This window comes from Muscardinus avellanarius (genome assembly GCF_963383645.1).
Source record: "Muscardinus avellanarius genome assembly, chromosome: 18".
Lineage (NCBI taxonomy): Eukaryota > Metazoa > Chordata > Mammalia > Rodentia > Gliridae > Muscardinus > Muscardinus avellanarius.
In genome coordinates, this window is record NC_137804.1 from 6,683,378 (window position 1) to 6,755,216 (window position 71,839).

The window sequence follows — 71,839 nt, forward strand, 5'->3', positions numbered from 1 at the left end:
AAATAAACAAAGAACCTGCTGCCTTCCGTGGAAGCACCAGACTTGATGTCCTAAAGAGATCAGCAGCTGTTTCTAAAGACAGTGCTGTTTCTTGAAGGGGCTTTGATAAAGTTAAACATCCCGGCTGCGTTCGATCAGAAGAAATCTAGGTTTACAAAAGTGACCATATTTTTGTGCATTTCTACATGATACATAAGATGTGCCCTTATCTTGGTGCACCCCAGGAGGGTCCACGCAGGGAATATCTGGAGCTACAAAATGGCCTTTACTTACTTAGACCAGACTTGCATCCTCACTAAGCCTGGGGATAGTCTCTGCTTTTCTTCACCATTAAACACAGGTGTCACATGTCACAGAGAAGGCATAGTTCACAAGGAAACCTGCATTGTCCTTATTTCCTTAACTGGAGTTAATAATTCATCTCAAAGAGAATTCTTAGCAACAAGGTTTGCATATAAAAAGGAACATGGCTTCCCTACACAGGCGTCTCGCTCTCCTGCCGGGCTGAGTGGCAAGAAAAAGGCTAGCTGTGTCCACAGACATCTCACAGGTTTGCTAATGCATCCCATCCCGGCCTCTTAGACCAAAGTGATTTTTAAGCATGCTCGACAAGAAAAGGAATGGAAGCCACACCCTAAAAGTCTTGTCTTTGTTACTGCAAAAATCCGCCCAGAGGTCATTTCGACAAGCTTGCATATTCTGAAAACATGGCGCCGGTCTTTCTGTTCATTTCCTGGTTGTAAGGTGCCACCTGCCCACACAGACCCCTACCAGTGCCTCGCCTCGCACACTGCTCTGTCTTACGAGCAGTCTGTGGCAGGTTTAGGTCTGCAGGAACACACACACACACACACACACACACACACACACACACACACACACACAGCTGTTCGGAACGTCAAGAAAATCAGCCAGCCACACAGCTGCACTGCCCAGGCATGACAGGCTGACTTCAAATAGTTGTCACTGCAACTTGCTGATCTGCAGGGAGGAGGGGACACTGGCGTGACAAACAGGGAAGAAAATTAACAGAAACCTCTAATTGCTCAGGTTGGCTGCCTGGAATATTTCCGCAGTAGCTCTGCGGCAGGCAGCACCAACCGTCGGACAGATGCCAGGGAGCCACGGCCCAGCAAAAGAAGCAATTAATACCTCCTCCTTCATTTGACAGACAGCATCTGTCTCCCTGCCTTAGGAAAAAAAGGCTGCAAGGATTCAGATTTGCTTTCTGCATTTCTTTTTAAAAATGTTTCTCTTCTACCATGACCCCTGCAGAGTCCTGTGGGGGCGCCCTGGGAGCCCCCCAAAAAACCCAACTCCTTCAAAGTTTCAAATATCTGTCTTTCTCTTGAAAATGGGTCTGTTGTAAAATCAGCTAGCTACTTTGAGTATGGGTATGTGTATGTGTGTGGTACTGGAGACTGAACCCAGGAACATTCTACCATCCTATTTCCTTCCTTCCTTCTTTCCTTCCTTCCTTCCTTCCTTCCTTTCTTCCTTCTTTTTTTTTTTTTTTTTTTTTTTTAGTACTGGGGATGGAAACCAGAGGCATTCTACTTCTGAGCTACAACCCTTGCCTATTTTTTATTCTTTATTTTGAAACAGGGTCTCATTAAGTTGTGGAGGGCCTCGCTAAGTTGCTGAGGCTGGCCGCGAACCTGTGATCCTCCTATCAGCCCCTCTAGTACTGGGATTACAAACTGCATCGCCATACCTGGCCTTTTTTTTTTTTTCTTTAAGGATGTCATTTGTTTATTAGTGAAGTCTGTTGAGCAATGACATTCAGAATTGGGGAAAAGATGGGCACCTTTATTCCACCCAGAGCTATGCAGACTGAGCCTGGTATTTTTAAAATATTCTGCTCCCTTAAAACGTGTGATGTTGTTTGATCTATTTGTCCCTGCAGAAAAGTCACAGTGTCAAAGTTGTCGCATTCTGAAGTTCCTCGTTTATAATAGGAAAAATTGAGGCGCAGTCAAAGCATCAAAAACCAAGGTCCAAGGTGCGTTAAGTCATGGCAAAGTCGCACAATACAATGCAGTGTCGCCAGTAAGAACAGTTGCAGCTGGTTGTAGTGGGCCACACCCCCCAGGACAGGGGAAGCTTGGACAGGAGAACTGCAGGTTTGAGGCCAGCCCCAGCAACTTAGCAAGACCCTGTTTCAAAATAAAAACTAAAAAGGGCTGGGAGCGATGTGAAGCTCAGAGGTCAGTCCCCAGTATCATACAAAAGTTAGTTGCAGAAGATATTCGATAATATGGGGAAATGTTCATGCTGTTCAATTTAAAAAGACACAAAAGAGAATCTACCTTATGACGCTGTTTTACATTTCTTTTAACAAATTAACTCGAGCTCATGAAGATGTGTACCCTTAGGAAAACGACAGGGACGGTTTTTGACAACACAGAGTCCACTGAGAGGACTGGAGCACGGGCGCCTTTTAGATCTGCCTCTGCCTGTACCAACGCAGAACTTAGAGTCAGGAAGACTCAGAAACAAAGAGTGAGAGGTTACGGAGCACATATGTGGTTACTTGTAAGAGATGCCATCACACAGGGTTTTGATTTCTTGTGTTTATGCTTTTATTGGTGCATTGTAGTCGCACATCACCCTGTAAGTCATGTTGACGATGGCATGCATTCACACAGTCCTTGGTGCCCTCCCCCGCCTCCCCATTACCTCCCTCCCAATACCAAATACCCAGATTGACAATATATTCACGTGTTTACACATAGTCGCGGGTAGTATTCCCATTAATGAACCTCAGTCCTCCTCCTCCCCTCCCTTCCTCCTTGGCTCACCGAGGTCTCTCCTCCATTACCGGGAGTCCCTCTGGTATCCCAATTACTCCATACCGTGTGCGCATTAAAGAAATTTATGACCCTTTACTTTCTGTGACTGGCTATTCTTACTCAATATAATGCTCTCCAAGTCTTTCCATCTTCACGCAAGTGATATAATTTTGTTCTTCTTTAGTACTGAGTAGAATTCCATTGCATGCATTTCCCATGATTTTGTAATCCAGTCATGTGTTGATGGACACCTAGGTTGGTTCCATAATTTGGCTACTGTGAATTTATCGCGTGGTTTAAAGCACGGGTACCCCTTATAAAGAACCACGCTAGAGTCTCCACCTTGGCATGCGGCCTTAAGGGATTGGATGTCTTCTGTGTCTCTGAGTTGCACCAGGTGCTACCTCTAGATTTTCCATGAACTGAGAACTTTCTAGATGAGAAGGGTGGGGAAATGGCTTAGCCCAGACCTTTCAAACAGGAGTGACTCAAAGAAATGGGCAGGTAAAGCTGTAGACGCTGGCTTGGGAAGGTGCGGACAGAGGCCCTGGTCACCTTCCTGAAGGTCTGCGTGGAAGGGCTCCGAGGCTCCATCCCTTCAGCCACACTCACCCTGCAGGGGACAGTCTTGGTGACCTTTGTCGCCTGCTCTGGGACAGCAGAAAAAAGTCCTCAGGCTAGGTCTTAGCTGGTCATGGAAGAAGACCAGCAAAGGTCTTCTTGGAAAGAAAATTGAGCTTGCCAATGAGAATACTTATATGAAAAATTGACACTCATTTTTGGTTTTTACGATGGAAACATCGGGTGAAAAGAAATGTCTAACGTGTTATATAGACCCAAGACTGCTGCTCTTAAGCAGCCCAGAGCTCTTTGAGGTAAAGCCCATCTTAGAGTTTTCTCTTACACAGCTTACAGACCAGTACTAAGGTCCCCAAACCAGGGCCTGGTGCTTACTAAGTAAGACCTCCACCTCCAAGCAATCCTTAATTCCTGGGCACCGTCCCATTGGTGGCCTCTCCTCACTGCCGTTTCCTCTCCAGGTGAAGGGATTGTTCCCCGGGCCCCTGGCCTGCGGAGCTGGTCCCTCCAATGGGGTGGCCTTGTAGGGTCAGCTCAGCTCCAGAGCTGTAGGGGTCGCCTGGGGCCTGTGTACAGACTTCATCATAGCTGGCTTATTCTGCCTGATGTAAAAGAAATAAATAGGTAGGAAGGAGACAGATGGGAAGAAGGAAAATATAACTTGGATATTAGGACCCAGTGCAGGAGTCCCTCGACCTTTGCTCCCCAAGGCAGGTCTCTTTCCCGGGCTGCTTATCTGGGATTCCCAGGAAGTCTGTAGATCCCAGATTTCACCGAAAGAAAGTAAAATTGCCCTGTGCTCTGTTAACACGACAGACACAAAATACTGCAAAACCTACAATTTAGGAGATTCTCCAGCTTATCTACAGATCAGGTCATGAAGCCCTCAATTGGCCTGAGGACGCTGAAGAAGACAGACCACCAGAAACCGCCGGGACACCGCAATGTTCACGGCGGCAGAAGCTTCTGGCAAAGTGGGCATTGGGTTTGGGAAACTCAGGCACCAACTGCCAGAAAAAAGCGTCGCTGAGTGTCCCACAGGTCATCCCGCAGGAGGCAAAAGGGTGTGGCTATCACGCTTTAGTGGAATCTCCGATTTACTCAAGAGGCTTCAAGGCCACCACTTTGCTGTCTGGTCCTCCTTCCTGGAAGGGCAGTGACCTGCCATGCATCCCGTGGCATGATGAGTCTCTGGAGGGCAGGGGCTGTGTCCCATTCTCTGGTGACAGTGCCACTGGGGACACCGCCGGCCCACAGGCTGTTGGCAGAATGGACGAAGGGAAGGGCCGGTCCTGATGCAAATACACAGATTTCTCCTCTGGCCCGCTCCCTACCCACAAAGGACTCCGGGGGCTGGTTCCTCAAGATGCACTAGCTACCAGTGGGACTTGGTTTGGGGCTGGATTTTCTTTTTCTTTTTTTTTTCTTTTTTCTTTCTTTCTTTCTTCTCTCTCTTTCTTTTTCTTTCTTTTTTTTTTTTTTGTGGTACTGGGACATTCTATCTCCGAGCTATACCCTAGCCCTGTTTTTTATACTTTATTTTGAAGTAGGGTCTCACTGAGTTGAAGAGGGCCTCACTAAGCAGCTGAGGTTGTCCTCAAACTGCAGTCCTCCAGTCTCGGCCTCCCAAATGCTGGGATTACAAGCATGCACCACCACATCTGGCTGGGGTTGGATTCTCTAGATAATCACCCCCCAGAGAACTCCATCATCAAAGGTTAGTGGGAAAATAATGACCCAGAGGAAGTCGCACTGATATCCCGACAGTCGCACTGATATCCCGACAGAAGAAATCCCAAACAGAGCAAATATCAGGAGGCAAGTTAGGGGGTCGAGGAGCAGAGGGATCCTAATGCCAGTTTTGTAAAATTTAATAAAACATATAATTGACCCTCCTTAGATTTATTCACATGACAAAAAGAAAGCTATTTGCCAATGAGGAAAGCTCTAGTCCCCAAATTTCAGATCATGAATTCATTTTCCCTCTTCCTTGCTGGTTTGGCACATTCTTAAATGGCTTGGTTGAAACAATTATTAATCTTAAATTAAATATCCATGACAATTAATCCCCAAAGAGCTGAGAAAAGTTTCAGCAGCTTCCTACCTCATTTTCTCTATGACCAAAGAGTTATTTTTCTTCTTCTAATCCTACTTGTGAGCTATATTAAAGCAGAAAAACATATTCTCCAGGTTAAAGGGGAGAAAATAATTAAAAACTAAATAGAAAGGGTGGAAAGCATTTGTGAACCCGGCTGCAGAGTTTTTAGTTTTGTTACCGTGAACTTTCCACTGAAGGTTCTATTTCAAAAAAGAAAGAGCCAGGTCTTCTATGAGCTGTGCATCTCATCTGCAAAATATAAACAGTAACTGTAGCTCATAAACGGTCCTGAGGTTGAAATGAGTTCTCCTATGGAAAGTGTTTGAAACAGTGTACTGGCAGATGTGCTGTGAAGACCCTAACGTGGGACCCGTTTCCCCAGTAAGTTCTCATGAGCATGTTCGGTTACTATTTGGGCACTCTTTCAAATAATATTTTTAAAACTATCTGTTCAAAATTCAGTTTGTAGAGGTTCCCGAGAAACTAATTTTCCAGTAATAAACACATATTTCCCCCTATGTTTAACATAGAAGATATTATGTACGTGCTTACGTGCAGTTCTCTGGAACAGATAAAGTGGACAGTGTTTAAATATTTAGATTATCTGATAAACCATTCTTTCCATTAAAAATGTTTGTTTCCAAATTTCAGTAACAATAGCCACCAAGTTGAGCCATGGCCAAGAGCTGGACTTGCAGTTGGAGACTCTGCCATTAATATTGTACCTCTCACATACAGGACAAAAAAAATCTGCCAGTACAGTGGCACGCACTTGTAATTCCAGTATTTGAGAGGCTGAGACAGGAGGATCGCAGGTTCAAGGCCAGACTCATCAACTTAGCAAGGTCCTCAGTAACTTAGTAAGATCCTGTTTTAAGAACCACAGCTAATAATAATAATAATAATAATAATAATAATAATAATAAACAATAATAATGAGGAGGAGGAGGAGGAGGAGGAGGAGGAGGAAGAGGAGGAACAGTAGGTTAGGAATATAGCTCAGAGGTAGAATGCAATGCCCTTGGGTCCAATCCCCAGTGCCCTCCTCTCAAAAAAAAAAAAATACCCCATAGGGTATAGCCAGTCTTGACCATGTATTTTTGCTCAAAAAAATATCCTGGCAGGGATGAGGCCAGTTGCTTTTTGTTCCCTGGAACAGACCAGGACAGAATCAAGGGAGAGTATTTTATTTCCAACTGAGGGCAGCCTCCCCTCTCCCCAAAGTCAACAGAACCCACACCTTGTCATGTACACATGGCGCCGTGTTTGAAAACCCTAGCCAGGGACAGCAGGTCTCCGAGGGATTGAAGCATCCCTTCCGAATGGCACTTCTGGCTTTGTGCCTCCCCCACCCCACCCCCCGCTTGGCCTCGGACGACCCCAAGCCAAAGTCTGCCTCCTCAATGGCCCTTCCAATTCTCCATTTAATCAAGCCCTCTTATTTTTGCAGAACCCTCGGGGCCAAGCCAAGACCAGAGACTGGGGCTTTGCACCCGGTCGGAGGGGTGGCCTGTCCTGGCAGGAAGCGGGACATCGAGGGCCTGAGTCCCTTCTGTATCCCAGCAGAATTAGCAGGCAGTCAGCACCCAGCAAATGTTTACGGAATCAAGTTTGGCCTGCATTTTGCGCATCTCGGCAGCTCTATCAACTGGAAGGCGCTTTGCGATTCTGCTTTGGAGCCAATGTACACACCACCGTTTCCTTCAGCAACCTTCTGGGACTTGGAGTAGCTCTGAGAAGCCCACTGATGTTAGGCGGTCCTGTGAAGGTGTGGGAGAGAGAGGGAGTCCGTCACCAGCACCTTTTGGCTGATGGACGCAGCTCACTGTTCCCAGTACCGAGTGCTTGGGTCTCCGCAGCGGGCGAGGGGAAACGCGGTGGCCCGCTCCTTGGGCCAGACTAACTTGAGATCCCTCTAAAGAGGGCACAGATGAGCTTCCCCTTCCGAGAAGTAAATTGGCAGCGCTGACTAATTAAAGTTGAAAGCAAATGTCTGAGTCACACTTCCTGGCTTCCTGGCTCTCTCCTTTTGGTCTCCCACTTATTTGAGAAACATGTGCTTCTCCCCTGGAAAACACTGCGGGTAACACATTTGACACTAATGTAGACACTAATGGTTTTAAGTTTCTCCAACCGAATCTGAGGATTTTTCTGTGATACAAATAAATATGTGCTTTGGGATGTGATTTTTTTTTTCTGTTTCCCAGCTGAACTATTTGGAGTTGTACGTGTTTCTTTTTCTCCTTCCTTTCCTCTAAAACACAAGGGTTTGCACAAGGGCAGGGTGTGTCTTTGTGGGAGGGGACAGTGTGACTACTACTGAGTTGCTAAAATCCTGCAGGAATATGGCTGTCACGGTCACTTTTCTCCCAGGTAAATGGAGTGGAAACTTTCAGTTCTTGGTTTTGCAAACCCACGTTTCAAATGGAGTCTCCATTTGGTTTTGCAATTGAGTCTCTGATAGCTTGTTTGCTTTATGAAATTAAATAATACTGCAAGCTTGGCAGCAACTCAGTTCCTTTACTCCACATTTTTTTTTTTTTTTTTTTTTTTTTGGCAGTGGGGATATAGAGCCCAGTCCATCCAGCGGTCCCTTCCTTGACCAACAAGGCTCCATTTCCTCCTGTCCTGAGCTCACGGGGTTGGGCTGAGTATTCAGTAAGACAGATGCGCCAAAGAACATAGCCAGTCTTCAAACAAGTAATGACAGTTTTCACATCTCTAAAGTTCAGTGGGTTATCTTTCCTCCATCTGCAAATACCAGCTGAACTCAGAGACCTCCGCGATGTCTCCCAAATGCCATGCCACACAGGTTAGGAGTGTCTACAGAGTGTGTCATAGGGGCTGCAGTTTACGGGGGGCTTCTTAAATACTGAGGTATTTTTACTCCTAAAACCTCCAACATCAACTATCTGGGTAGTTTTTTTCCCTGCACCAATCAATTTTCTGAATCCCCAGGCACCAACTGGGTATCTTGTGATTCAGTTCAACCCTAACCATCAGAATTAACATCAAACTTAAAGGTTTAAGGCTCAACCCACAAGATGGCCCTCCGAGACGCTGCTCATGAGGACTGGGTTCTCAGGGTACCAAGCTCCCATCTAACTCAGTTACTAAGTGGGGGTTACCACGCCACGTCCGGGTTAGGTACCATATCTTCAAATCATGATGTGCTTATCGGGGCATAACCCCCTTTAAGTCAAGGGACAACTCTGTACTTAAAACCACTGAACCGTGCACTTTAAGAAGAGGAATTTTATGTGGAGATTCCTCAGAAAAATGGAAACGAGTCCATCATAGGATCCAGCTATGCTGAGTATCCACTGCTGAGTAGCTTTCCAAAGGGACTGAAACCAGAATATTATAGAAATATATGCATACCGGTGTTTAGAACAGCACGATTCATAAGAGCCAAATTACGGAACCAACCTAGGTAGGTGTCCATCAACAGATGAACAGATTACAAAATTATGGGCTATTCACACAACGGAATTCTACTCAGCAATCAAGAAGAGCGACATTAGGTCGTTTACAGGAAAACGGATGGACCTGGAGAACATTATGTGAAGTTAGAAAAGCCAGGCACGGAAAGTGCAGGGCCACAGGCTGTCTCTCAAAGGTGGAAGCTGGGGCCTGACGGGATACAAGAGGGGCTTCAGATAACGGAGGAGGAAGTCCAGTGGCTCGGTGCAGGTGGTGCAGGGGAGCGTGCTGGGGCGGGAAAATTAGCAAGGGGCACACTTCCATGGACATGTGCGTATGCGAGAATACCAACGCGAATCCCGAATCCCGGCGTCATGTATGGGGGGAGGGGCGGAGCCCGGTGCGGGGAGGTCAGCAAGGCTGTGTGCAGGGATGTCGCCGGCACTCTCACTCTCAACTGCATGATGATGTGAGACGAAAATGCGCCAATAAGATATATACGTGGTGAGTTTATGATGTGTAAATTGCATCTCAAAAAAAAAACACCCATATTTCAAAAAACTCAGTGAATACATTGATGTAATAGAAAGATCAGGCTGAGTTAAGCATAAAGTTGACAGAAAATTCACAGAGAGGGAAAATATGAAAGAAAAAGTAAGAGATGCGAGAAAAAAAATTAACATTTTCCAGAAGGAGAATGCAGAAAGCCCAGAAATCATTTTCAAAGAGATAAGGAATTGAAGGACATGAGTTCTTAGACTGAAGGAGAAAACTTCATGTCTCATATAGATTAAGTAATCACATCTTACTGTGATTGACAAAACAGGGTGCATCAATACAAACAACATCCCAAAGGCTACTGGAGATTAAGAAAAGGATTGCTGTCAATGTCATGCTTGTTCTTTTGGAAGTAGATTTTTTTTTAATATCCTGTGCATTTTATTCTAATATTTGAATCCATATACTAAATTTAGACACCCGTTGTTTTAAACTGTGACCCACATATGAAATGACATATGAAACACTTTTTTCTCTTTATGTTCTCACATTTAAAGACAGAAGCTGAGTATGATGGTGCATGTTTGTAATCCCAGTACTTGGAAGGCTGAGTTAGGAGGATCTCAGGTTCGCGGCCAGCCTCAGCTACTTTGTGAGGCCCTCTGCAACTTAGTGAGACCTTGTTTCAAAATAAAGAATAAAAATTAGGGCTGGAGGGGTAGCTCGGAGGTGGAATGCCCCTGAGTTCCATCCCCAGTACCACAATCAATCAATCAATCAATCAATCAATATAATCAAAAGGGCCGTGGGTATAGCTTGGAGGTAGACTTCCCCTGAGTTCCATCCCCAGTAGGAAAAACATACAAGTGTCAAAAGACAGAACGTTGTGCGCTGTGCTTGATTTTATTCTATTAAAACTGCTTGCAGGTATAACTTGACGGTTATGGTAGGTAGATCTAGGGAAATCTAGCCCCCAGTTATTCCATATTTCGGTGTCTCCAACACCGAGTTGGCTGCACACTGGCACGATCATATTACCAATTCACTGTAGGCTCATGCCAGTCAGTTTCCTAATCTCCCATAACTAAGGATGCAGAAGACATTTCCACCGAGTCCCCGTCCCCAAGACGTAGGTATGTAATTCTGTATGTGTTTGTATCTCACAAGTGGAAAATGTTATAAACGTATTCCACATGTTTACTAATTCCTAGTGGACTGTAACACAGTATTTTCATGACCAAATATGGAAGTGGACGTCTTACGACCAACTACAGATGCCCCAAACAAAGACGCACCTTCAGAATTTGGACGGAGCAGAGTCCCCCCTCCAGAGTCCTACCCCGCGGGAGTGCAGCGCAGTGCCCGCGTTCTGTGCTTCAGCCCGGGGAGGGCGAGGAAGAATTTGAAGTATCGGAATACAAGGAGCAGAGATTGGTCACGTGTCAGGAAGTCTAGACACATGTTTCCAAACATGACCTGTTTGTGATTCCTTGTAATCAGGAACTTGGGTGTCATTTTCTTTGCCTTTATTTGTGATCCATCCATGTTATGACACCTAAATTTTTACGAAAGACATTGAGTTTCTTTCTTCCAGAGTTCCGGGCAGAGCATCTCTTCAGCAGACCCTAAGTTCCACGAGGATGGAAATGATGTCCCTTTTCTCCCCCCTGGAACTCGGTGCGTGCGCCAGGTATTTCTGTTCAGTGCATACAGTTGGTCAATGTGCACAGCCCGAGTTTGTTTATTTGTCATTGTTGTTGTTTTATTTGATTTTTCTTATTGTCGTTGTGGTTTTGTCTTAGTTTTTTCTTATTGTCGTGGTTGTGGTTTTGTTTTCGTTTTTTCTTACCGTCGTTGTTGTGGTTTGGGTACTGAGGATTGAGCCCAGGGGCGCTCCACCTCTGAGCTACACCCCAGCCCTTTTTATTCTGAAAGAATATCCTGTTTGGTTGTTGTGCCAGGCCTCCAATTTGTGATCTCCCTCCTGTCTCAGCCTCTCCAGGACTGATATTTCCCAGCAATAAACCTCTTTTCTCTACAAAGTACTCGGCCTCAGATATTTTGTGAAAATAAGAAACTATGGACTCATACACATGCACACACATTAACCGAAGAAGCACATGGCCCAGAGAAGCACGCACACAAACGGGAAGCCGTCCCCCACGCCCCGGGTTCTGACGGCTCTGTGTGCAAGCTTCTGCTGTGACGTACCACTCCATACACTCATGGTGGCTGGTTGTTTACAGTCCGTTGGTCCCCCCTAGACTGTGAGGTCCCCAAAGGCTGGGGTCTTCCTTTGCTCACGCTGAGCACAGGGCTGGCACACCGTGGTGATCTCCAGCAATGTGAGTAGAAGGAACCATCGCTTGATTGGACATCCATGAGTGGGCTTAATATCCGAGAGCTGATGGGGACTCGGGGTAGTCCTCCAGGGTAGGTGTTTGTTGATTTTTCAATTTATCTTGGAGGCTTGCATGAAACAACCACATTATTTCTGCATATATATATGTATAATATATGCTTATATACAATATAAATAAATATACATGCATATTTATATATTCTGTAGGGCCGTGGGGAACTGATTTAACCGTTTCAGTGGGCCACTGACCACTACCCACCATTACATTTTCTTGTAAACTCTAACAGCAAATTAATCACTGTGGCTAGTCAGGATTTTTATTTATTATTTATTTTTTATATATTTATTTTTTGGCAGAACTGGGGATGGAACCCAAGGGCATTCTACCTCTGGGCTACATCCGCAGCCCTATTTTTTATTCTTTATTTTTTTTGAAACAGGGTCTCACTGAGTTGCAGAGGACTTCACTAAGTAGCTGAGGCTGGCCGTGAACCGCAATCCTCCTGTCTCAGCCTCCCGAATGCTGGGATTATAAGCGTGCGCCACCATGCCTGGCTCAGGATTTTTATTTAAAAAAAAATCAATGCATTTTTCAGCCTCTGTTAGATTATAAATAAATTAGCTAGACAAGATTTTCAATTCAGAACACAATGCCCCAACATAAAGAATGGCCTAAAGAAACCGTGTGCAGTTGATGAGAAAGAATCCAATCCGCCCTGGAGGGATCTTTCTAGCCTGATTTCCCACCGCAGGACAGACCCCGCACTCTCAGCACCAGAGCTGGTTTGAACCTCCAACCTGTCATTTAAGATTTGGGAACTCAGCTTGCCCCTGCATTCATCCTTTACCAGGCTCAGCGACTATAGTTTCACAGTTAAACGTACACACCAGCAACACCCCCAGGGCCCTCTCTCCTTCCTCTCCCCCTCCTTTCTCTCCCGCCCTCTCCCTCTCTCAGGCCGTGCTGTGTCGGGTCGATCTGGCTCCATCCCAAGTTTCAATGAACATCTGGAAGAGTTTTTCTATTGTTCTTGATCTGAGTTGAAAAAAAAAACCACAAATAACTTTGCTAAGCACGGTTTCCCCAGCATTTTACACTTACTTAGATCTCAGAGGCATCTATTTCTCACGCTTCTGACTCACATACACCTTACCCATCAAAGGTCCTTTTTTTTTTTTCTTTTTTATGAGCCATTTGCAACCCGGAATGCTGGGGCAATCTCGATAATTGTTGTCAGCATCTTTCCATCTTTTTTTTTTTTTTAATTCCAGGAAGGCAGACATTACTAGAATAAAGGACTAGCCCTCAGGAACCCACAGTACCCTCCCCCGACTCCAACACACACCACCACCCAAGCAAAGCTGATATCAGTTCAAAATCCTAGAAGCACGTGGTGAGTGCCTGCAGCACCTGCTTAGCAGTGGCCCTCTTGGATACAACGGGGAGGACTGTGAGCGCTGGGCAGAAACGGATGCAGAGAAAGTAGGGTGACAACAGAGACGGACTGGGGGCCAGGTGTGGTGGTACGTGCCTGTGATCCTGGTACTTGGGAGGCTGAGATTGGAGGATTGCAGGTCCAAGGCCAGCCTCAGCAACTTAAAGAGGCCCTGTTTCAAATAAAAACTAAAATAGGGCTGGAGTAGTAGCTCAGAGGTGGAACTCTTGAGTTCAATCCTCAGTATCACAAAAAAAGAAAAAATTGATAGTTTTGTATACAAAATGAAAGTGTACATTGCATGCATACGGACCCAGTGGCTTTTTAAAACTTTTTGTTATAAAATATGCATAAGATAAAACTGCTCATTTTAGACAGAAACTCTGTGCCCAGAAGAGGATAGCTCCCCGCCCCTCCCCCCAGCCACGTAACCCCACCCCTCTCTCCCTGCACCGGCTGCCCTTGCCCATGGACCTCACTGCTCTTCTCTTGTGGCGAGATCGTTTCCTGTGGCATGATGTCTTCAAAGTCCTCATATGGGTTAGACCTGAACCGCACTCCTTTTTAAGGCTGAATAATGTTCCATGGTGTCTGGTAGGTGGTCTCACAGCAAAGATCTAAAGACCTGACCACGTGACTTAGAGGAAATATTGATTTTCTCACGGGTCTAGTTCAATCCACGTGAGGCCGGGGGCCACAGATCTCAGGGCATGGCGGCGGGAGGCGGAGAGAGGAGAGCCTGTGGGCTGCGCTCCTCACACAGGAGGCCGGAAGCCAGTAAGCAAGCAGGGGAGGAGGGACTGTACGCAGTCCCCCAGCCCACACCCCCAGGGACCCACCCCTCCACCATCACCCTGATAAATCCACTAGCTGGATTACAACCCTCGAGACTCAGTCATATCAACTCAAAACACCAACTTAGGAGCCAGTTCAAGGGGTCACTTTATATCCAACCGTAACACGTGCTATTATTTTGTTTACCCGTTCATTTTGGCATGTTTCTACCTTTTAGCTAATGTGAATAACGCTACTATGAGCATTCACTTGTACCCTGTTTATATTTCCTCCGGGTGTAGACATAGGAGTGGACTTACTGGGTCATATCGTGACTCCGTGTTTAATTTTTTGAGGAACCACCTGTTTCCAGAGCGGCTGTACCACTTATCATTCCCACCAGCAATGCTGACTGAGGTCTTTGTTTGCTTTGTAACAGTGTAGACTATTGGCGCTAAGGTGATACGCCCAATTTTTTTTTTTTTGGTGGTATTGGGGTTCCTGGAAGTCCTTCTACCTCCGGGCTACACTCCCAGACCTATTTTATATTTTTTGAAACAGGGTCTCCTACGCCAGCACGGCTGGCTTCGAACCTGTGCGATCCTCCTGTCTCCGCCTCCCAAGCGCAGGGATTACAAGCGTGCGCCACCACGCCCGGCTGTGATGCACCCAATTAAGAATGTAAGAAATAAATCTATTTGGCTAGGAGGTTAGGGTGCTACAGCATCTCTCCCCTGGGTGCAGAACATCCATCCTAAATAAATGTTTGTTTAAGTGGAATTGATGTTTTAGGACATTTTAGTGGAGCTAAGGAACCCATCAAATTCTCAGCGAGGATGAACTCACAGGTACCCGGCATTCTTCCTCATGCAGACCCTGTGGGCAACGCTGTTCTAACTGGACGGGGCCGTGTTTGGAATGTATTTGTTCTTCCGGTACTCACATCCCAGGAAAAGCCCCCGTTGCGCCCTCTGCCCTCAGCAAGCTGAGCGTTGGTTTCCCGGAGGAAGGTCTCTTTGCTCAAAGAGCACAGGGCCCCGAACCCACGGCAGGCTCACCTCCACCCCCCATTGCTCTTCTCTGGAGGAAGGGCCAGAGCTGAGCTCTGTCCTCCAGGCCGTCTGCACCCACATTGTGTTTCTCCCACCATGCCACCACACCTGGTTGGGTTTAAGAGGCCACTGTCTATTGCGGGGCTAACACTCCTCCAGAATCTTGAATTGTGAGCCCAGCCAAAGGAGACCTGGTGCTCCCTGCCTGCCCTCTCACCCCGGCCCCTCTCCGTGGGGCTGAGCTGAGGTCTCTCAACATAGGATGCACCTAGGCCGACCTGGCCAGGATGGAGGAGGTGGAAACGGGTTCCTCTCGCCTCCTGCCCCCTTCGCCCTGGCGCCACTCCGTCGGCACTGGGGAATCCCCACATTCTTCATGCACACAGCTGCCCATGCTCTGAGCCCAGTGGCCGGGTGGGCTGCACACCTGGGGGGTTCCAACAGCTGCCCCGGCCTGCAGCGACCCTCAGAGCACACTCTCCCAACAAGCTCCCAGAGAGAGTCCAAGTAGATGAGACTCAGAAAGAGAAGTGCGGTGTGTGGGGGGTATTTAACAATGAGCCGGCTTCGTTCCTTCGAGACAGTAGACTCCTTAAATTTTTATGCGTGGCAGTGTGGTGATTAAGTGCCGCCCTTGCCAGCCAGCGGCTTACGGGAATGAGCAGACGGGGCTGGGGTGGGAGGGGAGAGGGGCACGTCTGAGCCAGCAAGAGCGATGGCAGCCCTACCTGGCCAGCAGCCTGGCACCGGGCCCCGCCAGCTTCCGCCTGGTCTGAATTCCAAGGACGCCGCGCTGCTGCTCTGAGCTCGGCCTGCGCCTGGCATCATCCATCATCACCACCCCCCCCCCGCTCCTGCCTCCTCTCTATTGAAAGTGGGGAGGGGGCAGGAGGCAGGCCGAGAGCGCACTGCGTCTTGGCTGCTTCCTGATAAAATGGGTGGGTTGGTGAGCCTGTGTGAAGAGGACGGACCAGAGCAGTGGCGGAGACAGAGGGCCGTTTGCCGCAGGGCCCAGTAGCTAATGAGCCCGTGATGGGTGGGCTGACTCCCTGGCAGCTAAGTCAAAGGGGCCTGTGGCCAAAAGAGGGGACCGCCCTGCAAGAGTAATAGGTGCCCCTTCCCCATCACAGTGTGGAAGGCACAGAAGTGAAATCTCCTTTGTTTCTTTGCAACAGACCTTCAGATTTTACTAACCAATAATGAGAGGCCGGGTCCAAAGCACCAGCACCTCCCGAGTCCCTCTTTGTGGAAGGAGCATTCAGAAATGTCTGTTGGTCGAGGTGTCCTGTGGCCAAGGCTGTACTCCAGGTGGAGAAATGAAGGCCATGTCTTTCTAGGTGAGAAGTGGCAAAGGGGTGCACTGCAGGAGGGGCAAAGGATTCTAGCTGTTTCTTCCTTTTTTTTTTTTTTTTTTTTTGGTGGTACTGGGGTTCCTGGCAGCCCTTCTACCTCCGGGCTACACTCCCAGACCTATTTTTTACTTTTATATATTTGGAAACAGGGTCTCTTAAGCCTGTGCGGCTGGCTTCGAACCTGTGCAATCCTCCTGTCTCCGCCTCCCAAGCGCGGGGATGACAAGCGTGCGTCACCACGCCCAGCGATTCTAGCTGTTTCTGCAGGCAATCAGGCACATGCTCTTAGGGGATTGCTGGGGACGCCTGGCCTGTTCTGGTCCCCAGTCCCCCATCTGCTTTGGTTCAGATCTTTTTTTCTTTTTCCCATACTAGGGATGGAACACAGGGACATTCTACCTCCGAGCTACACCCCCAGCCCTATTTTTCATTCTTTATTTTGAAACAGGGTCTCGCTAAGTTGCAAAGGGCCTCACTAAGTAGCTGAGGCTGGCCTCGAACCGCGATCCTCCTGTCTCATCCTCCTGAGTGTTGGGATGACAAGCGTGAAATGCAGCAACGTTCCAAGGGTGAGGAATTAAGAAAACAGTCGGCTTTCTGGATGGGTGAGCTCTGCACCCTCAGATTCGACCAGCCGGGGGTTAGAAACAGCCGCCGGGGGAAGAGCCTCTGTACAGGAGCAGACTTCTCTTTCACGCCATTCTTCCCCAACAATGTTGCGTGACAGCTATTTGCCTCATATTTACATCATGTTTGGTTTTCTAAGTGATCTAGAGATAGGAAGTATTTGGAGAGATTGTGCAAGTTATATGCAAATACTCTGTTGTTTTATATAAGGAACTTAAACACCCATGGATTGCGGCGTCCATGAGGGGTACTGGGACCAACCCCCACAGATACTGTGAGATGACTGTGCTACCTGTAAAAGGTGTAGCATTATTTGAAAGTGGACTTGGAGCCGGGTGTGGCGGGGCATGCCTTAATCCCAGTACTTGGGAGGCTGAGACAGGAGGATTGCAGGCTTGAGACTTGGCTCAGCCACTTAGTGAGACATCCCGCATCCTAGTGAGACCCTGTGTGTGTGTGGGGGGGGGGATAGAGCTGGAGATGTATTTCAGAGGTAGAATACCCCTAGGCTCCAAATAAAATAAAAGTAGACCTGGATTAGTTATAAATGCATACCATGCACCTTACGGCAAAGATTAAAACAGTTTTAAACAGTGTAATTGGTATGCTAAGAGAAGAGATAAAACAGAAGAACATGAAATACTCCTGACCAGCAGGCACACGGCCCCTCTGTGCCGCCCCAGGTGGAGTTGTTTGCTCGGTCCCCTGTGTGTACGCAGAGCAGTGTGTGCCTCTGGCTGTTCTAGAACTCCCCCTCACAAGGCCACTACCCATTTTCTATAGACTGAGATCCCTGGGAGGAGGAACAATATTCTGAAATACTCTGCTTTTTGAGTTTTTTTTGTTTTGTGGTCGTGCTAGGGCTTGAACCCACAGGCATTCTACCTCCGAGCTACATCCCCAGCCCTATCTTATTTTTTATTTGAAATCAGGGTCTCACTAAGTTAATTCGAGCCTCATTGAATTGCTGAGGCTGGCTTCAAACCTGTGATCCTCTTGTCTCAGCCTTCCAAGTACTGGGAATATTCTGCTTTTTATACTCTTGACTCCCCTCCCAGCCCCATAACATGTCTCAGTCAACACTCTCACTGATATAATCCCAAACAACTGACCACTCAGAGGAAGGAAGATTTATTTGCTCGGTTTCTTTGGGGACTTGGGGTTCGGAAGCTGGGATCTGCAGAACAGAGACAGCAAGCGTGCAAGGGGATTCAAAGACAAAAAGCACAGTACCTAAGGGCCCCACCATCCCCAGCTACACCCACCTGCCTAGGTGACCACCCAGTAAACCCATTACAATGGACTCACAGTGGTCAGATCATAGCCTTCGTAACTTGATTGCATCAGCACTGAGCATTAATATATGAGCTCTTCAGGGGATATTCTATATCTAACTACAACAGCACCAAAGCTGGAAAACTTGTAGGAGCCTGGATGGATGGATGGATGGATGGACAAGTGTTATCTGATTTGGATGCCCCCAAAAGCAGACCCAATGTAAGAATTGGCATCCACGTAATGTTCCTAGGAGGTGATCTTAGGCAGAAATAAATGGGTAAAATAAGAAAAGGAAGAAAGAGAAACCAATAAAAGAGACATTCATAATGGGTTGCCTTGAGGGGAACCAAGGCCTCTGTCTCCCAGGGAATAGAGCCCCTGAGTTGGAACCATACTGACCATGCCTCATAGAGGTCTGGCAGCCCCGTAAGGCGCGGGGCTGGTTTTGTCCCCCCCCCACCCCCAGCTGGTGTAACTGCCCACTATGTTATGCGTCCAGGTTCCTCCCGTCAGCAGCCACTTCCTCTGGCGTGGGCGAAAGCCCAGGCAGGCCACGGGCAGCATCTGCTACAAATGCAAAACCACCAGAACACCAGGCACCAGCCAAGCCCAGATCTTCAGACTAAAGAGAATTCCCTGGCCCGTTCCAACCTGGACACATTGCTGTCACCGCAGATGGCCAGCAGTGATTTGCTAGCTGAAGTAACCTACTCAGCCCAGATCACAGTTCCAATGGGCCCCCTCCCTGGGAACCTGGGGCCCCCTGAGGCTGATCTTCTAAGCCACTGACGCGTTCCCAGCACAGGCACATCCTTCTGTCTCATTCAAGGATTCTGCTCTGCTGAGCGAATTGAAAGCATGCCCACTGTGGTCCCAAGGCCGGACACCCAGGGTTAAAGTTCCACGAATAGAACAGGCATCCAGCCGGGACTCAGCCCCGAGCTCCACAAGACAAGCACCTCCCGGAGGCAGGTCCAGGAAGGAAGAGCCGTTTTGTTGTGACAAAACTGTATGGTTTTGCTGATTTTCCTCCCAGCTTCAATGGTCTTTCCAGCTGTGTGGAAGACACGTAAGAAGGAGAGAAAGAGCAATTTGGAAGGGGGGCGGCTCCCGGAGAGCCGACAATAGAACTGCAGGGCTGAGGCATTTTTCATTGTTCTGTTTTCCTTTTGCATTTTAGGATACAACAGAGGGGAGTTTGGAAGTGCTACTTGAAAAGGAATTCTTCTGAGCTCAGAAAGAAACCCAGGGTGGCTTTGACTCTATGGTGCTCTTGGCAGTAACAGGAGCCCCCCTGCCCCTGCACAGGTAGGAAGGAGCACCCACATGAGGCTCACGGGCACCAGACCCAGAGAATTTGCTAAATAAAAACTACTTCTTAGGTTGCCGGAATATGATATTCAGGTGTTGGGCAGGAGTTCCACAGAGCACACCTGAACCAGGTGTTACTGCCTTCAGGAGATGTTTGGGCTTGGAAGGGAGCAGAGTCTGGGCTGAAAGAGCCTGGCTCACCTGTCCTTCAGGGAGACTTGAGAAGCAGGGGTGTGGACTCAGCCTGTGCCCAGGGATCTGCAGCAAGAAGGGCATCGGAGCCGGGCGTGGTGGCGCACGCTTGTAATCCCAGCACTTGGGAGGCTGAGACAAGAGGATCACGCAGATTCAAAGCCAGCCTCAGCTACTCAGTGAGGCTCTCAGCAACTTAGTGACAGCCTGTTTCCAAATAAAATATAAAATGGGTCAGGGAGTATAGCCTGGAGGTGGAAAGCCTCTGGGTTCCACCCCCAGTACCACCACCAAAAAAAAAAAAAAAAAAAAAAAGTGCATGGGAGTCAACAGCCTTGAGGCCTAGAGGCTGGCCATCGCAACCCGCCCCCTCCCTGACCAGGTTTGTGGGGTTGAAGTGATTTGTAACCTGGGAGAGGGATCAGAGCAGGGCAGAGCTACCTCCTGTTCTCCAGACTGAAGCCAAAGCTGGGCAGGGACTGCTGGGGGTCTTAGCTGCCTGCCAAAGCTCCCGCTGAGGCCTGGAGCGCTTTCCCATGAGGTAGGTTGCGTGAGGGGTCCAGACGAGTTCCTAGTTGGGGAGGGGGAACAAAACTCGGGATCTGTGGGATCCTTGGCTCCGTGAGATAGGTAAGAATTCCAGCATGTGCCAATCAGAGACATAGACAAAAGTTTATTTAAGAAAGCAAGAAATAGACATTCAAGGGAGATTGCGGGCCATCTCTGGAGGGAAAGACACAGTTCCGGGTTCCTCTTTTCCCGGAGGCTTTGCGGAGGGCAGTAGGAGAAGGTGCATGAGGATGGCGTCACATCCGTAGTCACAAGACAATTGAGAGGGTGTTTTGGTCATCCGCAGGGTCCTGATGGGGCCTTCGTTGTCTACCCCACAGCTGTCTCTCCTGCTTAAACTATCCAGGGACAGCTAACAGTGCCCAAGGAGATTACCCTTCTGTGTGCCCTCAGTCCTCTACCGGTTTAACTATGCCTTGGTTGGATAATTAACAGTTTAAGGTATTTTGTAAATTGAGTGAATTTTCAGGAGGTACCCGGCCACCTCCCGGGGATCTTTGGAGTGGCTCCTGTCAGATCAAAGGATATCAACAGTGCTCAGGGTGGTCAGCAAAGACTTTCTATTCTTCAGAAACTTGGTACCAACAGGCCTGGCTGAGGAGTAAGGCCACAGGCTTCCATACTGAAGTTATATATATTGTTCGCTTTTCCTTCAGGTCTCCTCTTCACGTATTTCTTTTATTTCTTCGATCATACCTCATGATTGGCGTTCCAGCTGTGGCCACTCCTGAGAGGAACACCAAGCTTGGGGCCGTCTTTACCCTCATAGTGGCGGGCACCAGCGGACATGTCCACAGCGGCTGCAAGGTGAGACTGAGGGTGGGGCCTTGGCTAGGACGCTGCCCGTCCCTGTCTGTCATGGGACCAGGGACCTCGCCAGCCTCGTCTTGGTTCCCATGAATAGACGTGAATTCTGCCCGATGCTCCCCATTCATCCCCTCCTGCTAGTTTAATCGTTTTAACAATAACTAGATGACTTGGTTCTGGTGAGCTTTCCCGCGTTGGAGCGTGATTTCCAAGATAGTGCTCATACAGGTCTGGGTTGTGCCCAACCGAGAACCAGACACAGGAAAGGAAGGAAGGAAGGAGGAAGGAAGGAAGGATGGATGGAAGGAAAGAAGGAGAGAAAGAAAGAAGGAAAAAGGGAAAGAAAGAAAGAAAGGTTAATTTTCTGAGTTCAAATAGAAACACATCCATATTATTTTAACCGGAACATGAATCAAAAACCTAAACCGGAAGCAAATTTATATATTCTCTGAAACTCCTGAAACAAAGACAGACTCGAATGTCAAAATACTCTCAAAACGGAAAGTAATTTTTTGGGGAGGGGCTGCAGCTCCATTTGATTCCAGTCCTTGTGGAATCTCTGTCCCTAATAAACACTACCTTCTCGCCTTCATTTGATCCAAAATCTCTTCACGTCACTACCAGGGACAGGAGGATGGCAGGTTCAAGGCCAGCCTCCGAATTTAGCGTGGCCCTTAGCAACTTAGCGAGACCTTGTTTCAAAATAAAAATAGGGATGGTGGTATAGTTCAGAGGTACAATGCCCCCGGCTTCAAAACCACACACTCAAAAATAAAGAGGAAGAAGAAATACTTACCACTTAACTTTTCAATTTGTCCCTTACAGGGAGGGAGAGAGGAAGGCCAGTTAAGAGTTCAGTGGAAGAAATGACTTGCTTAGCAGTAAGCTTATCTGTTTTTTGGTTTGGGTTTTTTTTGGTTTTTGGTGTGTGTGTGATGCTGGGGACTAAACCCAGGTTCTATCACTGACCTACACCCCCAGCCCTTTTTATTTTTTAATTTGAAAACAGGATCTGGTTTAGGTCACCAAGAGTTCCACTGCTTTGCTGAGGCTGGCCTTGAACCTGTGATCCTCCTGTCCCAGCCTCCTAAGTACTGAAATTACCGACTGCTCCCTGGAGTCCGCCCGGCTGCCTGCATATGAGAGACCCAGATTAACTCCTGGGTTGTGTTGTTCCCTTCCTGCCTGTCTTCTCAGTGGCCTGTGGGTCTGGGGGCAAATCGCTACGAAGAACAGTTGGCGTGGCTGCTGCAGGTTAAATTCGGCGGGATGTGTGGGGGCAGCCTGGGCAGCTTGGGCCTGCTGACCTCTGCCTGGCAGGTGAGGGCCGCCGGGGCCAGCTCTGTTCCTGAGGACACCCAGGCAGCGCACAGGCTGTAACTGGCAGTGAGCGTCTGCCTGGGCTCCAAAGGGCCCTGGGGCCTGTTGCTCATTTCGGGGTTTGGCAGGATCGCAGGGATTATTTTGCAAGGCTGTTTAAAGATGAGCTCCCCCTCTTTTCTTTGAGATATTTGCTTACATACACTTTCTCGCTTTCTTCCCGTCTTCCCGCCCTTCCCACAGACACACACAGAAATAGCTCCTTCCCCAGCGCGGGAGGCTGGGAGGCTGGGGCTTGAGCTCTCTGCGGGCTGCAGAAGCCGGGGTATCTTCTCAGAGTTGGAAGGCAGCCGAGGGGGGTCTGGCCTTGAACCAAGGACGTAATTATCGACATGCTTAGCATCCGGCATCTCTTCTCCTGCGAGGGCCCTGCTAATGAGATAATCCACCACGCGGGCCATTTGCTGTATTCGTTTGAAGAGAGCGTGCCAAGGAGAGAGAGTGCAACCCAAAGATAGCCTTTCTCGGAGAACCTAAGAAGGCTGCGGGAAAGCCGAGGCCCCCTGACCCAACCTGAGGAAGAGTCTCTGCACCCAGACTCCGGTGCCTGCATGCACAATGCATCACAGAAACCTCGTGTGGCCCGGAAGACATGGAATGTTCCACTCTAGAATTAAGCAAACTGCATGCGGAAGCCCAGGCCGGAGACATGTAGTTAGGGACTAGGGATGGGCTAAGTGACACCAGAGATTCAATAACCCCACAGGGCAAAAACAGGAGACGCATGCCTGGCATCGCCTCGAATGTCCCTGGAGCAAGCAGGGGCATCCACAGACCCAGGTCAAAAGAGCAGGAAGTCCGTGCTGATGGGAAGGGCCTAGGCTGGGGCGGGGGTGGGGGGCTGGCGCATGGAGCACCCACAGCAGCAAGGAGGCACCTGCTGCGTCTGCAGGTGAGTCCAGCCCCCTGTGGAGGCCTGGCCTGGGGTGCCCACAGCTGACGCTTTTTTTTTCAGAGAAGCCAAGAATCCCAAGTTTCATGTGAAAACTCTGATTTTCTTTATTCTTTATTTATTTATTTATTTAATTTATTTATTTTTTGGTACTGAGGATTGAACCCAAAGCAGTCTACTGCCAGTCTATTCTGGATCACATCCCAGGCCCTTCTGTCATTTTTCCTCCTTCCTTTCTTCCTTCCTCCCTTCCTTCTTCCCTTCCTTCCTTCCTTCCCTTCTTTCTGTCTTCCTTTCTTTCTCTTTTAAACAGTGCCTGGCTAAGTTGCTGAGGCTGGCCTCAAACCTGCGATCCTCCTGTTCCAGCCTCTGACCTAAGTACTGGGATTCCAGGCATACGCCAGCCTCCCCAGCTCCTTTGTGTGCCTGGTTTCCACCCCATTTCTATCTGTGGTGTGTGTGTGTGTGTGTGTGTGTGTGTGTGTGTGTGTAGACTGGACAGCAGGAGGGTTCCTGGATGGAAACATCTTTGATAGAGGACCCAGAGGGGCAGCAACACCCAGCAGGAGCCAGGCGCATGGCCTGCCGCCCAGCGTGCCGGCGCTGAGGCTGACCCAAGAGGAGCTCCAGAGCGGCTGTCCGTGCAGAGGGACAGTCCAGGCTGGGCAGGAGTGGGCCAGCGCTGTGCCCTCTGTGCTGGGCTGGGGGGGAGGTTGTCTGGAAGCCGAGGGAGACCTAAGATGTCCATACTCAGCTCTCCTCCCAGCTAAATGGGTCCTTTCTTGAAGAGAAGCCCAAGGCCCACACCCGCTAGGTGGCCACAAGCGTTTCCTTCGTCTCTTTGTGACCCCAGGATCCTGGTCTCCCGAGGGACTCGACGGAGGGGCTGCCACCTCCACAGCCCCGCTGCCATCGCGTAGGTCCCTGCGCCCAGCATGGCTTCGTGAAATGTGGGACATGTGGACGGCTGTCTCCCGGGGCCCCTTCTCATGGGTCCCGCCCAACTGCACCCAAACCTCGGGCACATCTGCCATTTTCTTTCTCTGCACACAGCCCCAGAGGTCCCTGGCTCATAACAGATGTGACCAGTGCCAATCAGGCAACCTGGCGCTCGCGGGACTCAGCGCATGCCCGGCTGGCTCGCTCACCCTGGTGCTCTGCTGGGGGCCTCCCAGACCCTGGAGTGCAGAGGCCAGGGTGCTGGAGAGCCAAGGGCCCCGGGCAGCCCTCCACTGAGGATGACGGTGCTGAGCAAGTTTCCTTGTCTGCCGGAGGGGAGGGGACAGCTTGCCGGGTCTCCCAGGGATGCCAGGACTGAGCCTCAGAAAGAAGCCTCCTGCTTTGACTTCTCACCCATGGGAGAGCTTCCAAAGACCTCTTCCCAAGTGCACCTCCAGGGGAACCCCACGTAGAGTGGGAAGCAGATTTACCTTTCTGCTAACAGTGCAAAAGTGAATTGCTGCGCAGCAAAGGAGCAGGGTAAAACTGCTTGGCCAGCACGCGGGGCTGGCGCAGCGCTCCCGCCTCACCGGGTCTCCGCGCTCCTGGGAGGTGGGAGGAGCCACTTACATGTGTTAGTTCTGCTCTGTTACATCCTATAGGAACGATGATTCGCCACAGCAGGAAATGTGAGCCCTGCGTGCGGGGACGTGTCCCTCTAAGATCACCACCCTCGCCGCCAGCTTCTCTCTGTGCCTCCCACTCAGAAAGATCGCATAGTGACCTGCTGTTGCCAGGCCCTCCCCTGGAGCTGCAGGTGTACCGGTGACCCAGCTCTGACCTGCAGGGTGCCCAGGCTAGGGCTGAGGTAGGATAGGAGAAATGAAAATAATAGGCTGAAAGCAGACAAACTGAGAAGGAAGCAGAAACTATAGTTTAAAAAAAAAAAAACATCGGGCGTGGTGGCACATGCTTGTAATTCCAATACTCGGGAGGCCGAGACAGGAGGATTGTGGTTTGAGGACAGCCGCAGCTACTTAGTGAGGCCTTCCACAACTTAGTGAGACCCTGTTTTAAAATAAAGAATAAAAAATAGGGCTGGTAATGTAGCTCAGAGGTAGAATGCCCCTGGGTTCAATCCCCAGTACTGCAAAAATAATTGAATAAATAAATAAATAATTTAAAAACCCATGATGATCCTTATTTTCACCCTACAGGGTCAGCTTTTCCTTAGTCAAACGTCCCCAAAAGGCCCTCACCTTTACTCCTAAGGGTCAATCTCCCCATTAAAAGTTCTTAAGATGTTTGATAAACAAAGGACCCATATGGAAGATCCAACACTTGGTCAGGACCAGGTACCCACCAGCCATCACTGATCAGATGCCAGGAGCCTGAGGATTCTGAGAAAAGCCAGCCCTCCATCCCTGATGTGCACCCTACCCACCCCTGCGTGGGGAATCTCTAAAAGAAGAACAGCGGCACCCCAAAATGCCCTCATGAGATGGCCTGCGTTCTCCCTGGAATGTTCCTCTCCCACTCTGCTAATAAACTGTCTGTCTGTCTTTGTCTCTGACTAGCAGGTGCTGAAATCCTTTTCTCCCAAGGATCCCGAGTCCCTGAGGGAGGAATCCGCCCTTCACCCTCGACAGGTCTACCGTACCCAGCGCCCCGATGGTGTTGGTGTATATATACTTTTCTTCTTTGGAAGATGGGGGTTTCAGGGGTGAGGGCTTGGGGTCGCTGTTGCCGGGAGGAAGATGCTGCCTGGCTTGATTGTCACACGGCTTTACACAACCAGATTGGCAAAACTGGAATCCAGAAAACACCCACCAGCAGCCATGGGGAGATCTGAGCACACGAGCATCACACCAGGCCTGCTGCAGGAGCTAAGATCATAGCGGTGACTCAGCGAGTCCAGCAGTGCCAAGGCCGGGGCATGCCACAAGGCCGTCACCAGTACCTTGGTTCTGTGTAACGTAGGCCTAGAGGACTGGGCAGCCAGGGACACTGCTGCTTGCGGGACACAGGCTTAGCCTCGGTGGGGAGCCCCTTCTGCATAGGCTCAAGGCTCCATCACAGAGCGGGTCCCCAGGCCCTTGGCCAACCACAATCCCTTCAGTGGCATGTCGTCCGTGTGGCACAGGTTGCACACATAGTATTTGTGCACGCATGTACACACACACACACACACACACACACACACACACACACATCGACCCCTGGGTCTCAGAACTCTATAGCCATTGAAAGCAGGGCCTGTGGGGTTGTGTAGACGCCACTCAAATCCTTGCTGCTCACCCCCAGGCAGCTTCAGTGAAGTTACTTCCTACCTCTGGCTCTCAGGGTCCAAAGCCCTAAGGGAGATATAACTGTCATCATCACCGTGACCATCATCAAACTTGTCACTGAGGAGGCTGAAGTGGATTAAGCATCAGGAAGGAAGAATCAGATGAATTTGCTGGCAAACGGGACATGAAAAGGGAGAGGACAAGAAGATTACGACGGAGAGCGCTGAGTGCCCACGTGTGTGCCAGGCCTCGCTGCAAACACTTCTGCACGCACTGTCTCTTTTAATCCTCTGCGGTGCTAAGAGGAAAACACTCAGGGTGCCCCTGGAGCAGGCTCCCTCAGGGCCTGTCCATGTCTGGCAGCCCACTGAGAGGCCACCCACAGGCTTCCAACAAGCAGACCAGTGCTTGAGGACTTCTGGCGCCCGGCCAGGCCCAGCACAAGGCAGGACAAGGTGACCCTGCACCAGCAAGAGAGGGCATTCTACGGGATACGGCTCAGACTGGTTCTACCGGTGGACTCGCCATCCTAGTTAATCCAGGGGTGTCTGTGGCCACACTCCCAAAGAGTCCCCAGTAGAACCGAGCCCAGTCACTAATCAGGATATATTTTGGCCTCTGTCATGGTGTGGATCTGTATGAGCCCCAGAGGCTTGTATGTTGAAGACTAGGTACTCAGTGCAGCCACGTTCAGACGTGGTACTTTGGGAAGCAGCGGGGTCACGAGGTCCCTGGCCTCAAGGATGGCTCACCCATTGATGGATTTGTAATTTGGATGGACTATTGGAAGATGGTGGAAACTGTAGGAGGCAGGACCTATTTAGTGAGAGCAGGCATCTTTGAGAGCGTGCCTTTGGGGACTCTGTCTTGTCCTCAGCCACTTCTTCTGTCTCTCTCTCTGCTTCCTGGCTGCTATGACCCGAGCAGGTCTCCTCCGACACACCCTTCCACCATGATGTTCTGCTTCTCTCAGGTCCTAAGCAATAGAGCCAGCCCACCATGGACGAACCTCTGAAACCAGGAGCTAAAAATCCATCTTCCCTCCCTTGTTTCTCTCAGGTATTTTGTCACAGCAACAGAAAGCTGACTCATACAAACTATTTCCCTATTTTACTCTCCCTATTCTTTCAGCTCCCACATAAAACACTTTCCCCAGGTCTTTGTCTCTGGGTCTGTTGGGTGGTGTGTGTGGGGGCGGGGGCTAAGACCTCCCTATGCTTCATATGGGGGTCCTGGGGCACAGAGGCATGGAGGAGCCTCGCTGAGGTCAAGGAGGTGTGCGAGGGCTTGAGGAAGGTCAAGGTCACACCACTGCAGCTCTTCATCTCTAAAGCAAGGTCTTGAACATTTGGTCCTAGCCCCACTCAGAGGATGCACTAAAGCCTAGACTGCTGGGCCCCGCCCTGGAGTTTTTGTTCAGCAGGGCTAGGAGGGGCCTCGGGATGCACACTTTTACCAGTTGCCAGTAATGAGGCTCTCATCCAAGCACCGCATTTTTAGAGAACCACTGCTCTAGTACTCACTCGGTGCTCAGTCATTGAAGTACTTAGTCCATGCTCAGTTATCAAAGCCACTACGAGCCTGTTGGTCAGAAGGTAGGGCCTGTCCCTATGCAGGTCTCAAGTCCAGGGAGCCGAGTCCTGGCGCCCACCTGCTGTACCCCGCAGTACACTTCACATACAATCCATGCACCGAGCCTGGCGTTGATCCCCTGTGCGGGACACCGTGTGAGGTGCTACAGGGGCACAGAGCCCCCAGAGAGCAAAGGTCTGCTTTGGAGACTGCTCCCATCTCGGCAGGAGAATCCAGTCCAGGCCCAAATCCTGTGGCAGACAGCTGGTTTGAAAGCTGTGGGGAGCTCGATGCTCTGATGAGTATCTCAGATGGGAAGGGCCGGCGGAGATCTAGAAACTCACGGACCGAGCCTTGCTCTGCATGGTGGCCCCGGGCAGAGGGCGCGGACGGCGCCTTCGGGGGCATGGCCCCTGAGTCGGCTCGCCGCTAATCCAGCAGGTGGGGCTGCGTGGCAGTGAGGCTCCATCAGAAGGCCCGCGTCTGCCGCAGTTTTGATTCCTGACACAGGAATCGTTCCTTTGCAGTCATCATTGTGCCAGCAGAAAGAGATTAATGCACAGGGTGAAAAGAAGCCTTATTAGTGGAAGGGACAATATGAATTTGTATTCAGCAAGGCAAATCAGCGGTGCGATGCAGCTACGGGGCGCGAGGCAGAGAATGGCACGTTAAATTACCCCTGTCTTGGGCTGTCAATTTAAAACACCTTTTGTGCATGCTTTGCTTTGACCAAATACATGTGCATTTCACGCGCAGCGTGAAGGCGACACGCGTAACCCGCAGCCCCGGCCCCTCCCCCACACGGCGTTCCACGGGGAAGGCTTGCGAGTTTAACTGGAGAAACTGCTCTCATTGGAAGCATTCTTAGTGTGTATAAATATAATGTAGCTATTAGTGTGTGCGTGTGCGGGCGTGTGTGTTATGTGTGTGCGTGTGACTTTGTTGCAATTAAAAAAAAAAAAGACTGCAGTGGTTTGAATCATAATGATTTGCAACCAAAAATCCATTAGCCCTGTCTATGGTGATACTAAATATACCCAGTGTCAGGATGTGGCCGACTGGAAGGACAGCCTGAAAATAGCTCTTTTGAAAATAGCCCCTCCGGATGGCTTTTCTCCACAGATCTATCTCCTTGACATATATTCCTGGGAAATAAAGTGAATAAGCAGGGTGTGGGGCAGACTCTCTCTGGCCAGAACAGACCTGACTGGTCCCCAGGTATCCCAGGCCAAGGGTCCCTACACCCCACTGGGGACTGCTTACCCTCCAATTCCTGATCTCAGGACATCAGGCTCAGAGCCAGACTTGCCCTGGTGAGAGGCAAGTCGTCCTCCACCTCCACCCACACTGGTTTTTTTTTTAGTGGTACAGGGAGTTAAACCCAGGGGCATTCTATCTCTGAGCTATACTCCCTGACCCTATTTTATTTGTAAGTAGGGTTTCACTAAGTTGCAGAGGGCCTCGCTAAGTAGCCGAGGCTGTTCTGGAACCTGTGATCTGCCTGTGTCAGCCTCTCAAGCACTGGGGTTACAGGCGTGCACCCCCACGCCAGCCCCTGCACGAATGCCTTGCTTCTTTTAGAGTGGAATGGGTTTCGGGTGCTGGTGGAGGAGCCTCCTCTCGGGGAGGCGTTGGAAATCCTGGAGGTTGTGGACGGGCTCCAGGGGCCTGCACTGTTCTGTTTCTCTGCTGCAAGAGCTCAGGAAGCTACCCGGGCAGCAGGCCCTGAGTCTCAGGATCTCATCCCCCAGGAGCAACCCCACAGTCCTACGAACACCCCAGCCCCCTCCCGAGGCTGCACAGAGCTGAAGGCCTCTTTATGCTTATGGGGTGCGCCCAGGGATCCCCAGCGGCAGCCTGCAGCTCCAGGCCTTCATTGTCTGCCTCCCTTCCTTGGCTCAGTCCTCCTCATCCCCTCCTGGAGTCCTGGGACCACCCAATGCACTATTCATCAGCACTTCTCTTGTCTTGGAGGAATCCAAACCCACCAAGACTCGTGTATGACTTGCAGGTGGGTGTTCAGGGCCCTTACTTATTTTCCCAGAATGCACGTGAGTCTCATGGGGAAAGGGCCAGACATCTGCCTCTTTGATCTGCTGTCCCAGAAGCCCAGAGCGAGATGGATGGAGAAGAAAGATGCGGTAGGTGCACAACAGGGCCAGCCTCTGGGCAGAGTGTCTGTGTTTTCCGCAGGTCACGGGTGGCTCTGGAGCTTACCCTGCATCTTGGGGCCTCTAGGGGGTTAAGAAGGGTCCCAGGAAGGCTGCTGTCTAAAGATCTCTTTGCCAGGGGCCAAGGAAGGAGAAGGAAGAAGCCTTGGATGACGGTGGACAATCAGGCCCCCGTGTCGCCTTCCTGTCCTTAAGGCAGGACACGGGGCTGCCTGTCTACACTCCGCCTCGGAACCCAAGCCCTTTGCCGTACCAGACCCGTCACTGCTCAGAGCGCGGTCCAGGAGTGAACACAGCAGTACCTCCCCTCCCCGGAGCTTGTGAGAACGGCAGATTCTGTTTGGATTTTGCCAGCGGTCACTGGGTCTCCCCATTACCACCACGTAGCACCCTTTGATCAAGGGTGAAGAGAGCTTCTGACCCTGCTCCTTCTAGGACGCCTCTCCCCAAATCTCACGATTTTCTGGCCTGAGTCTTGTGAGCTTTGAGTCGTTCAGCTTCTTCTACTTCTTGACTGTCAGTGGCTCAAGTCATTTGATCTTAGGTGCATTTTTTACAAACAGTATCTCTCCTTTTTTGATTTTCAAAGCCAGTCCAATCTCTAAACTGGTAGGCAGCAGGTGAGCTTAACCCGGTAGCTGTGGTCTTAATTGCTCATGTGTTTGGGCTTATTTCAACTTATTTAAGGTTTTCGTTTTATCGTACTTTATTTTTGTTTGTTTCTGTTTTCTATTCTTTTATTGGCTTATTTGTGTTTTCTTTGTTCTGCCTTTTCTCCTCTACTAGCCTGGAGGAAAAAGTAAACTCTGTTTCTCTAGTTAGCATTCTTAAATGGTAACAAGGATGCTTACCTAAATTTTCATACATCTACTGGTGTTTAGAAGAGCTAGTCTCTGTGCTCTCATCTTAAGAAGACGAGCCCTTGGCATAGTTTCGCTTTCTGATACTTATTCTTGCCCTGATTTATTGATACCATCTGGGAATTTGTCCCAGGTAATTATTAATTTTTATAACCAATTATTACTATTGGTGGTAGTAGTATTACTTCTACTACTGGAGACCAAACCCAGGGGCTTTCTACCTCTGAGCTACACCTCTCAACCCTACTTTACTTTTTATTTTGACACAGGGTCTCACTAAGTTGCTGAGGCTGGCCTCAGACCTGGGATCCTCCCGTCCCATCCTCCCAAGTACAGGGATTACAGGTCTGTGTCACCACGCCTGGCGGAACACCACCACCACCACACCAGCTCGTGCTGGCCAGTGATAGCCCAGTTGAGTTCCATGGATGTTACTTTTCACGGTACATTTCCTGAGAAGGGCGCCTGTCCTCATCCGAGCATCGGTTCCCTTCGAAGCCTCTGGATCCTCTTGTCTGCCTTTGCTTAGGAAAACACCTTTTGCTCTGGCAGTAAATGAATGGGGGACATTCTCAGAGAATGCTGGTGTCTTCCAACGCCTTCCGCCTTTGCCTTCGCCGAAGGAGCCATTGTGCAGTCTGGAAGGGCCGCCCTTCCTACAGTTGCAAATCTCTTTGTACTGACGCCCGAGTTTTCACATCAAGCAAATTAGGGGTAATTTGGTGCTTTATAAAAATTACTCTTTGTTGTGCAAAAGGATTCAAGGCAGGTTTCCTTGCAATATCTAAGTGCTCAAGTACATTTCAAATATGATTCTATTTCCATCAATTCCACTGACTTCCTTTTTAAGGAATACACAGATTGTGTAAAACCTGTAAAAACAGGTTTGCCAGAAAGATCTTCTTTACAGGTTTGTATGTGTTCGGGGTCTGGGAATGGAGCTCTGTAAATTCGCAGGAGATGTTGAAAGACTTGACTCTGGTTGCTGGACATGGAACCTCCCACGGATTGTCCAAATGTTTGAAAGAGAGGAAAACAGAAGCTATCTGAGTCCATATCATTGACACTATTTTTATACCATTTTTAACAGATCTCGTCAATAAGGTTTTGTAAAACCTTAATGACAGCTAGTCATTTAACCCGAACACCCGAAGCCATCCTACTTCCTAAAGGTTTTTGAGGGAGTGAGACTCCAGTAACCCACCTAACAGCCCAGGGAACCATGGTACCAAAGGCTTGGAGCGCCCAGGGTGACAGAGTCCTCTGCTCACTGAGGGACTCTTAGCCTGGGGCCTGGAACTCAGTTAGTCCTCCATAAATACTTGCTAAATAAAGAAGGTGTGTCTTTGTTTTTTAATTTTCCAGCCAGTTTCATCAACGATGTACTGCAATGTTCTGCCTCCCAGCTCAGCAGGGACTGCTCGCTAACACACCACTAGTGAGGGACCAGCCTCGGGAGAGTGGAAGGCTGGCCTCCAGTTTGTACTACTTGTGCAAAAAAAAAAAAAAAAAATGCAACCCACACACAGAACTTCTCAGGGCGCTTAACCATGCCATGGTCCCACGGAGGGTGTAGGGGTGACTCTCTGCAAGAGAGTCCTGCTTAGGGGGGACCTCATGCTTGGTTTAATGCTGCTCTCTCCACTTTTGAATTCTTACTAATTTTTAAACAAGGAGCCCTGTATTTTTATATTGCTCTAAGCTCCACAAACATTATACAGCCAGTTCTGTGCGCCGACATGGGGGAAAAAACGAGTCAGCCTTTTGGCACCAGTGATAATTGAGTAAGATGTTCAAATGTCATAGAAAGAATATCTACGTCATAAAATAGCATACGGTTTGAGCATTCCTTATGCAAAATGTGTGGGACCGGAAGTCCCAAGTTTCAGATTTCGGATAGTTTTCAGATTTTGGAATACTTGCCTATGCATAATGAGGTATCTTGGAGAAAGAAACCAAGCTTAAACACAAATCTCATTTATGTTTCAGATATGTCCTAAACACATAGTCTGAAAGTGACTTTATTCTTAGTACTTGAGTGTGTGTGTGTGTGTGCATGCGCACGTGTGTCTTTGGGTTTTGTTTATTTATTTGTTTTGTGGTACCAAGGATAGAACTCAAGGGCATTCTACCTCAAGCCACACCCCAACCCATTTTTAAAAATTTTGAAACAGGGTCTTGCTAAGTTACTGAGGGTCTCCCTAAATTGCAGAGCCTGACTTGAAACCCGTGATCCTCCTGTCTCAGCCTCCCAAGTACTGGGATTCCAGACATGCACCATTGTGCCTGGCTGCTCCTATGTTTTGACTGTGACCTGTCCCACAAGGTCAGGTGCAAAATTTTCCATCTGCAACATCATGCCAGTGCTCAGGAAGTTTCCAATTCTGGAGCATTTCAGATTTGGGGGTTTTCAGGTTACAGATGCTCACCCTGTATATTCTTGGCAGTAAGAGAGGAAAGTAAATATTTGTCACAGACAGTGCAACATTACGGGTCTTTTTCTCCCCATGTTGAATGTGAGAAGAGCTCTGGGGTCCTCTGGCCCCACCTGCTCAGGTTACAGACAGTGAACTTCCGGAAGGGGTCAGCAGGCTCGCTCGCTCAGGCCTCTGGCCAGGGCCGGGTTCTGGGGCTCCTGGGTCCCAACATGGTCTTGGTATCAAAGAGTGATAAGTCATGGACTTTGGTATCTGTCTAGGCACAGACATTTAAAAAACTAGATTGTGCTTGGTGTGGTGGCTCACTCCTGAATCTCAGTACTTAGAGAGCTGAGACAGGAGGATTGCAGGTTTGAGGCCAGACTCAGCAACTTAGCAAGACCCTACACAACTTAGTGAGACCCTGTTGTCAAATAAAAAATAAAATAGGGCTGGGGGTGTAGCTGAGAGGTAGAATGCCCCTGATTCAGTCCCCAGTGTGTGTGCACGCGCGCGCACACACACACACACACACACACACACACACACACACACACACTGCGTTAACTGCACTCTATCTTTGTGAATGTTGCTCTGTGATAATAGTAAAAGCTAAAAATCCCCAAAGTGCCAAAGGACTTAAAGGAACAATAAGAAGTCGGGTAGTTTCCACTCATCTGTGCCCTTGTCTTTGAAGAAGCAGCAAGTCCCTGGGACAGGCAAGGTGACATTCCCACCACCAGTTTTGCCTTCAGTGACCACACACGTGGGAGGCGAGGAGAAGATGCTTCCTGAGTCTGAGCATTGATGCTCTGTGCTGTGCTCATGCCTGTGCTCATGGGAGGAAAGAAAACACCATCAATGTAGTAGATCAGGGTCGTCAAAAGTAGAGGAACACAGAATTAGCAAGGGGCGGGGATGGGAGTGATGGAGGAGCTCTGGAAGTGAGTCCTTAGATGCTCGTGGGAGTCCTGTGGTGGTACAATGTGGAATAGATACTTCTGACAAATCAATCACACCACAGCTTTTTCTCATAACTTCCACTGGAATAAAACAAACACAAGATTTGCCATTTTAGCCACCATTATGTTTGTGGCTCAGTGACATTAAGCACATTTGTATCATTTTTTAATTATCGCCACTATCCGTTTCTGGAACTTTTTCATTACTCCAAACTCAACCTCTGTAAACATCAAACAGTAACCCTTACTCCGTCCTCTCTCCAGTCCGTGGTGACCCTATTTTACTTTTTGTGTCTACCAATTTGACTGTTCTCGGCATCTTAGATAAGAGGAACCATACAATATTCAACTTTTTGGGTCTGGCTCCATTTACGTACCATAATGTTTCCACGGTTCATCCATGTTGCAGTACATCGCAGAATTTTATTCTTTTTTAAGACTGAGTAGTAGTCCATTTGTCTGTATACGTCGTTCTCTGTTTTTCCTGCCTTCTGTTGAGTGACGCATGGGTGGCTGTGAGAAATGCTATGAATTCCGATGCACAGGGATCTGCTCGAGCCTCTGCTCTCTACTCGCTTAAGTTTATAACTAAAAGTGGATTTTCTGCATCATTTGGTAAATCTGCTTGTTTCAAGAAGCTACTATGCCATTCCCCACAGAGCCCCATTTTACATTCACACCAGCAGTCCACCAAGGCTCCAGTCTCTTCGCATTCCTGCCACATCTTAGTATTTCTCTGTGTGTGTGTGTGTCTGTGTGTTTACTAGCAGCCATTCTACTAAATGTGAAATGGAATCTCCTTATAATTTTGATTTGTATTTCCCTAATGGACAGGGGTGTTGACCATCTCTTCATGTGCTCATTGGCCGTCGTTGTTGTCATCGTCTTCTCCTCCTCCTTCTCCTCCTCCTCCTCCTCCTCCTCCTCCTCCTCCTCCTCCTCCTCCTCCTCCTCCTCCTCCTCTTCTTCTTCTTCTTCTTCTTCTTCTTCTTCTTCTTCTTCTTCTTCTTCGCGGGTTTGGGGATGGAACCCAGGGGCATTCTACTTCCAAGCTCCACCCTGCCCTATTTTTTATTCTTTATTTTGAAACGGGGTCTCACTGAGTTGCAGAGGGCCTCGCTAAGTAGCTGAGGCTGTCCGCAAACCGCGATCCTCCTGTCTCAGCCTTCCAAATTCTGGGATGACAAGGGTGCGCCACCACGCCCGGCTCCTCATTGGCCTTTTTAGTAAAATTTTATTCAACTCCTTCGCTCAATGTTTGAATTATACATATTAATAGAATACAAGGTGTTGTCATGCTATATGTCTACCATGCGGGATGACTGAATCATCTGAGCTAACATATCCATCACTTTCAATGTTCTTTTCTGATTGTGCAGACATTTGACATTTACTTTTATCCATTTTTAAGTATACAGTGCAGTTGTTACCTACAGTCACCATGCTATGAAATGGATCCCAAAAAATTACTCTGCCTGTCCAACCACAATGTCTCCCTGTGCCCCTCCCCCCAGCCCTGGACCCACTTCCCACTCTCTGCTTCTATGAGTTTGATTGCATTAGATTCCACATAAAAGTGAGATAATGTGGTATTTGTCCATTTGTGAGTGGGTTTCTTTCACTTAACACAATATATTCCAGGTTCATCCATGTTAATCAAAACTGGCAAGATTTCCTTGTTTTTGAAGGCCAAGTCAGATTATGTTGTGCATATATACCAAAGGTTTACTATCCAGTCATCTGCTGACAGACACTTGGGTTGATACCGTAACTACACGTTAACTGCGCACCTGTGGGGAGCACTGTAGTAAATGGGGGAGTGCAGCTGTCTCTTCTACATACTGATTTCAAATCCTCTGGGTATATACCCCCAAGCGAGATTGCTGGATCATAGAGTAATTTTATTTTCAGTTTTCTGAGGAACCTCCACACAGTTTCCCACAATTTTCATTCCTACCAACAGTGTGCAAGGGTCCCCTTTTCTCTACATCCCAGGCAACACTAGTTTTCTGTTGTCATTTTGATCATCACCATGCTGACAAGTATAGAGTGGTATCTAAGATTAAAATTCTAAGGATATAAGGATGTACCACATTCACAAAGATTCTAAGGATATATCATATTCATAAAGATTCAAATGATATAGCATATCTATAAAGATTCTAAGGATATACCATATTCATGAAGATTCTAAGGATATACCATATTCATGAAGATTCTAAGGATATACCATATTCATGAAGATTCTAAGGATATACCATATTCATGAAGATTCTAAGGATATACCATATTCATGAAGATTCTGATATACCATATTCATGAAGATTCTAATAATTTACCATATTCATAAAGATTAAACATAGAAACAACATAATGGCCAGTGGTGTTAAGTATGCTTCATGTATATGTTGGTCATCTGCATGTCATCTTTGAAAATGCCTATTCAGGGCCTTTGCCCATTTCTTAACCAGCAAAAAATGGAAGTAGGGGAAGGCTGGCATTTTCTCTATGTTTAATCTTTGCCCATTTCTTGCTTCTAAGTTGAGTTCCTTTTGTTTTCCGTATATTAACCCATTATCTGATGTGTATATTGTCTCCCATTCAGTAGGTTGTTTCTTCATTCTGGTAATTATTTTCTTTGGTGTTCTGGAGTGTTTGGTTTGAGGTAATCCCATTTGTCTATTTTTGCTGTTGGCACCTGTGTTTTAGGGGCTCAAATTAAAATAATCCTAAAACCATGAAAGAAATCAAATTTTATTTATTTATTATTTATTTATTTATTTATTTAGTGGTACTGGGGGTGGAACCCAGAGGGTTTCTACCTCTGGGCTATACTCCCAGCCCTATTTTATATTTTATTTGGAAACAGGGTCTCACTAAATTGCTGAGAGCCTCACTAAGTACCTGAGGCTGGCTTTGAACCTGTGCAATCCTGTCTCAGCCTCCCAAGTGCTGGGATTAAAAGAGTGCTCCCGGCTAAATTTACAACTTAAAAGCTTATTTTTTAAAGTTCCCCAGGCCAAACAGCTTTACTAAAGAGGTCTACCAAACACTTAAAAAATGAACAGCAACTTTACACAATCTTTTCCATAAAACAAAAGAGGAAGAAACACTTCCCAATTCACCTAATACCAAAATCACACAGTAAAAAAAGGGAAAAAAGGTAAAACCCATGTCAATATTGCTCATGAACTTAGAAGCAAAAACGCTCAACAAAATTGAACCCAAATATGAATAAGAAGAATTATATGTTATAATCAAGTTGGCTTTATTCCAGGTGGGAAAGTTTGGTGCAACGTTAGAAAATCAACCAATAGTATCAATCCAGCACATCATAGAATCCTATCAATTGATTCAGAATAAGCATTTGATAACTAACCTCTTTTTATTGTAAAAACTCTAAGCAACTTAGCGATAAACTTGATTTTTAAAAAAAGCATCTACAAGAACCCTAAGCTAAAATACTTTAAGGTAAAAGACTCATTGCTTTGCCTTTAAGATCAGGAATAAGGTAAGGATATCTATTTCCCCAGCTCTATCCAACATAGCATTAGAAGTCCTAGCAACTGAAATAAGACAAGAAAAAAAAAATAGAAGGCATACAGATTGGAAAGGAAGAAATGACATTGACCCTATTTACAGATAACATGATTGTCTACATAGAAAACCAGAAGTGCACAGTCACACATGTAAACTTTACATGCCTGTCTATACATGATCAATGATCATGTGGAAACCAAAATTTAAAATTCAATAATATTTACAATTGCTTTGAAAAAATGAAATCCTAGGTATAAATCTAATAAAATATGAACAAGTTCTGTATGTTGAAAATTCTAAAATGCTGATGAAATAAAGGCCTAAATAATAAGGAGATATACCATATTCACAAAGATTAAACATAGAGAAAATGACAGCCTTCCCCCACATCCATAGACAATGAAATTTGTACCCAAATCTCAGCAAAGTTATTTTGTAGATATAAAAAGACATGTTCTAAAATATATATGGAATAGCACAAGAACTGCAATGGCTAAAACAATCTTTTAAAAAGGAGAAAAAATGGATGGAATAATTTTAGCTGATATTCAGGCTTACTGTATAGCTACAAAGATCAAAACAGTGTGGTGTTGGTTGTACGTACAGATTAATGGAGCAGAAGAGAAAACACAGAAATAGACCCACACAAACATGCAAACTGACTTATTATATATCCCTGCAAAAACAATTCAATAGAAAGGGTATAAAAGCTCTTTCAAGGAATGATATTAGGGCTGGGTATCATAGGCAAAAATAGATCCCAACCTAAAATTTACATCTTATAGAAAAATTAACTCAAAACAGGTCACAGGCTTAAATGTAGAACGTGCTTTTAAAATTGGAGAATATCGGCCGGGCATGGTGGCGCTCACTTGTAATCCCAGTACTTGGGAGGCTGAGACAGACGCTGGCAGGTTCGAGGGCAGCCTCAACAACCTCGTGAGGCCCTCTGCAACTTAGTGAGACCCTACTTCAAAATAAAACATAAAAATAGGGCTGGGGGGGTGTAGCTTGGAGGTGAAATGACCCTGAATTCAATCCTTAGTAACACACACACACCAAAAAAAAAAAAGGGGGGGGGGAATATCTTCAGGTTTCAAGGATAGGCAAAAGCTCTTAGACTTGATACCAAAAGCAGATCCATATAACAAAACACTGGTAAACTGAGGCTCATCAAAACCAGGACTTTCACTCTGCAGAAGAGGATGGATAACCAAGCTAGTGACTGGGATAAAATACTCACCAATGACGTATCTCACTAAGGACCTGTTCCAGAATACATGAAAATACAGCAGTTTAAAAAATAGCTAACAAAACCCCAACTCTCTCATTAGAATATGGGCAAAAGACTTGAACTGACATTTTACAAAAAGAAAAGGGTAAACAGCTGGTAAATCCGCACATTAAAAAAAGGTGTTGAATATCAGGAGCCATCGGGGAGATGCAAATTTCCTTGAGATATTACTATCTCTATCAGAGTGGCTAAAATTAAAAAAAAAAATAGCAACACCACCAAAGGCTGCTGAGGGGAGGAGAAACTGGGTCACCCACGCATGGCGGCCGCACCTCCACTCTGGAGGAGTGCAGCGGTGTCTTATAAAAGAAACGAGTTCCTAGTCTATGACCCAGCAACCGCCCTCTTGGGTGCTGATCCCAGAGAATAATCGTATGTTCCGATAAAAACCTGCACACGAATGCTCATAGCAGCTGCATTTGCAATAGCCAAAATCTAGGATCCACCCTTCAAGGAGTCCTTTGCCGTATGAATGGTTAAACAACCCGTCTAGAGACTTCCAGCCATGAATATTACCCAGGCACAAAAAAGGCTGAACTATTGATTACACCCAATAACGTGGATGAATTTTAAGAGAATATCCCGAGTCCCAAAACCTAAGTCCCCAAAGACTACATTATTACATAATTCCATCTATTCAACACGTTTGAAATGGCCAAACTGGGGGGAGGGAAAGGAAAACAGATTAGTAGTAGACTGTCAGGGGTTCCGGCCCCCTGGGTGGTCATGAAAGGCTTCCAGATGGAACGCGTTGGGTTCTGCATCTTTACTGTGGTAGTGAACACACGCGCTAATCACACACGCGCGTGCGAGTAAAAGCTGGGAAGTCCACCAGGGGTGCGCGGAGTGACTCTTAACCCCCGGTTAGTCTATAAAACCCTTGTTAGTGGACCCCAGTTTTGAGAAGTGTCACCATTGAAGGGAACCGGGTAAAGAAAGCGTGCACAGGACCTCCGAAAGGCTTAGCAACTGTCTGTGAGTCTATGATGCTCTCAAAATACTGTTATATTCTTTTAAACGTGAGAATGCTCCTGGGCTATGCATTAAACACACACACACACACACACACACATACACACGCTCCTGGGCTATGCAATAAACACACACACACACACTCCTGGGCTATGCATTAAACACACACACTCACACACACACGCTCCTGGGCTATGCATTAAACACACACACATACACACGCTCCTGGGCTATGCATTAAACACACACAGACACACACAGACACACACACAGACACACACACGTTCCTGGGCTATGCATTAAATACACACACACACACACACACACACACACACACACGCTCCTGGGCTATGCATTAAACACACACACACGCTCCTGGGCTATGCATTAAACATACACACACACACACACACACACAGACACACACGCTCCTGGGTTATGCATTAAACACACACACACTCACACACAACGCTCCTGGGCTATGCATTAAACACACACAGACACACAGAGACACACACACAGACACACACGTTCCTGGGCTATGCGTTAAATACACACACACACAGACACACACACGCTCCTGGGCTATGCATTAAACACACACACACACACACACACGCTCCTAGGCTATGCATTAAACACACACACACACACACACACACACACACACACACACACACTGTACAATCCTCGTCAGCGCACAAAGGCGAGGCGGAGGTTATGTCTGGGATCTGAGGAAGCCACCTAGCTGGCGGCAGGTGCCCCTCGCCTGCGGCGCTGCACGCGGTGGGCCGGGCGGGTGCGGAGTGGGCGCGGGCGCGGAGCGGGGCGGCGGGCTGCGGCTGCGTTTGCAGAGGCCGGGTAGGCGGGCGCGGGCGCGGGGCAGGCGAGCCGGGCCCTGCAGGGGCGGCGCGGGGGCGCGCGCGCGGGCACGAGGGAGGCGCGCCCCGGCCCCGCCCGCACCGCTGCGCGCTCCTCCCGGCGGCCGCGGGGCGGGGAGGCTGCGGGGCGGGCGGGGTCCGGCCTGGGCCAGGTCGGGGTGGTCGTGCGCGCTCCCGGGCTGCGCCGGCCCCGGCCCGGGTGGGGGTCGGGAGCGCGCGGGGGGTGGGGGGCCGGGCCGGGGCGGCCCCTGTCCAGCCCCCGTCCTGCCCGGCCGCGGGCCGGCGGGGAGGCGTGCGGGGCGGCTCCGGGGTGGAGGAGAGGCCGGGGCGCCAGGGGCGGGGGCCAGCCCTGCGGGCAGAGCCGGGGCCCGGGGCGGACGCCCCCCCCCGCCGCCCTTCTGCCCCGCGGACCGGCGGGCGCGGCCGCAGGGGTGACCCCGGCCTCTGCCGCCCACCGCGCCCCGGCCGGCCCGGGGGTCGCCGCCAGCCCGGCCGCGCCGCCCTGGTGCGCCTGCGTCCAGCCGCTAGCGGGTCCCGGGGCTCAAGACAAAGCCTTGCAGGGGAAGAAAAAGAAAAGGAAAAAGGAAAAAAATGCTCTAAAGTTAAAAAAAAAGATATAAAAAACTGCATGCCCAGGCTCCGAGCCGGCCCTGGCCGCCGGGGTCCGCGCGGGGCGCCGCGCCCTGGGGAGGGGCTTCGGCTCGGGACCGGCAGGTGAGCGCGGACAGCGTCCACTCGGCGCCGGCCGCCCCTCGGCCCGGGCCTGGGCACCGGCGGGCACCGGCGGGCACCGGCGGGGCGTCCACTCCGCGCCGGCCGCCCCTCGGCCCGGCCCTGGGCGCCCCCCGGGCAGCGCCGGCCTTCCTGCCGCGGGAGCACGAAAATGCGCCCAAAATGGAAACCGGGCCCACCTTCCTGAGTAAAAAGGCATTTCTTAAAACCCAGTTCGCTCGCCCCATGGACTAGTAGTTTATTTAGAAGATTTCTGCAACTTTTGTGGTTGGAAAAAATGGGGGAGGGAGGGCCCGAGGTCGCAGGGCGTCGCCTGGAAAAGCAGGTGCTCCTCCTGTGCCCAATGGGGGCTTTCTCTCACGCCGCCGCCGCCCCGCTTACGGGGACAGGCTCTGGGGTCTCGGAAGGGCTGCTCTCCAGCGTCGGCGCCCGGGGCTTTGGGGGGCAAAACCTCTTTTCTAATAATCCAGCTGGCACGCGGCCTGGCGCCCAGAGAAGCCCGGCAGGGATGGGGCCGGGGTCCTGCCTTCACACCGGCTCCAGCCAGCCCCCCTGCGGCTGCAGAGGCCCGCGGGGCTCGGGCCGAGCGGAGAGCTGGGTGCGGCACCCCAGGGCGCACCCGCAGCGGGCTGGGCGCAGGGTCGGGAGTCGCCCCCCCCCCAAATAAAGTACAAACTCCCGGGGCCAGAAGTTTAAAGAAACCGGTGTAGAGACAGGCGTCGCCTTCCGATCTGGCTCCAGCCATCTCCAGGGTGCGCCCACCCGCCCACCCACCCACCCGGCCAGCCCGGCCGGAGCGCACTCGTGCTGCGGGGCTGGCGGGCGTGACACCGCGTTTTCTTGGGATTCCTGCAGGAGGGGCGGGGGGCTGCGGGCGCGCTCCGAGAGGGCGCCCCGGGGTGGGGAGCCTGGGAGGGCGCCCCGGGCCTGGGCGTGTGCTGTGACCCCCATCGCCCCGGGTCGCCCACTGCCCGCGCGGCCGCCCCTCCCGGGCGCAGGCCCGCACCCCGGGCGGGGTCGGGGTCCCCGGGACCTGGCACTGGGCGCCGTCTGCCTGGCATCGCCGGGTCCAAGATGCCGGTGTGCAGAGAGGAGGCCGAGCGCGCGCGCGCACCGTCCAGGGCGGCACGGCGCAGCGGCACCCCGGGGTGGGCGCCCCGGGGTGGGGGTCGCGGGGCGGCGGCCTCCGGGCTCGCGGGGGGGGGTGGGGGGCGGCCGGGATGGCCGGGCGCCGCGCTGAGGGCTGGCAGGCGCCCGGCTCCGCGCTCCCGCCTCCCCTGTGTCCCCCGGCTTTTCCCGCAGGAAGATGGGGTGCCCTTCGCGGGTGGGGCGCGCCGCGCTGCCCGGCCGCGGTCACGTGGCCCCGCCCCCGCCACTGCGGCGGGAGTTCCAATCAGCGCGCGCCAGGGGGCTCCTCCCGGGCAGGAACCACCGGCTGGCGGCGGAGGGTGGGCCGCCGTCACCTGACCGCCGCCCCCGCCCCCCGCGAGTAAGGGGCGGTGGTAGCGTCTGCTCGGTTACAAATGGCCCCTCCCGGGCCGCTCGCCCGCTCGCTCGGGCTCGGCGCGGACCCGCCCGGGCGCTGCTCGGCGCTGCGATCGCCGCCGCACCCGGCGTGGAGCCCGCCCGCCCGGTCCCGACCGCGGTGCCGAGGGGCTCGCTCGCGGCAGGTGAGTGCGCACTGCGGGCGGGTGCAGCGGGGACGGCGGGGAGGCTCGGGTCCCGGGATGCCGGCTCCGGGAAATTGTTGTCTGGAGGTATCTATCTGACAAGGGCTGGAAAGGCGTCAGGTGGAGCCTGTGGCTCGGCTGATGGGCGAGACAGGTGTGTTCAAGTATGCCGGGGGCGGGAGGGGCGGCCACGGGAGCTCCAGCCCAGACCCCGCCAAGCCCCGCGCGGGTCGTTCCGCCCCCGAGACTCTCGGCCGCGGGGACCGAGGCCCCGAGCTGGCCCCTGGGCGCTGCGGCGCGAGCGGCGCCCTCGGGCTTCGGGCATGCTCCTGTAGTCCTGGAGTGCGGGCTCCCCGCGGAGCGGGGGAGGTTTTCAGACACCCGGAATGTATTTCCTTCACCTTTTAACTTTTGGGCAGAAAATAGTGTCAAAAGTGCTGATTCATACGCAGAGACGTGACCAATAATTGACTTCGCGTTTTGATGAAGTTTTTTTTTTTTTTTTTTTTTAAGCTAAGACTCCGCATTGGGGGACGAATGGTTTAAATATAAGGTGTCGGTATTTAAATCCTACGTTGGGGCTATGGCTTTGGCTCCATGGCAGCTGCTTTCCCTGCTTTCTGGTGAGCTCAACCCACTCATTTCTCATCACCCCCTTTTCCACCCCCAAACAAGCAAAAATTTGAGGGGGGGGGGACCGAGACTTTTTTTTTTTTTTTTTTTTTTGGTGTGCCCATGATTGTGACAAGGGTGGAGGCAGCCTTCCTGGGAGGTAGAAACGCGTCTCCCTGGTGAATTTGATGATGGCCAATTTGATTTGTCATATGCCACGGAAGGGAATGGCAAGCAGCTGATAGCACGCAGACCCAAGAGAAAAGGAAGCTGGAGTTGCCCACCAGGAGAAATACGCCCTAATCCAATTGCACTCAGCAACCAGCCGAAGGGCTGCGTCCGCACCACACCCGAGTCTGCTCTTCCTTGACAGGTGGGATAGTGCAGATCCTGCCGCAGGTCCCCAGGTCGGGCACCAAGTCCCCTACAGAGGATTTTTTTTTTTTTTTTTTTTTGAGCCGCAGTCAGGAAAACTAAGATGGGTGTGTCCAAGTCTCCTGCCCATTTCCTGGCTGCAGCTTCTGAACTGCCCTCTGGCCTGCTGACTCAGAGGAGAACCGTCATGGCTTAGCAGGGTTGGGGGTTTTACTTGTCGACTTGCACTGTACTTGTAAGATTAAAAATAAATAAGTAAACCGGGTAGCAACAGAGACACCCGCAGACAGAGAAGCTAGCCACCTCCCCTAGGCTCTTGTCTGGGAGGCTTTTCTGGGTACCTGAACGTGGCACCTTCCTCTCCGTACCTGTTATCCCTGCTTATGCTTGGCACACTTGGCCTGACACAAAGGTTTCGGTCGGAGACAGTGGTGCCCATGGCAGCTATGATTGCTTCAGAGATATTTGCGCAGGGTGCTGGAGAGCTGGAGGAGGAGGATTGATGACTTCCCTTTACAGTATGGATTCCCTTCGCGGCGCCTTGCAAGACCAGGGAGCCCCACCCTGTTTCTGAGCATCTGCATGAAAAACCAGGAGAGGAATGTGCAGTGGTGTGAGGAGGGGCAGCTCACAGGCTTGGCTCTTGTATTTAAATAACTGCTAACACGTAGGCTTTCATCCTCGGGAAGGATGCCCTTCCTGAAGGCACAGCATCATCCCATCAGCCATCAGTCGGTTAAAATGTCCATTTAACTTGGGGAGTTTGATTTTTGCTGGGGAAAAAACACAGAGGCAGCAAGCAGTGCTTCCAAATTTTAAGACCCTGGGGTTACAAGACCTGGCCGAAAGGACAAATATCAACACGTATCGTGAAGCCAGAAAGAGTTATTTTTTGCTTTGCTATTCTTAATACAATTTTTTTATGAAAGTAAGTTCTTTTGGGGGGGGAGAGTTCATTTTCAGGCAGGGCGTGGAAGGACCAGCACAGACACCCTTAGCTGGAGCAAGAGACATGAGCGAACTTCCCTTAGACGCTTGGTCCTCTGGACAGGACCCAGGCCTGTCACAGCAGCTCCGAGCAAGGCCATTCCTGCAGGAAGGCAAGGAGGTTTCAGAGTCTTCGAGAAAGGGACTGTTATGCGCTGCTCTGGAGAAAGCGGCGTTATGAATTCACAATTCATTATTACCATGGTCATGCGGACCTGCGCTGACTACTGCAGATGGCAGGTCTGACCAAGAGGAAGAGCGCTACAAAGATTTTTTTCTCTCTCCTTAAAAAAAGAAAAAAAAATTTAATTAAAGAAAGCTGCCCGCTTGCTGTTACCATTCATTCATTTTTAAGGTAAATAAATTATTTAAGGAGAAGAAAAGGACGCGTTCCCTGATGGCTGGCGTAAACGAACGCGCCCCCAGAATATAGTGCCTGGTTGGTGGCGTCCGAGCCGTTCCTGCCTGAAGGCTGCACCACCTGAAAACTGCGTGCTCTATTCTGAACTAAGACTGCGAGTTCAAAGCTGCTGAGATCACCACCTGCTCTTTTTCCTTCTCCCCATGTTATCCTCCTCCTCCTTTCAATGCACAGACCGTACCTAACAAATCCTAACAAATCCTAGCACCTAGAAAGACGCTCAGAGGCACCAGGAACACACAATCAGGTAAACTGCCTGCGGTGGCCGGCCATTCTCAAAACAAAATAGATTCCAGCAGCGGCTCCTGGAATCAAATTGGTAGGACGGCTCTGGGGCGCTCTGCTCAGATGCCAGCGCCCTGGCAGCCCAGTTTCAAAGAGGGTCTTTTCCTAAGATAGGCGGTGATTATCTTGTGGAAGTTGGCGCTGCCTACTCACACAGTTAATTGCAGTGTGAGAAGGTTCTAGAACAGTACCTCCTTGAGTTCCACCAGTAAATATGCACAGAGCGTTGTATGAGGAACATTCCAGAACACCCACCTCCCAGATAAGTCAGTGCGCTGGCTGAATAAATACCTGGGCCGCTCGTGCCTGCCATCCGACTCCATTTTTGCCTCCAGAGATGGTGTTAACGCGCCCAGAGAACCTGCAGGGTGGGGCATCTGAGTTCTTTTAGAAGGCGGCCTCCGAGAATCCGCCCTTTTCCTTTGAGGATGCCACGTTTCTGCCTTTTATAAGGAATTTGAAGAAGACAGGGTTTGCTAATCCAGCTATTTAAGGGAGTCACGGGGTTAGGAATATCATGGGTTTGAAGTATCGGAAAAATTAAGCCGTTTCTGTTTTCGTGCTTGGGTGTGTGTGTCAGGTTCAGGCCGTAGGGAGGAGCCCCCCTTTTAACCATTTTGGAAATTGGCGCTCCTTTACATTGTGATGTTGCATTCCTACACATACGTCTCTGCAGATTTCAAGGGCGCGCGGTGGCGTGCACATTTTACCACGTACGCTTACGTCCTGCACAGACTGGACTCGCTGCTTAGGACTGCTCAGTTCTCCACTTTGAGGAGACTCAGGAGTCATGGGGAAAGATCTTTGTCTCCTTCCTGGTGGGTGTCCGGCCCTGATTCTGTCACGTGTGCTGTCTCAGCACTTGGGACCACCCAGAAGCAAGCTAGGAATAAGGTTGTTCTTGTAAAGAAATAAAACACCATTTTTGCAAATGGCTAGGTAAGCCAGGTTCGGCTCTCGGCCGTAGGAAGCAGAGTAACATCTGGAACCACTGTAGTTCAGAGGCAGCTAAAAGCAACTCCTTTGGTCAAATTGCTGCAAAACTTCTTGGCTACGCATGGAATCCACAAAGTGCCCAGACTGCTAACGATCTGTTCTGGTGTTGCAGGTATGCCTCGGATACACCGGACACCAACTCTGCCCTTCTGCCTGAGAGTGGCCCCAAAATGTAAGTTCAGCAAACCAAACAAATATTGATAATTCAGGAGATGTAGGTAGAACGGCACTTCCCAGTTTTCATTTCTTCTTCCCAAGATTTGTGCTCCCTGCGAGTCTGCAAGGAGGTAATAGCATCTCCTGGGGGGATGTGCAACTTGGATGAACAGCTACTGAGTACCCGGCAGCATCACCTAGACGTGCTCGTCATATGGGCTTAGAGTATGGCCTTCTCTGCCTGTCCCCGCCACGCAGGGGCCAGGGTCGTACTTGACGAAGATGACCACGTCACGTCACTGACATGAAGTGATCGTACATGCTTAGGAGTGTCAGAGAAATGGATCTGAGTTTTAATTACCACCAGAAATGTGGGAAATTTAGGTTACAGAAAAGAAAGATCAATTTCCCCTGAAAATTAAAGATCTATGTTACAGTTTAAGTACAAAAAAAAATGGGAACTTTTGATGTCTGGGTCATGTTGCGTTGACACCCCCACCCCAGTGTCACATTGTTCTGGGGGACCTGCCCGTTCTAATCATCTCCCGGCGCAAGCTGACATCTTCTTGTATGAAGATGCAGCCAGGATCCGGACAGAGTCTTTGGGCCAAGTGAAATTCTCTGTTTACTGTCCTACCATATACATTAATCAAAATGCTGTAGTCCAAATGAGGAAGGTTGCGCTGTTAGGACCCGGTACAGGTAGGTTACAAAATGGAACATGTAAAAATCTCCAGGAGTGGTCGGGCATGGTGGCGCACGCTTGTAATCCCAGCATTTGAAAGGCTGAGGCAGGAGGATCGTGGTTTGCGGACAACCTCACTACTGAGTTAATAAGACCCTCTGCACGCCGGGCGTGGTGGCGCACGCTTGTAATCCCCGCGCTTGGGAGGCGGAGACAGGAGGATCGCGCAGGTTCGAAGCGCGCTGGCGTAAGAGACCCTGTTTCAAAAATATAAAAATAGGTCTGGGAGCGTAGCCCGGAGGTAGAAGGGCTTCCAGGAACCCCAGTACCACCAAAAAAAAAAAAAAAAAAAAAAAAAAAATAAGACCCTCTGCATGCCGGGCGTAGTGGCGCACGCTTGTGATCCCCGCGCTTGGGAGGCGGAGACAGGAGGATCGCGCAGGTTCGAAGCCAGCATCGCTGGCTTAAGAGACCCTGTTTCCAAATAAAAATATAAAAAAAATAAGTCTGGGAGTGTAGCCCAGAAGTAGAAGGGCTTCCAGGAACCCCAGTAACACCAAAAACAAAACAATAAGACCCTCTGCAACTCAGTGAGACCCTGTTTCAAAATAAAGAATAAAAAACAGGGCTGGGGGGTAGCGTGGAGGTAGAATGCCCCTGGGTTCCATCCCCAGGACCGCAAGAACACTTGACAGGAGACCATTACCATTTCACACAAAGATGTTGGGCGGTGTGGGATTGTACAGAGGCCTGGGGCTGGATCTCCTCCGTTTGACTGCTATCAAGTACTTGCAAATACGGCTCTTTAAACAGGGAGCTGCTAGCACCCGAGCTGGGTTGGACCTCTCTCCGCTTCGTTGGAGATCTCAATATGTAACTTAAAATGATTTTGAAAACTTCCAAGGCTTGTAGCGCCTTTCACCAGGGGTCAGACTCCAGGAAGCTGAATTTTGTTTTATGAGAAGCATCTCCCCGCCTTCTCTTGTCCCTCCTTTCCACCCCTTCCCCACATGTGGATTTCTCTGGAACTCGGCTCACTAAAGACCACTCCATCTCTGCTTCTCTGCAGAGCTCTTGCTAGAGCTGCTAATAGACTCTCAGCACAAATAGTGTATTGATCATTTGAAATCTCCTTTGAGCTTGACTGAATATACATAATGGGGTGTCAATCGAGGGGGAAAATCTCATAATAAATGGCAGGCGACTTATATTCATAAGAAAAAAAACGTCTTGGGCAGCACACAAAATACCATGTTTACCGTAGCATGACGGGCTGATTTCACTGGTCTCCCGTATACTCACAAGTGGATGTTTAATAGCAAAGGCGAGGGTAGAATACCAAGATGCTGGAACCTTCCTTTCTTGTTTATGTGGGAAGTATTTTTTTTTTTGTACTCTCCATAGAATATAAACATCTAGAACCACAGCCAGCAAGAAAGATCTTTCTACCTGAAGAATTCAGAAATTGCAAACAAATCTGTTGAAGTTGGTGTACAATTTAAAATCAGCCGCTGATTTATGCAGTCCATATTTTTTAAGTTTTTACCATGTGTGTATCAGCGCACACGCTTGCTGTATGCAAATACCATTTTCAGTGTGTATATAGGAAAGCTCGGCATATTTAGAGAAAAGCCTGCTTTACATAAATTATTTTTAAGAACGACTGAGCAGAGAAGTAGCCACACTTTAGGAGAGCCAGTGCTTACCCCCCCCCCCTTTTAAGTTTCCCCTTGACTGGTTAGTGAAGGAATCCCACTTTTAAAGCTTCACATGAAGTTCTTTAAAGCCACGATCCTGTCAGGGTGGAGATTATGATGGTGGGCATTTCTGGAAGGCGGTGTTTCCCAGCTGACTCGGGCGACCCCGGGCTGCTGGTTGCCTGTGGAATCTGCCGCAGTGAGAACACAGAGTATGCACCATGTTAGCTAGAATCCCACGTCATCCAGGATGGAGGGCGTTAGGGGTGGGGAGGTTGTGTTTTTCCTTGCCTGCTGAGTGGAGCAGGGTTTGACCAATTTCCATCAGAAAATCTGCATTTTTCTTAAGCAAATGAAGCCCACAGACTCTGTGCTGGTCAAATTTTCAATTTTTTATGGCAAAAAAAGAAATTACATTCCATTACATCCTGGACAAAAGTCTCTGGCAGATCTTGTGTGGTATTCAAGATGTATGATTATGTGGGGCATGGTGGCGCACACTTGTCATCCCAGCATTCGGGAGGCTGAGACAGGAGGATCGCAGTTCGAGGGCAGCCTTAGCTACTCAGTGAGACCCTGTTTCAAAATAAAAAATAAAACATCGGAGGCAGAGCGCCCCTGGGTTCCATCTCCAGCACCCAGTCATCATCGTCATGGTGTTATGCCGCCGTCCTGATCATGCCCGCTGTGTGTCCATAGCAAAAGCTTCTGTGTGCCCTTAACGTCCACTTCACTGGTTTCTGATTGACAGAGGCCCTGCAGAGCTGCTGGAGAAGCTGAGAACTTCTCAGTTGCAGAGGCTCATAACTCATAATGACGGAGAGGCTGCAGGTTGCAGTAATACCTTTCCTGAGGAAACCCCTCTGCCTGCACATCTCCTCACGTGTACACGGCTTACGCCAGTCAGAGCATTTGGAGTGTGGGCCTTCTGCACGGAGGCCGTTGGGTAGTTCACACTCGGGAAGTGATGTTGGGGTTTACGCAAAAGCTAGGTTATGCCGGAACTTTAAACTTGGTTATTTGAATAAACCTCACTAATTTTAACCCACAGAGAAATGTATGTCTGCAGCTGTTACAAATGGGGCTTATTGGATTTTTCCCAATCAAAGGCAAAAATTAAAATCCCAGGGAAAGGAAAACTGGAAAGAAAAAATGTTCCCAAAGAATTTGAGTCTGAAAGTTGCATTAGAGGCCTCATTGCGCTCTTAAATTTGGGGTAGTTTTATTAATTTATCTTAATAAGGTGAAGGAGAAGAAGAGAGTCATATGAGTGGTACAAAGGTTAATGAACCTTCCTTCTTTTCTTTCATGGTATGAGGGATCAAATCCTGGGCCTTGTGTCTATTGGGCATAGACTCTACCATTTACCTATAACCCCAGCCCTTAGATGTGGTACTGGGGTTCCTGGAAACCCTTCTATACTCCCAGACCTATTTTTTATACTTTTTTATTTGGAAACAGGGTCTCTTAAGCCACCAGCTGGCTTCGAACCTGCGAGATCCTCCTGTCTCCGCCTCCCAAGCACAGAGATTACAAGCATGCGCCACCGCCACCACGCCCAGCATTCATATCTTTTATTAAAAAGTAGTTCAGCCGGGCTTGATGGCTTAAGAGACCCTGTTACCAAATAAAAAATATAAAATAGGTCTGGGAGTGTAGCGCCCAGGTAGAATCTTTCATATATATATATATATATGAAAGATTATCTTTTGGCTACATAGTACCCAGTTTGAGAATATAAATACACTGTTTAAATAGTTTGCTTTCTTGAGTGAAGTAGAGACCAGTAGATAAGTTTCAGTATTTTTTCTAGATCTGATTAGTAGCTTTAAAAAGAATGTCAATGTAATCTTTGGGTTCTTGATGAAAGACTTTTTTTTTTTTTTTTTTTTTTGCGGGTCTGGGGATGGAACCCAGGGACATTCGACCTCCCAGCTACACCCCCGCCCTATTTTTCATTCTTTAGTTTGAAACTGGGTCTCACTGAGTTGCAGAGGGCCTCACTAAGTAGCTGAAACTGTCCACAAACCACAATCTTCCAGTCTCAGCCTCCCAAATGCTGGGATTACAAGCGTGCTCCACCACGCCCAGCTTGATGAAATTCTTAAATCATTGAAAACTCTGCTCAGCGTAAACTTCGAAAACAGAGCGGGATCTGCAGCTGTTTCACAGACATGGACGTCACAGTTCCCAGGGCTTGGTATTATGTGTGCCCAGGTGAGGTCAGGAGATGGCTGGTCCACTGTGTCTTGTCTCTGAAACTGCAGACACAGAGCTCTCTCCGTTCTGTGCCACAGATTTAGAGTTATGCTCATTTAACAGGACAGCAGCGGGACTCGTTTTTCTTCCAATAGTGATTTAAATAAGAACTAGGTTGATATAATGGATTAAGGATGATATGCTTTTTAAAAATTTGTGGGGTTTTTTTCCACTCTAATAAAAAACACATTTGGGTGAAGAAAAATTGCAGTCCATGTACTAATTTCATTCTCAGTGAAGCAATAGTTTGGTATAAATTAATTTTAATGAGTTTAGGTTTACGTTTAATAAAAAGTTTATTTTCATGTTTAATTTCTTGCTAGAAGAAAATCACCAAGAGAGTTTGCTTAGGGCATGTAATTGTTGAGCTTTCTGTAAGTTAGCTTCACTGTTGTATCAGATAAACCTCTAGCACGCGGCCTCTTAAGAACCTGTCTTCTGTGTAAGGGGGGTAACTTGTGACCATGGTCAGCTTGTGACTTACTGTACACGCTTCTTATATTAATATATGCATACTAAGTATATATAGCATACTTATTATATATTGTGTTTATTATAATAATCCATAGTTAAGTGTGTATATTTTTTCATATGACCGCAAGTCATTCCCATTAACTAGAAACCCAACACTTAGACATGACCAAATATCCTATAACATTTAATAGACTTGACTATTTTCCCTGCTTAGTGTGTGTTTGAGATACAGGCTGTGGTGAATTCATTTTCTTACTGATACCTGGATCTCAGCGTCTGATCATCTCAGTACCCTGGCTATGTAGGAGTTAGGTAGTGGGGTTTGGTTTGGTTTGGGCTGTGGGCACTGTCGGGAGTGAGATTCTCTTTAAAAAAAAAAAAAAAATCAAGAGCCGGGCATGGTGGCGCATGCTTGTAATCCCTGCGCCTGGGGGGCTGAGACAGGAGGAAGGCACGGGTTCGAAGCCAGCCTCAGCTACTTAGTGAGACCCTGTTTCCAAATAAAGTATAAAATAGGTCTGGGAGTGTAGCCTGGAGGTAGAAAAGCCCCTGGGTTCCACCCCCAGTACCACCAAAATAAATTAACTAAATAAACTGCTGATAAGTAGCACACTTCCAGGCTGTTTCCTCCCCAAGTCACTGTGGCTCCTTCAAGATGGCGCCTCGGGGACAGTGGTAAGGCAGCTGACATGCAGAGCTGGCCCTGAGGGCCTTGACTCTGTCTTGTCCAAGCAGGACTGCCAGGCTGTGAATTCTGTCTCATGAATCTGAAAGTCCAGTGTCCTTGCCAAGGCCACTCCCCATGAGGGTGACCACACCGCCTCGTCGTCTGCATCTGTTGGCCTGCTCTTTCCGCACCTGCGCCTGCTCACAAGGCCTTCAAAAGCATTTTCCTTTCTTATTGTTAGAAACAGAAGGTTTTTACAGAGTTCAAGATAAGACTGAAAAAATAGGAAATCTCCTAGTGACCCACGCTGCCGGGCTCTTTGGTTCTATGTAATCCCGGGAAGTCATTGTGGGGCCCTGAACATTAAGCCCAGATGAGCTACGCCCGGAAGGCTGTAGCCTTCATAAATCCTCTTAGGAGACAGGCCTTAGCCCAGTGTCCACAGAGCTGGCTGTGGAACGGTGGACAGACAGAAGACAGCCCCTTCCCAGGTCAGGGCATAAATTGACAGAAATTAAAGCCAAAACAGCACCAGGTGAACATTTATAGAGATTATGTCTGCGGCTACGCCCTGGAGATGTCAATAAATACAGGAACAGCAGCCGTGCCCAGGGTCATCTTCCTCCTCTTCTTGTAGTGCCCCAGGGACATCACTAACGGTGACCACACTGTGTAAACATCCTCAGCTCTCCTGGACCCCGACATGTGGCCGTCTGGGTTCTTATAGAGCATCGACCTGCAGTGACGGCCCTGTTCTCTCTGTGCCACCCAGCATGGTGTCCAAGCAATGTTGCACTCCAAAGGTGGCCAGCTGGTGTGACCAGGAAACATTTTTTTTTTTTTTAGATACCGGGGATGGAACCCAGGGGCATTCTACCTCTCTGAGCTATACCCCAGCTCTATTTTTTATTCTTTATTTTGAAACAGGGTCTGACTGAGTTGCAAAGGGCCTCACCAAGTAGCTGAGGCTGTCCTCAAATCGTGATCCTCCTGTCTTAGTCTCCCAAGTGCTGGGATTACAAGTGTGTGCCACCATGCCCGGCTTTCATTTTTTAAAAAAATCTTATTCAGTATTAAAATTTAAATTGTAAGTCACCAGCAGCAACTGGGTCACAGGTCAGCTCCACATAACGTCACGTTATGATCCGTGTGAGGTAAAGGCAGTGTCCAGCCCAAAACTGGGCGCTGGTCCATGCTGACCGAATGCCGCTGCGACTGGGGGGCACCATGCCTCTGCCTTGCAAGTCAGGGCAGCTCTGCTTCTGAATCCTTCATCAGGACGCGATGCCTGGGTGGCTGCTTGTCTGAGCCCCGTCCTTGTGGGATGGTCTCTGTCCCAGGGCCCCACTTCTCTAGTCGCTAATTTGCTAAGGCCAGCAGTCCCTCCCTGCTGCCCAGCTCCTGTGAGGGGACCTTTGCTGCGTGTGCTCTGCTGCCGCGGGTGGGGGGCCTGGGGCATGGTTTCTCAGTGCTTTTGACCCTGTTGTAGACCATGGATCCTCCTGAGTGGGTGTGCTGGGCCTTCATCCTTGAGCCCAGCCTGCGGCGGCTGTTCCCTCACTCCTGTCCAGCACACACATGCACAGGTGCACACAGGACACACACGCGTGCACACGCACCAGCACGCGTCCCGCTGTCAGCTCCTCCCTCCGTCATTCGCCCGGCTTACCAAGGCCAGCATCCCCAGAGCAGCCCCCGTGCTGTGATGCTGCCGCTTCCACGAGGACTCAGAGACAGGCGCAGCTGGCCAGTATTGGCAGCAGGGTGGTGGTGGGGGGTCCCCAGGTCCAGCACGGCCGACCCAAAGCCAGACAGCTCGGGAGGCAAATGCAGCTGGCCCAGGGCTCCCCCATGACCGCCCTGGCAGGACATCTGGAGTCGCTGCTGCTTCGAGGAGGCCTTGGATGACTGGGCAGGACCCTCGAAGCTATCCCCTGATGGAGGGGCTTCGTCCAGGCTGCTCGGGGCCTCTCCTTGCAGCTGTGGAGGGAGCTCGGTGGAGGAGGAGCAGCAGGAGGATGGAGCCGAGCATGCAGGGCAGGGCTGAGGCAGGAACCGCAGTATGCCAGGTATCCTAGTGTGGGGTGGAGATGTTGGTGGGCTGGGGCTGGGATGCTGGTTCATAGGTCTTAGGACTCCATTCTTAGTGCTCTGGGATCCCCAGGTAGAGATCCCGGGTTCTCCATCCTGCCTCTCCCTGGGAACCTTCTCCTGGTTAGCTGGGCCTGGTCTTTGGGCCGAGCTATTGACAGCCCACAGCAGCGCCAGGGTGAGGTGAGGAGCCCAGGGGCTGGGGTTCAGAGTGGGCACACTGGTAGGACTCCCTGTCTCCTGCAGTGGGGATGAGCTCTGACCCAGAGGGGGCAGCAGGGCCTGTGCACAGCGGCTGTGCAGGCTGACAGCAGCACATTCTAAGCCTGCCCCCGCCGGAAGCCAGGAGCCCTGGTGCACTGCCTGCCCACGCCTGGCCCCGAGGCCTGGGGGAAGGGATGCTCTGAGGGCCCAGCATGAGGGCATCTGGTGAACGCGGCCCCCACCCACGGACAGGAGGACGGCTCTTCTCTGCTGTCAGTCAAGCATGGCGGAAGGACAATTCACAATGGGCTTACACAGAGGAGCCCTTTCATGCCTGAGAATGGCCGTCTCGTCCATGTTTGCCCCATTTATAGACAGGATTTATAGAAGGCACTGTACTTGAACCTCAAGAGCATGGTTCCAGAGGGGTGTTTGGTCGTTTGGTTTCAGGCGCGCTGAGAGGGTCCATTGGGGGGGCACAGTGGCTGGAGACAATGGCCAGGCTGGCTGGGTGGGTGGTAGAGCGCGCTGGCACCGTGGCAGGGGCACCCTGGCCCATGGGTCTGGGAGCCAGGGATGCCGCCTCCTGGCCACAGACCTGTGATGATGTCTGTTTGACCCCAGAGCTCTGCAGAAGGGCACAGGGGCCCCTGTGGGCAGCGTGAGGCCGCCCTCCCCCAGTCGCGCCAGTTGAGACCTGTGGGGCGCGCTGATGAGGTTAGGTTACGGTATTGGGAGGGAGGGTCCTATAGACAGATGTGATTCCTTATAACCCTGGCTGCTGGCGGGCACGCCGTGTGGGCTCAGAGGAGAGGCCTCTCAACTTCATGTAGCTGTCCTTCAAGAGACCCCAGGCGGTTCAGAGAGAGTCCAACCTGCAGGAGGATCTGAGGCAGCCTGGAGCTGTGACCTGGGTCCCTCCGCCCTGTCCCACCACCAAGCCAGGTCCCCTCCTCCAGGCATCCCAGGTCTGCAGCGCATTCTCTCCCTGGAGGGGTCAGTGGATGATGGGTGATGAGGGCCTGGGCCCCGCACAGGCCAGGTCACGCTCTGCACCTGGCTGAGCTCAGAGCATCGCCCACTTTGGGAACGGCCACGAGTGGGCTCCGTTGCCCTCAGACGGGCCTCATGTTGACCACTGGGTCCTTGAGCATCACGGTCCAGGGCCTTTCGCGGTCGCTGGCGTCTCTGGGCGCAGCACTTGGCAGTGATGTTCTCTTATTCTCATAACCACCAGAGCAGTACGAATTGTTATCACCACTTTGCAAATGAAAAGGAACTGGCTCAGAGAGGGCCGCCATGGCTCAAGGTTGCAGGGCTGGCAAGAGGTGGGCTTTTGCCACCCTGCCCTCTCGGGCCTGGACTTCTAGCTGCAGCAGCCCAGGCTCTGGGCCCTCCTCACCATCTCCTGCAGGTGTTTCTGAGTCAGGAGCTTTAGAAGAAGAGAAAGCGCAATAGAGGCCCAGGCTTGGTGTGCTCCCGAGGCCCCGCCTCCCAGCCACCGCTGCCTCCCAGCCAGCTTCAGGATCCATCCACATGGCACCCAGGCCGCTGTCTCCTGCCTTCCTGCACACCAGTGAGTCATTTCCTCAACTGTTCTCCCTGGAGGTTTTATTCCTATTAGAAGAAGAAAGAACTTCCTCCAGCATCGTCTTTGTTTGAATCTTAGACTCATATCTCTGCGTAATGTCTAGCCATATGCTGTCACGCCCCCGGAGGTGGGCTTGGGGGTCTGTACCCTGCATCATCACCCTAATGATCAGGCACAGCACCTCAGGCTCCACAGCGTAGCTGGAGAGGGGCTGAGAAGGGGGCACAGGCTCAGGGCACATACACCTGTCTCCGAAGCTTCATACCCAGGATGAGAAGCCACAACAGCTGGGGCACAGGCGGAGAGAGTGGAGCTGAGGCGAGGGGCTGACACCATCGTGCAGGGCTACACTCCCAAGCCTGCGCTAGGGCACAGTGGAGCACGCACTTGAGTGCAGATGTCCTGGGTTCGGATCCTGGCTCTGCTGCTTGTCTGTGCGGTGGGCCTCCACTCAACCTCTCTCTATGTGCAGCCTTTTTTTTTTCTTTTTTCTTTTTTTTTTTTGCGGATCTAGGGATGGAACCCAGGGGCATTCTACCTTGGAGCTACACCCCCAGCCCTATTTTTTATTCTTTATTTTGAAACAGGGTCTCACTAAGTTGCAGAGGGCCTCACTAAGTAGCTGAGGCTGTCCGCGAACCGAGATCCTCCCGTCTCAGCCTCCCAGATGCTGGGATTACAAGCGTGCACCACCACGCCCGGCTAGGTTCTGAATCTGCAAAACGGTGACACCGCCTCACGTGGTAGTCGTGAGGACTGAGCGCGTGCAGCTTTAGCACCGTAAGAAATGTGCAGGGCACGGGGTAGGTGATCGGTGTTGGCCGCGACAGCCTGGCTTCTGGAAGGATCTGTTCAGAACAAGCACTAAGTGTTTTCCACACAGTGAAGATCTGTGTGTTGAGTCGGCAGAGAGAGTTGACAGCTGATGAGAGGTGCCCATCTCAAATCAGCAGAGACCGTGCCGGCCGCATGCCAGGGCTCAGGATGCGTGTGTGTGTGTGTGTGTGTGTGTGTGTGTGTGTGTGACTGGACGTGGAACCCAGGGGTTTTTTACCTCCAGGCTACACTCCCACAACTATTTTATGTTTGAACCTTTGTGATCCTCCTGTCTCAGCCTCCCAAGTGCTGGGATTACGAGCATGTGCTCGGGGATTTCATTTATCTATGCCATGCTGGGTTTCATGCGGGGCTGGAGCTGCCTTCCTTCCGTTGCTTTTGTACAACACGCTGCTACCTGCCGGGTGAGGTCAGGGCAGGAGCCAGCCCTGCTCTGGACGCCGGGCTGGCCTCTCGGCGCCGTCCACCCTGTTTCCCTGCTCTCCGGGCTCTGCTTTTACCTTTGATGCCTTACACCTGACGGCGCTGGGGAGGGATTCGCCCACCTGCCTGTGTACATCGGTGTCTTTCTGAATGGTTCCTGCAGATGTGTGTCTCGGCCCTGTCACAGAAGCAGCCCCTGTGCATGCGTCCTGAGTGGCTGGTGCAGGCGCTCTGGGCCCCTGGGGAGCGGGCCCAGCTAGCCCCTCACAGCCACTCGGATCCTGTCTGGATTCCACAAAGCCAGCAGCCCAGGCTCTGGCCACAAGGTACAGCAGAGGCTGTGGTTAAAGGATGTACCCAGCCCTCGCTGCCCCAGCTGCTCCCTCTGGGACATCTTAGCCTCAGGGGGGCCAGGGAGCATCTCCCGCAATTACCAGGCACCAGGAACCCCAGGCAGCTGGCTGCACACCCCAACCCTGCAGTCGCTCCCACCCACCCCACCCACGCCCAGGCTTCCTCCCTCCTTTGACGCCCCCACCTGGTTCACGTGGAGCCCACCCCTCGCACAGCGCCTGTGCAGTTGGTGCAGACGCAGACGCTCACGCCGTGCCTCTGTCTCCCCCAGGGGTTTCTGTGCATTCCTGTACAACACTGCAGCTTCCGCTGAACACGTGAGGGGCTTTCTGGATGGCCAGGGCCCAAGGGCAGGACCGTGTCCACGTCGTGCGCTCTGCGTTGTAGCGATAGGCCTGTCCTTATGCTCAGGAAGCTGTCTGCCTGGAAGCCGAGGGGACCTGCTGGGGGTCTCGGGGCAAGGGCACATCATTGAGGAAATTGGTACCCCAAGCCCACCCGCCCGCCCCCTGGCTCTGAGGGCCAGCTAGCAGCGCTGCAGGCTAGCGGTGCCTCACCATGGGCCAGCTCCTGGGCAGGTCCCCGGAGCGGCAGGGTGGGTCCCTGAGGCTGTCTCCACTGTAGCTCGGCCAGCTCGGTCCTATACTGCTCAGCCGGCGGCTCGGAGGAGCTAGTGGACGGCCTCTCTCTCTCCCTTGCTGCCCAGGAGAAAGCAAGGGCTCCAACCCCATCTGCCTTCTTGTGGTTGCCATACTGTCTCCCAATCGTCCAGATGGGGTCCCAAAGCCGGGACCGTTCAGACATTATGGTCTTGTAAGCCAGGTGGGCAGTTGGTGCCCCCAAGAATCTGGGAAGCGCCCCGGTCTGCGGAGGAGAGGTCCGCTCAGTTGGCTGTGTGTGGCTAGGATAAGGGCCTGCCGGGACTGAGGCGCGTGAGCACTGACCCCAAGCTGGGTGTCACCAGTGTCCTACGGGAGCATCATGGAGGCAGGGAAACATGGCAGCCAGTCTCCCTGCAGCGGTGTCCGTGTCAGCCTGTGGGGCTGGCTGGCGGTCAGCGAGGGCGGCAGGGCAGAGGGACGGGTGGGTTCTCGTGGGGTGGTGGGCAGGGTGGAGAGACTGTAGGATGGTAGCAGGGAGTGAGTCACAGAAAAGGCAGAGAGGCCAAAGAACCCGGGAAGCAGCCATTGGAATTGCATGGCGAGGGTCTTTGGGCCTGCTGGGCATCAGGATTCCAGCTCGTCACCGGCTGGTTCTTTAGCTGAGCTTCAACTTCTCATGCCCAGTGCTGCCCAGCCCAGCCCCTGCGCCCAGGCCTGATGGGGGCATAAAATACGCTGCTCCCCACCAAGGTGGCAAGCCCCCGCCGCCCTGGGCATGGCCTCACAGGACAGAACCCCCCGCAGGTGTGCTCAGAGCCCCACCAACAGCCCACCCTGGCCCCCGCGCCCCTGCCGTCCGGAGCCTCCCAGTTAGGTAGGTGCCCGAGCTCCTGCAGCTGATGGAGGGGACCCAGCCAGGGCCGCAGTCACAGCAGGGCTCAGCCCATCGGGTACGCCTCTCTCCCCTTATCAACTCCTCTCCGCCAGCTCCCCAGAGCCTTGCGGTTCCAACCGCGTCCTCCTCACCCCACACCTCCCAGGGCAGGTCAGAGGGAAAGCACTGGCCCTCAGAGGCACCCAGGCTCATGGCTCTATAGACCCCGCCCCGTCTCCTCAGCCCAGCCCCTCTCCAAGCCAACGATGGAACCCTCCACCCTGTATCCCTGACAGAATTGGGAGAAATGTTGACTCTTGTCTTTGATAAAGGAAGCCAGCTGTGCTTGGGAGGCTGAAACAGGAGGATGACAGGTTCCAGGGTGGCCTCAGCAAGGAGCAAGATTCCAATCTAGCAAGACTGTTTCAAAAGAAAAATAAAATAGGGCTGAGGGTGTAGCTCGGAGGTAGAAAATTCCAAGGTTCAATCCCCAACACCACACAGACAGAAAGAAAAAGAGGGAGGGAGGGAGGAAGGAAGAAAGCTGGTTGTGGTGCACCTGTGGTCCCAACTTCAGAGGAGGCTGAAGCGGGAGGATCCTTTGAGCTGAGGGGCTTAAGACCAGCTGCACAACAAAGCAAGAGAAAAAGAGAAAAGAAAAAAGAGACAAAGACGCCCACATGCCTCCCGCCAGCCTGGAGGGGAGGGTGGTTCCCAAAGCTTTCCATCCTCTGACCGCATCCTTCCCTTGGGTCTCCGTTCTTGCCCGCTTCTGGGTGCTGGAGCCAGATTGGGCTCTGCTCTCCAGCAGATGGCACGTCAAGTCAAGGGCGTGGGGGAAGGCTCTGCATGGGTCCCCTTGGCCCTGGGGTAGAAGGGACTCGTCTCAGGCTTGGCCCTCCTCACCCAATGTGGCCACGCAGGGAGTAGCGGTGGCACCGAGGTGAGGGCAGACGAGCACTGAAAGGTGTTCCTGGAGCAGAGCCAGGGACCCGTTCCCGCAGTCTCCTCCTGAGCTTCGGATCCCCAAGGGACGCCCATGTAACCCCAGACGATGGGACAGGAGCTTTCTGGGTTCTCCCTCCTATCTCTTCGCATCTTCAGCCAAAGAGAACTGTCGCTTCCCACCACCTGCCATAGGGCCGCCAAGACCAAGCCTGAATCAAGGTGTGCCTGCTCTGTTGTGGTGTTTTGGCACGGATACTTTAGTGGTTTAAGTCCCCCTGACCCCGTAACTCTGTGGGGTTGTGCTGGTTTTGATAATTACTGTGTCGCGTGACTCTGTGAGAGACTCCCCAAGCACTCATGGTGACCGCCTCCGTCATCACGCAAGGGTCACACATGGCCCAGAAGTGTTAACGCAAGGCCAGGAATTGCATCCCCAGTGATGCCTCAGATGACAGCCCCAGGCCCCCACGGCTGCCGGCCCTAGCCAAGCTGAACGTAAAGTAGACCATGCGCCAGCTGATTTGGGCTTAGCCTGTTTTTTTAGGGTTATGGGCCAGTGAACCAATGGGTTCGTCCTGCATGTCTTGTGAAAAAGAGGACGCGCTAGCTCGGGGACTGTTAACAAGCCCCAAGGAGGGAAATGAGCTGGTTCTGCGGTCAGGTGCAGAACACGCAGAGGCGGGGCCCACGTAGACTCAGCGCCACACCAGAGACAGAAAGCTCCGGATGTTTACACAGCTGGCGATGCTGCCAGCCCGCAGAGGTCTTTTTAAACCATAATTGCCATGATAAACATTTTCCTATAGAGGATAAAAACAATTAGAAATTTGAACCCTGTTGTCCAGCTCCTGTAATGGCAAGGGTTCTTCTGTCTTTCCTTAGAAATGGAAAGACTTAAATTTTTTACTTTACCAAATAGATGATTTATAATTAATTTTCATTCTTCCAGTGAGTATTTATGTGAATTATTCTGTTTTTCCTATGGAACAATTTATGAACACAAAATATGATATTTTTCCTACCAAGATGAAACTTTTTATTTTTTTTAAATATCACCATAAAACAGTTGGGTAGTGGGTTTTTTTTTGTTTTTGCTTTGCTTTTGTAGAATATAGGGATGACCCCCAAAGTCTTACCTGGTTAAATTTATATCTTCTTCAAAATTCTCCCAATTCAGCTGGGCATAGGTGAATGCCTGTGATCTCCATACTTGGAGGCTGAGACAGGAGGATTGCAGGTTTGAGGACAGCCTCAGCAACAACTTCGCTAGACTCTGTTTCAGAATTAAAATAAGTCGAGATAGTGGTTCATGCTGGTAATCTCAGTACTTGGGAGGCAGAGTCAGAAGTACAGGTTCACAAACAGCCTCAAAAACTTAGTGAGGCCCTATTTTTAAAAAATGTATTTTAGAAAGGAATAGAATCAGATCGGGTACAGCATATAGTAGAATGCCCCTGGGTTCTATCCCCAGTGCCACTAAATAAATAAAACATAAATAAGAAGTAAAACCCAAAAATTAAAAAAAAAAAGGCTGAGAATATAGCTTGGTGGTAGAATGCCCCTGGGTCAATCCCCAATACCAACATTTTCCTTTTCTTTTTCTTTTTCTTTTTTTTTTTTTTTTGTTTTTGTTTTTGTGAGTCTGGGGCTGGAACCCAGGGGCATCAGACCTCCAAGCTCACACCCTCTGCCCTATTTTTTATTCTTTATCTTGAAACAGGGTCTCAGTGATTTGCCCAGGGCCTCACTAAGTAGCAGAGGCTGGTCACCAACAGTGATCCTTCTGTCTCAGCTTCCCAAATGCTGGGATTACAAGTGTGTGCCACCATGCCCGGCTTAATTCTTCTATTACTACTTTATTTTCTGGAATGCTTGCAGTGGTGACCAATAGGAAGCTCAATAGAGACTTCGCAAACCCATCCCCATTTCTTTGTAAGCAATGCATTTCGCGGCTCGTGCCTTGAACGTAGCTTCTGAGCTGCAGACGCCAGTGTTTCACGAGAGGGATTTGATGAGTGTATTAGGCATCCTGGCTGCAGGTGGAGGGAGCTCCCAGGGAGGGAGAGGTTGGTGCAGGAACCAAGCCCCACCACCTTGCCAGCCGAGTTAGAATGCCAGCTGCAGCCGGGCGTGGCATCACCGCGCTTGGGAGGCTGAGACAGGAGGCTCGCACATGTTTGAAGGCAGCCTCAGCTACTGAGTGAGGCTCTCAGCAACTTAGTGAGACCCTGTTTCTACATAAAGCATAAAAAAGGTCTGGGAGTATAGCCTGGAGGTAGAAAGCCCCTGGGTTCCACCCCCAGTACCACCAAAAAAAAAGAATGTCATTTTCCCAAAAGAGAGGATTTTTTTTTTCCAGAAAAAGGGAAATTTTGTTTTTAAGACCCGAGTAAGCTTATCAGCCAGGACAGATTTAGAATTCTAGTCCTGACTGGGAAGCGGGAAGCAGGAGAGAGAGTCCTTGAGTGTCCCATTAGGAGGTGGGGAGTACGCTGAGAATACAACGTGATTCTAGGGTTAGAATAAGTGGGGTGTAATTGGAAATAACAAGCAAAAATATGTGTGCCACCTCGCCAGACCTCGGAGTGAGCCTGCCCCAGCAGAGCGGTGATTGTCTCTGCCTGGCATTTGTTCACCCAGGATCCTGGGCCGCCATGTTCGCTGGCGGGTGTGAGGGCTGAAGGAGTCTGGACAGGAGCTGTCCCTTGGCGGCCCTGATAAATTAAAAATTTGCATATGCATGACAGTTTTGCCATCAGCCATCACTGTAAGAAAGCAAATAAAGTGGAAAGCATTTAGAGGAAACCCTGACTCTAATCAAGCTCTTTAAAATAGATGCATCTAAAGGCTATTGATTGGTTGAGATCCATCTTTCTGAGCGTCCCATTATTCTGAGGAGTGAATCCCAGCTCTGGGGGCGCCGCAAGCCAAGCTGGTGTTCCTGAAGGCATTTTGGTCCCCCCACCCCCACCCCCGGGGGGCTACTTCCCAGCAGATCCCAATGCAAATGTTTCCTGAACATGAACATTCTCTGTTTTCAGGATGCCTGAAGGGGAAAAAAAAAAAAAAAAACAGCACCCACGAGTGGGAACAATGTTGTAATCTGCTTTGTCTGCATCTGAGGACAGTAAACAACGCCCCAGCTATAAAACACCAGCCATCTCAGAGCGCCTCACAAAATTAATTCTAAGAACGATGTTTTGTCGGGGACTCCATCTCTGTGTTCTGGGTACCAAAGGCATTCTGTCCTGGCCCGATTTTCTTAACCCCTATCGATCCTAGCCCGGGAATGAATGGGGGAAGAGTGGTGTCGTCCCGGGTCTTTATTCCACAACCCTGGCCACAAGGGCTCCCCTACCTGCAGGCTAGATGCCAGCCACCAGCCATCATTTCTCAGTGAAAAGAACCTTCAGCTCCGTTACCTCCTGGAGAGAGCTGATTTTTCCAGCAGTCAGGCTTGATCTGGGTAAATAATTAGCTGGAGAGGGAAGACATCGTCCTGGTGCTGTCTGTGATTCGCTAACGTAGCCAGGGCCCGCGATTCCACGCCGCCCCACAATCTGCGGCCTTTCCTAAAGCTGCCTAGGGAGGGAGAGACGAGGGGAGCCGGGGCCGCAACAGGGACAAAGCCAGTTGTTTGAATTTGTCTTGAAAGAACTAATGGCATTTTTCATTCTTTTGGTAAGACCGAGCAAACAGCGCTGGCTCTTTATCTGCAGAGAAGAAGGTGAATCTTAAGCTGCCCCTCTCCCCGCCACCCCTGCCCTGCAGACCTTCTATGCCCCGGTGCAGTTGCCCAGGTGTGTTGACTTCTCTCTAAAACACTGCCAACCCCTGGCTTGCTGGAGTTCGCAGGGCTCTGGGCCGTGCAGGCAAATCGCATTTCTCATCAGGCCGACTCTGCAGTGGTTAATAGCTTGCTGTTGAACTTTTACAGCTGCTCATTCAAAACCAATTTAAAAAAAAAATAAGCTGTTGTGGTAAAATATGTGTCTCCACAAATGCCCGTTATTCTGAAACTTTATCACACTCCATCCCGTCCGGGGGTGCTCAAGGCCGGAGAAGCGCAACAGAATAAAGAACGGACAAACTCTGCTGAGGGTCTAGTGAAATCTCTTCCCTGTGTTTCTAGTCACAACTTGAAACGGGGTCACGGTAAGAAAGGCAGTCTGATTTCTTGATAACTAGTGATTGTACTTGTGTTTTAATACTTTCGGAAAGACACGTGTTGTTACCGCATGAACAGTAAGAAGTAGAAAAAGGTAATTGGGATAATTAAAATTCACAATGGGCATGTTGAACGCGATTCCATGCTCACCGCAAAGGCCCTTAACAAACAGTTCCTGGACCTGGACTCATCCTTTCTGGATAACAGGCAGCCTGTTAGTGTGGGTGGCTTCCCGGACGAGGGAGAGAGACCCTACGGGGCATGGAAGTTCTCCCACCCAGGCCCAGCGCACAGACTGACTTGTCTATCACAGGTTCCAGGATGAAGCGTGTTCTCTGTGAATAGAGTTGAATATGCGCTTCTCCAGCAAATGGTTGCTGAGTCTTCCACAAAGCTGACTGGCAGTGTTGTGCTTCGGTTTCCAGCATGGTAGCTTTTGCTGGGTGCTCGGATTGTGACGATGTAGACACTCTGGGCCCTTCTCGAGGGTCAACCGGCCCCTGAGGAGCACTGCACCGTGAGGTTAGAGTGTTTCTGCTAGTGTATTTAAGCTGAGTGTGGTGATGCATGCCTGTAACCAGAGAACTTGAGAGGCGGAGACAGAAGGATTGAAGGTTCAAGGCCAGCTTGGCCACTTACTGAGACCCTCGGCAACTTAGCCAGGCCCTGTTTCAAAATAAAAAGGATCATCAAGGGTGTAGCTTGGAGATAGAATACTCCAGGGTTCAGTCCCCAGTACCAAGAGACAACCCAAACAGCAACAACAAAAATTTAGACCAAATCTCTCCTGGCTGAAGACTTTTTTTCTTTTCAGTTTTGTATCCGTTCAGTAAAAGTTTGCCTTGAGCCTCAAAAGCAGCCATGTTGGCCAGTGTTAACATGGAACCTGGAATGGACTGGACTCGTCCTCCTCCTCCTCTTTCTTTGCTCCCTCCCTCCCTTCTCCTTCTCTTTCCCTCCCTTCTTCCACCCCAAGCCCCCAAGGTCTCTGGGCCCTGCACAGTCCGTGGACTTGCAGGAAGGAACCTGGGGTGACAGGTGGGACAGGAGGCTGCCAAGCGCTTTCTGGTTTCTTCCAGGTCCTCGCATCACTTTCTGGAGGGTCCTAGGGGCGCCTGACCCGCCATGGTGGGGCGGGCAGGGCCAGCGTGAGGAGGACCTCAGGTGTAACCCGAGGAGCTGCCGCCACAGAGCCACGAGGGGACCCTTTCTACACCGCCACTCACAGGTTGCCGCTTCTAGCGCAAAGCCAGGCTCGCCTGCCGGCCCGGGTGGGAAGTCTTTGTCTCCAGTGCTCCCAGCGCTCCCAGCGTCCCATTGATTTTTGGCCCCCGCTGCAGCAAGTTGGAGGCTGGCGAGGCTCCGCGGGTGGGGGCGGGCCATGCCGGAGCCTCTGTTCTGCCTGGCGGCGGCTCGAGCTCCAAGATGGTTTTTAACAGTTTTCTCCTCGACCTGGCAGAGTCACCGACTTCTGTCAATACCGCCTGACAGGGTAAGTGGCGGGCGGCTCCCCCGGGGTGCTGCTGCCCCCTGCTCCGCTCTGCTGCTCCGCTGGGCTGGCCGGCGCACCCTGTGAGGCCGCCAGCCGCTCTGCCCTTCCCCAAGGTGAGGGATGACCGCGCTCACTGGAGCTCCCGCACCCAGCTGCCTCCTCCCCAGCCTCCTCCTGGGACCTTCCTCCTGCAGGTAAACTCCCTGGCAGGGCATCTTTCTCAGGGCATGTAGCCGCCTTCCTGGGCTGCGCTCTTGCTCTCAGGGTCCTGAGAGGCACAGAGACACAGAGGTGTAGGGAGAGGCTCAGAGGCTCCGGGAGACGGTGGTGGCCATTCACATGCAATTCTAAACCTATCTGGTATTGCTGCATCCGTGCCACTGCGGCTGATGTATTGATTCTTGTCGACAGTGTCTTGTATTTTACCATTTTGGCAAGCCTGCATCCCAGGACGCGCCCACCCACCCCAGACACCTTCTTCCCCAGGCAGGAAAGACAATGGCTGTCCTTGCAGCCCCACCCCTTCAGCTCCCAGCCTAGTGACCGCTGACTTGCTTTATGAGGAACTAATTAGCAATGCCCCCACCCCCGCCCCAGAAGAATCATTGAACTAAAAAAAGCACACAAGCTATTTTTTTTTTTAAATAAAGCAACACTTGACAAGTTATTGCTTCTGGGGTGTGGGGGACAGATTAGACAATGGGTGTGTTGTTTCAGCTGGGGTGATTCTAGGATGGGTGCTGTGTCTGGGGAACAGTCGCGGGCTTATTTCCATCAATAGATGAATGTAGAGATTACGTTTTCATTACAAAGGAGGCTGCCTATGAGAGAGAGCGGTGGCAAGGGCACTGCTGTGTGCTGTTTTCTTTGGGACCCTAACTTTATTCTTGAACTTGATTTCCACTGTCCCCTGGTCTCCACTCTCCACTCGTCCATCCAGGACTCCATCATTTAAGGGAAAATGGCCTCCACAGACACACTTAGATTTCGGGGAACTCGGTGCCTATGCACTTGGCCTGGGTGTGTTATGAATCTGGTAGGGTTTTCTATTCAGGAATCCACAGCCACGTGTGTGGGTATGAACCCCACAGCCAGATTATCTAAGTGGCCTTTAAAAGATATTTTTTGAGCCAGTGGTCACTTAGCAGATATATCTTTATAGATCCTGATAAGGCCATTTTTTAGTTTTGATACTTTAAAAGCGTGCTCAACCCAACTGGTTCTAATGGGTGTTAAAAAGTGTTTTTCCAACAAAAGATGCTTATGTTGTTACTGATTAAATCATTATAAGTTTTCTATATGGAAATAGCCGATCTAACAATAGAAATTTTATGACATAAAGTACTGCTCTGATCTTAAACTTTGCAAAAGATGGGTGTTACTGTATATAGGTTGAGAGGACAGGCCACCTATGAAGGAGAGCCAGGGACAGGAACATTTGTTTTGGGTACATGCTTTCTGCACACTTACTGTGAATTCTTCTAGGTACGTCTCCATCACTCTTTAAAAATTACCCACTGACTGTGGAATGCACTCTCAACTTATATCGCATGTAAGATAAGTGTGCCCTGCCCATGGACGTACGTGGTTTACTCCGCCGGTAGAAATGGCAGCCATCGGGATGGGGTTGCTGGGCCTCTGTGGGCAGAGGGAGCGAGAACCCGCCCCAGAGGGCAACTTACAAGTAGCCCGGGGACAAGGGGGCTTTTCTTTGGTGTCAGTTCTCAAGCCGGGTCCGTGTGGTGGCCTTGCATCCACTCACGTTGGAGTGATTATAAAATCAAGAAGGCAGAAAAATGACTAGGGAATGTGTTGTCTTTCTTCGGTACGTATGTTACTACAAAAATGTTTGGAAGGCCTTTGTTGTCTGCTGAAAACGTGATGCTGTGCATATGGTCTAATAAGGACTTTTAAAGGTGTAACCTAGGAGGTTGAAGTTGGAATGTGATAGTTTACGTAGACTTGGAGCGTATTTTGAGTCTGGGTGCTGGTTTTATAGAAGGCACGGTACCTTTGTCCACACCACGCACAGAAGGGATGTATACGGGCTCGCCGAGCCAGGTGAGCGGCACACAGATCCTCCTGAGGTCTCCAGGATAACAGGAACTTAGCACAGAGCCTGTGAGGAGGGGAGTGGGTGAGCTGGGGTCACGGCCCCTGCACAGAGACACTGTGCCCCGAGAGGTGGATTTTTGCCTGAGTCTCTCTGTGGCCTTTTGTTAGCCGTGGGTGGTATTGGCATTCAGTCCCTGGGGAGGATTATGCTGTGTATAATCTTTTACCGATGGTCTGAATTCCATTGTTTTACTATGAAATGCGTGCACGCAAACGCGCTCATTAAACAACAACCCCCCAGAGTCTGCGTCCTTGCAGTACTCTTAAAACCCATTTAAGACCATAAGGGGATTTGTAAAAACACCACTCCAAACCATGGCTTTCAGATCACCAGTTGTGACTTTTTCCCCCCTACCTAGGAAGTAACATTTTCTCTACCAGAAACTCTTGATTGTTAAAAAGGTAGGGTTATTCTTGTTGTTTTTTGCTTGTTGGTTTGATTGTTTAGGCTTTTGTCTTAGAATAACAACGTGGAATGCCTCTCAGTATCACGAACATTGGAGGCAGACATCTTATTCTTATTTGATGTTCAAATATCACTAAGAAAACCCCGCTCTGTTCTCTTTTTGATGAATAATTAACAGGGAACTGTTTAATATAAAAGCTATACATTGTGTCATGGCTGTCTCAGTTGAGTCGGGAAGCAGGGAGCAGTCATTTTGCAGATCCTATTGATCTGCCCTCGTCATCAGAGGCGATATAAGGAACGAAAGCTGGGGAGTATCGAAGGTATTTGTGTAGATATTTTCCAGGCACACAAACCTACCCGTTGTATTTTTAAATGTGACCAGAAATGATGTTCTTTGTGCTGTTTTGTTTGGGTTCTGGGGATTGAACCCAGGGGCATTCGACCTCCAACCTACGCTCCAGCCCATTTTGTTTTTTACTTTGAAACAGGGTCTCTCTAAGTTGCTGAGGTTAGACTCAAACCCGTGGTCCTCCTGGCTCAGCCTCCCGGGTATTGGGATTACGTGGCCTGGCTCAGATGGAGTTCTTGGCTCCATGGCTGTGGGTACTGCTCTCCCTGCTCTGGGGGTGGGGGGCCCTTGGCTGCCACCCCAGGAAGTCTCAACGTCCCCAGAGAGTACAGATGGAGTGTGAATCTCTGCCCACGCTGGGAGAGCCTCTCTGCTGGTACCCAGGGTTTGATTTTTAGCCACCTTTCAGTTCAGCTGTCTCTAGCTCAGCTTAACATGACTCTTTGGGGGTTGGGATAATTTCCCCCAAAAAAGAACCACATCTTCTGTGTACTCGAATGGCGCTTAGTTTCGATATAGTTTGCAGAACTCTGCTCTGGGGAGAGTGTAGAAGACCCTCGTGGCTGCTGCTTTGTGGAATTTACATATTTTAAGCACATTATTTCAGGTCATTGGCCTATTTTGTTACTCTAGATGATTGAACCAGTGTTAACCAACCCCACATATCCTGGAAAGAAGAAATTAAGAACAGCTCTGCCAAGCCCCAGAGGTCCTCTAGTAACTAGTTTCTAATAGAGTCAAAGAGAAAAGGTCTCACCCTGTCTTCAAATTTTATCCCAAATACAGTGCTTTTCTGGGCTGGTAATCAGTAGTGACTGGCATGGGCTCTGACTTGCCAGGGAGTTTATTGTCCGTCCTCCAGAGACTGCCTCCTCTCCACCAAAGTCTCCAGGTGGCTCAAGAGTGAGGCAGGAGCTTCCCCTCTGGGCTTGCGGGGTCCCAGCCTGAAACCCCAGCTGCACAGGAGCACCCGGGTGTTGGGCCACTACACGGCAGTTTCTGGTTTGGGGAGTTTAAGAGTGGCACTGTCTCTCGGAATGTCTAAGAAACACACGAGGAGCCCTGGATGCTCGATGCGGTTACGCAGCCCAAAGATAAATTGTGACATATTCTTGCACTTATTTTAAAGCCTAACCTTCACACCCTCACGGAGCTGTCACAGGCACCTCAGTCAGACGTGGCTGGGTGGGAATGGGAATGTATGCGAGTCTGGTCTGAGTGCTAAATTCGGCTTGGGGAGTGACCAGTCTGCCTTTTCCTTAAATTGTGAAGACGGGGGACCTATTGTGGCACAGATGGAGACCTGACAAAGATCACATCCCTTGCTCAGACCTCTTTGCCCCAAAGAAGTCGTCCTTCCACGCCTGCATGGGGCGGGAGGAGGACAGCCTCCGGAGGCCCTGCCTGCGCTGTTTGGCCTCCGGGGGTTGCAGGTGGCATCCTGCTCGTGCTGAGGTTGATGTGTATTCGCAGAGCACAATCCATCCGACCGGGAAGATGGTAGACAGGGACGTTAGCTGAGGAATCACGCCCAGTGGGCTGTGAGCCGGCGAGGCTGCTCCTGCTGTCTCTCCTGGAAGAAGCTGTGGTGGTCGTGGAAACCGTGGCTTTGTGGCATTGCCTTCGTTCTCGGCGACAGTCCAGCAGGACTGGAATGAGGCCAGCATCAGGCCACTTCTGACCCACAAAGCAGCGGCTCCCGTCTCTCCCTATTTCCAATCTTGTTCTACTTCTGCGCACAGTAACCAGATCATGCAATTCCCTTGCCTAAACCCGTGCAGTCGGCTCCTTGGGGCCCTTAATAAGGTCTAGGTTCTTCACCTTGGCCTGGTCAGGGGTCCTCCGGGACCTGGCCCCTGCCAGCGCCGTCTCGGTCTCCTCCCTCCCAAGCTGGCCTCCTGGCTCTTCCCAGAATTCACCAGGAATTCTGTGCCTCAGGATCCTTGCACATGCCCCTGGTATTCTAGAGCTGGCTGCTGCTTGTAATCTGAGCCTCAAGTCAAATTCCACCTCTGCAGAGAGGCCGTTCCTGGTGCCTCTATCTGAA